Source organism: Rhinatrema bivittatum, chromosome 1 (assembly GCF_901001135.1).
Source record: "Rhinatrema bivittatum chromosome 1, aRhiBiv1.1, whole genome shotgun sequence".
In the NCBI taxonomy this organism is placed as follows: Eukaryota; Metazoa; Chordata; class Amphibia; order Gymnophiona; family Rhinatrematidae; genus Rhinatrema; species Rhinatrema bivittatum.
Window position 1 is genome coordinate 709,879,400 of NC_042615.1, and position 72,089 is coordinate 709,951,488.

Here is a 72,089-nt window from a genome sequence, read left to right on the forward strand (position 1 = left end):
GTTGCTCCAGCGACCTGGAAAGCCTACTGCAAGGGGTTTGCTAGTGTGCAGGCATTTTTACAGGGACAGGGATGGAAAGGGGGGCGTATAGTGGGCAGGCACATAGAAAGGTTCGTGGCATGGGCGAAGGAGGAGGGGATGTCCAGGGGGTCGACAGTGAACCAATTGGCAGGCTTTGCATTCTTTGCAAAAGCGCAGGGTTTAGGCGACCCCGAGGATAATTTCATGGTCAAGAAGTTGTTAGCTGGCTGGGCCAGGAACGCAGCGTGGAAAGGGGATGAGGCAGCCTATAACCCACGAGATATTGGTGAGCTTGTGGCATGCGGTAGCTCAGGTAGCTTCGGAGAGATTCGAGGTTATTCTTTTCAGGGCCGCTTTCTGCACGGCGTTCTTTGCAGCGTTAAGTGTCAGTGAATTGGTAGCGGCATCAAAAAAGGACGAGGGAAACGATGGCATACTTTGTGACAACGTTACAGTCCAGGAGCAGGGTATTACGATAAGGGTGCATAAATCCAAAACGGATCAGAGGGCAAAGGGTGTGGACATATGGTTAGCAAGAGTGACATCACAGGTGACTTGTCCGGTAAAGAACATGGAAAATTACTTACAAATCAGGCCAAAAGGGGGTGCCCACTTATTAATTCATAAGGACGGGGTCCCGTTAACCAAATTCCAGTTTGCGGCAGTGCTGCACAGGGTAGTACACGTCGTGGGGCTGAATCCGGAGGAATACAGCACGCATTCCTTCAGAATTGGGGCCGCCACGAGTGCGGCACAGGCAGGCTTGCCCATGGAGGTGATACGGAAGATAGGCAGGTGGAGATCGGCAGTGGCCAATCGGTACGTGAGGCCGGGAGGGATGGAGAGCAGTCAGTAACTAAGCATTTAATATCTCACCCGCAGGTTCATTCTCATGGAGGCAGGTTGTATGGTTGGTAGGACACTCCTTCGTGCATTGGGCGGCCCGAAGGGCTCAAGCGAGACCGTATGGAACGTACCTGGGCTTGGCACCGCGGGGAGTCTGTGTGGCATGGATGGGAATCCGAGGCATGAAATGGGGCCGATTGATCCCGGAGCTACGGAACAGTTTACGTACAAGGCAAAAGCCGGATGTCATAGTTATTCATTTGGGAGGCAATGACTTGGGAGAAAACACAGCTAAGCAGTTAATTGATGTTATAAAAAGGGATGTGGAAACAATAAGGGAGATGACCCAGGGAACAACCATAGTATGGTCAGAAATCATACCCAGGCTGAAATGGCAGGGTGACAAGCTATGGTGCAGAGGGCGTAAGAAGGTGAACAGGCAAATCGAGGTCTGGGCCCAGAAAGCGGGCATAGCAACAATTCGGCACGACTGGGCTGATGAGCCCTGCTTGGGTCTGTATAGGCCGGACCTGATACACCACTCGGACGTCGGGTATGACCTGTTTAATAATGCAATGCAGGAGGCGCTGGAGCATGTGTTGACCAAGGTTGGGCCGCAGTAGTGGTGTGGGGGGCCCGGGACAAGTGTAACACTATCCCAGTCTGGTGGCGGGGGGTACCCGAGTTAGTGGGCCAGGAGGGGCCTGGAGGACACGGTGGACAAACCGTGGCCATAGGTGAAGGAGAAGTGCATAGAGGTGGGCGTGGGCTGTCCGGGGGATGGCCCCATGGCTTGGACATGGCGGGGGGCCGGTCAGATCGTGTGGCGGACTGGCTAAAATGGCGGATGTCGGTACGAAGCCCGGTATGGTAATATTGGATGGACGCACTAATAATCGGGTACCGAAAGTTTGGTGTTTATATTAATAATTAATAAAAGCTGCGGCCTTTTTTCACCAATCCTGGAGTACGTGTATTTAATGAGTGGCTCTACCGTAAAAGGGAAGGGGGGGAGAGAACACAGCGGTGCAAGTTGCCCATGTTATAAAGGACCGACAAGCGCCTGCGGGGAGGGCCCCCTTAACAGGGCGCTTGCCGGCGGATCGCCCCCCCCCTTTTCCCCCTCTTCCTTCCCCCCCCCTCTCCGGTCCCCCGGCGTCGGCTTACCTCGGAGGCGGGGCGGATGAGGGGGGGGAGGGTGAGCAGCACAAAGGTGAGGACGGGGCGTGGAGCCAGGTGGCGGCCGCAGGTGCCAGCGCGGCGCGATGACGTCACATCTTGAGCAGCCAATTGAATGCACAGGGGCCGCTTTCCCCCGTGCTGGCAGCCATCTTCCCGGGGAGGTAGGGGAGCAACGATATCTTCTACAGATGGCCGGACGGCTGCAAAATTAAGTCGGGTCCGGGTCGGGTCGGGTCAGGTCAGGGTTACCTTTTGCTTTTTTCGCTTTTTTTCGCTTTTTTTTTTGGCTTCACCGCTGTCGGGTCCGATCGGATGCAAAAGTAAGTCGCTTCGCCGCTGTCATCTCTCCTCCCGGAGCAGGCTGCTTTTCATGCCCTGCTCCGGGAGGAGGGAAGAGTGAAGCGGCGAAGCGACTTACTTTTTGCTTTTAAGTTTTTTACGCTTCTTTTTTTTTTTTTGCGCTTCGGGAGGAGGGGAGAGGACTGGGGCTGCCCCGGCCGCGATCATGGGTGCCGGTCTCCGGCCATTCGGCAACACGATTCGACTGCAGGAGGTCGTTCCGGACCCCCGCTGGACTTTTGGCAAGTCTTGTGGGGGTCAGGAGGCCCCCCCAAGCTGGCCAAAAGTCCCTGGGGGTCCAGCGGGGGTCCGGGAGCGATCTCCTACGCTCCTGACGTCGGGGGACAAAAAAACAAAATGTCGCCGGCCTGTCATATGACAGGTCAAAGGTAGCGCCGGCGCCATTTTGTTTCTACAACGCACGGAGGTCCGAGGTCCGAGAGTAAAAGATCACACCGGGACCCATCCTCTGGACCCCAGGTAATTTAAGGCATTTTGGGGGGGTTCGGGAGGGTGGGGGATTTATTTTAAAGGGTCGGAGTGGGTTTTAGGGTTGTTTTAGTGTGCCGGTTTTCCCGCCCTCCCCCTTCCCCTCCCCCTTCCCCCGATTTACGATTTTTTGACGATAAATCGGGGGAATTGTTATTGTATCGCGGCTCTAACGGTTTTTGACGATTTAAAATATATCGGACGATATTTTAAATCGTCAAAAAACGATTCACATCCCTAGTAAGTAATACTATAACAAAAATCTAGGCAAGTCAGTGGGGTTTTAAAGGTTTGACTTTTTAACTAGGGGGATTGGGAAATCCTATCTCTTTCCTGGGGAAACTGAGAACGATCTGGGGAAACTGGTAATTGCTTCAGCGTGCACGTCTCCTAAAATCCCCCCCACTTACGTGGTAGATGCAGCATTTACACGCACACGCGCATGTCCATATAAAATTGTGCGCACATGTGCATGCGTATAGCCTATTTTATACCATGCACACATGTAAGCGCATATGTTATAAAATGGCTGCATCCTTTGGCGTGAGCCAGCATACGTGCGTACATGTGGGCTTGCTTGCCAATATCAAATTTACCATCCCAGTGTGTAAAAACAGCATATACTCACATAAGTAGCTTATACTCATGTACATGCTATTTTATAAACATAAAAAGTATGCATGTATTTTTTGTTTCACGTGCACTTTTATCTGCACAAAAAAGGGATTGCCTAGGGTTACTGAGGGGCAGGGTTAAGAGGTACATGTATGTAACCCATCTTTAATTGGGTGTCCCTAATGTAGGGCTTAGAGCAAAGTCCCAGGGCCACAATTGCACTCCAATATCTCTCATATAGTTCAATAACACCAGACTTCAGCTCTGGGTACTGTGGCTCACTGGCAGGGAGGATTTCAAAGCCTCTGGGGCCTTAGGTGCTATGGGGATCTCTCTTACACAATCAGTTACAACCACTCTCCAATTAATAGAGATGTGAATCGTGTGATCGATCGTCTTAACGATCGATTTCGGCTGGGAGGGGGAGGGAATCGGATCGTCGCAATTTGGGTTTTTTCAATATCGTGTAAATCGTGTAAATCGTGTAAATCGAAAACCGGCACACTAAAACATCCCTAAAACCCACCCCGACCCTTTAAAATAAATCCCCCACCCTCCCGAACCCCCCCCCCAAATGCCTTAAATTAATTGGGGTCCGGGGGGTTGGGGAAGGGGGAGGGCGGGAAAACCGGCACACTAAAACAACCCTAAAACCCACCCCGACCCTTTAAATAAATCCCCCACCCTCCCGAACCCCCGCAAATGCCTTAAATTACCTGGGGTCCAGGGGGGGGAGGGGAAGGGGGAGGGCGGGAAAACCGGCACACTAAAACAACCTAAAACCCACCCCGACCCTTTAAAATAAATCCCCCACCTTCCCGAACCCCCCCAAAATGCCTTAAATTACCTGGGGTCCAGAGGAAGGGTCCCGGTGTGACCTTTTACTCTCGGACCTCCGTGAGTTGTAGAAATGGCGCCGGCGCTACCTTTGACCTGTCATATGACAGGGCAAAGGTAGCGCCGGCGCCATTTTGTTTTTTGTCCCCCGATGGCAGGAGCGTAGGAGATTGCTCCCAGACCCCCAGGGACTTTTGGCCAGCTTGGGGGGGCCTCCTGACCCCCACAAGACTTGCCAAAAGTCCAGCGGGGGTCCGGAACGATCTCCTACCGCGAATCGTTTTTCCGTACGGAAAAATGATTCGACTGCAGGAGGTCGTTCCGGAACCCCGCTGGACCCCCAGGGACTTTTGGCCAGCTTGGGGGGGCCACCTGACCCCCACAAGACTTGCCAAAAGTCCAGTGGGGGTCCGGAATGACCTCCTGCAGTTGAATCATGTTGCCGTACAGCCGGCGCCAATGTGCGCAAAATGGCGCCGGCCGTACGGCAACACGATTCGACTGCAGGAGGTCGTTCCGGACCCCCACTGGACTTTTGGCAAGTCTTATGGGGGTCAGGAGGCCCCCCCAAGCTGGCCAAAAGTCCCTGGGGGTCCAGTGGGGGTCCGGGAGCGATCTCCTACGCTCCTGACGTTGGGGGACAAAAAAACAAAATGGCGCCGGCGCTACCTTTGACCTGTCATATGACAGGTCAAAGGTGGCGCCGGCGCTACCTTTGACCTGTCATATGACAGATCAAAGGTAGCGCCGGCGCCATTTCTACAACGCACGGAGGTCCGAGAGTGAAAGATCACACCAGGACCCTTCCTCTGGACCCCAGGTAATTTAAGGCATTTTGGGGGGGTTCGGGAGGGTGGGGGATTTATTTTAAAGGGTCGGGGTGGGTTTTAGAGTTGTTTTAGTGTGCCGGTTTTCCCGCCCTCCCCCTTCCCCTCTCCCTTCCCCCGATTTACGATTTTTTGACGATAAATCGGGGGAATTGTTATTGTATCACGGCTCTAACGATTTTTGACGATTTAAAATATATCGGACGATGGGGGGCGGAGTCAAGATGGCCGCCGGACTGCTTAGCTCGGCGTGAGACCTTTGGCTAAGAATCTAAAATTTAATTTTCCTGTGAAACCTTACCTAAAATGGGGAGGAAGTGAAAACCGAGGGGACCCCCGGGATGCCCGTAACCGGTCCAATGGACTCTCACGTTCGTCGCAGCGAAATTGGAGCGGGGCAGCAGCCGTTGGAGAGTGGGGGAGGAGAAGCTGAGCTCCCTGCTCTCCCGGGCTCAACATCTTCGTTCAGCTCCGCAGAGAGGACCCCCCCCGGTAAACCCTGCGGTTGCAAGAAGAGCCTCATCGGAGGTGTTTGCACCTCAAGACCGGAGTATTTTGGGGGCGAGCCAGTCAGGACCGGGTGAGACCCTAGCTGCAACCCAGAGCCCGCTGGAGTCAACAGGGCTAACCGGAGTGGAAAGGGGAAGAGCACAGGAACCCGTGGGAGTGAGTGAAGTAAACGGAATTGTAACAACAGCAGTAATTCCCCCTCTGGTAAGACCTATGACTTTCTCATTAGAAACGCTGTGGGAGGCTATAAATGATATGAGAAACTCCATTCTTCAGCAATTAATTCCGGTAACAGAGCAAGTAAAACAGCATGACCTTAAAATTGAAGTGGTTTCAAATGAATACGTACAAATGGGAAATCAGGTATCAGCAATTAGAACTGAGCTGGATAGAGTGCAACAAAATCAAGTGGCGATTCTTAAAGAAAAGCATAGTACAGCTTTAAAGATGGAAAGTCTGGAAAATTTGGTTAAAGGCAGAAATCTGCGATTTATTAACTTTCCTCAGCTACCTATGAGATCTCCTAGAGAGGTCTTTATGAGTTACCTAAAAGAATTTCTTAAAATCTCAGACTCTGCGCTACCACCAATAACCAAGATATTCTATCTGCCTAAAGCAAGAACATTATCGGGAGAACAAGGAGGAGAAGTTGAAACTTTGAGACCTGCAACTAACCAACCTTTGGAAATGGATTTCTCAGCAATCCTTGAAACATCAGATTCAGAGATGGCCGTCCCGGCAACTCTTATAGTGACTTTGGCGCTAGAGACAGACAGGGAATGGCTTTTGAAATTAGTATTGAGGAATCGGAATGTAAACTATCTGGGTTGTAGAATACGTGCCTTCCCAGATGTATCTAGAGAAACTCAGAAGAAGAGAAAGGCTTTTCTGCTGTTAAGACCACAAGTATTATTAATAGGAGGGACTTTTCTTTTGAAATTCCCGTGCAAATGTGTAGTCAAATATTCAGGGAATACGTATGTATTTTTTGACCCCCCGCAGTTGACCCAATTTTTAATTGGGAAAAATCCGTTGCCTCCAGTAGCCCCCACGGAATCTAGTATGGATACCCCTAGTCTCTCATGAATGGATAAATGTTCACTGTAACAGTCTGGTAATTACTTTAAAAATTATTGTTATAATTTTCCTTAGGTTGTGGATACTCACCCCTCCACTAATTAGGGGACTTAAATGTTAGAGTGTGGAAATTCAAAATGTTTTTCTTATATGATGTATAAGCAATGTGGTATTCTTTTTGTGTATACCCTCTCTACTTTTCTTTTTCAAGTTTGATCTTGATAAATATTTGTAAAATTGCATAAATAATAAATTAAAAAAAAAATATCGGACGATATTTTAAATCGTCAAAAAACGATTCACATCCCTACCAATTAATACTTTCTTTTAGCAGTTTTCAGCAGCTAGGAACCATAGGGAAAAACTCACCCAGCAGGCTTGGATAGTGTTCAACAAAAATCAGGTTGACTTTTAACTTAAAGAAAAGAATCCATGCTAAAATGGAAAACACATCATGATTATCATCATCATTATCAACAACAACATAATTACAATCCCCATTCCTGTGGTTTCTTTATACATTGTCTTTCTTCTTTCTACTCTCCTCTTTGACTCTGAAACAGGGTCCAATAATCCTTCCCTATAAAGGGGAAGGATTAATGCCTCAATTGGCATAGTCTGAGAGACAAAAAACATTATAAAATCTTTCTCTTCTCATAAATCTAGGTATTTCAACTTTCTCACAGAAATCCCAGTTGTTTAATCCCTCTGTCAACTGATCATAGGCTAAACTGCTGCAATCCAACCCCCGAGAACAGGGACTTTGTTGCGCCACTGATGGGAGCTGCTCAACAGTCTCCAAAAATTCATTCAACTCTTTTAAACAAGAAAATGTACTCCTTGAGACTGTCCTTGATATGTCCCTTTATGTGGGCTGTGGAGCCTAATTGGTCAGCTCCAAAAACTTTCTCTCTTGAAACTGTGAACACCCGACAAAACCCAGGTGAACCAGAGACCAACAACTATTGACTCTGTACATGTTCAACCCAATATTTATACTGTACTAGAAATCCAAAAATCACAAGTAACTCTGAAGCTTAAAGGCACTGGCTAAAGCTACAGATTGACAGTTTAAAGTATCAGTCACTGAGTTTCCATTTTACAGCCTCCTCCCATAGCTGACAACCATGTGCATGTGAAGTTATGCACCTGTGTCTGGGATACTTTGTGTCACATGGGCCTGCAAAGACACTGCTGATAGCACTGCCTCCGATGTTTCAAAGTCAGTGCTGACTTCAGAGTGCTCACCTAGTAGGCCTTCAGTTACAAGCTTTATTAAAGTGCCTATCAAAGACTGTGGCATTCCATCAATGCTCACTGGTCATTCAAAGCTAGCATACCTCTCTGGGGTTGCATGCACCCATACATAGATGCACCCTGCTACACCTACCTAAGCAAAATGTCAACTGTCAAGTACAGATGGTGAGGGCCCTTGCTATGGGGCTGTCATGTTGGTTATGTTAGCTTCTTGGGGAGGCTAGTCAAGGATGCTGGTCAGACTGTGTGAAAGCAAGGTTGGGAATCAGACGGTGTAATGCCTTTACTTGTATTTGAAAGTCAGCTCTGAAATGTCAAGGGCATAATGTACTTTATAATGATTCTAATAACACCCAGATGTCTCCTAAAAAAAGGTTCACTTCATTTAACCCAATGCAAAAGTGTGTTAGGAGCTATTTGCCTTGCCTGACATGTCACAGGTAGCCTTTATCAAATATGGAGATGTCACGGTGCTGCAAGACCCTTGGATGGTGCAGCTCATGTGCTGCTGCTATATGTATAAACCTTGAAAATATGCAGAGTAGTTTGTTTGTTGCAATAGCTACTATGAGTTTCACTCCTGATGCTATCTGTGGCCACCCTTAAAGTACATAGGCTGAGGAATCCTGGGGTGAACAGCTCGCAGAATGGTCTGTTTTCCAGATGAGTCACTATCTTTCCAGTGTTTTATGGTTGGACACATTTGAGGGTCCACATGGATGCTGTGACTTGTGCAAGATGGAAGACTTGTTGTCCTATAAGCTGTGTCTCATGTACTGTTTGTCAGTTTTAAAGTTTATGGTCAGCAAGACAGGTGGGCTAAGAGAATCTCAGTCATCAGCTCTGTGTATAGCATAAAGGCTACAGAAGATGTTGTCAGCTGATGATCTGAGGAGCCTACATACTGTCTCATTCTGAAACTGCCATTGTGCTGATTGTTTAGGCCAAATGCTCCCAAAGGTCTCATGGCTTGGCACTTTCTGTGTTGGTCTCTTACAAGACAAGCATTTAGTGCCACCTGAGGGCTTAAGGTGCCCGTGTCAGTACTTCTGACAAAGTGCTTATCATATATGCTTCATACAGATGAAGGCAGCAGATGTAGATCATACTGGCAGGTGTAAATAATCTTCTGTACATAGTTAGCACTCTGACTCCCTCATTGGCAGTTATGGATGAGGCTACCACAGACACCAATGATGGTTGATTAGAAACAGGGCATGAATTTACAGATTAGTCTTGTGTAGGCAAAGTGCAAGAGGTAGTCTGTACCCAACTATGGGCCAACAGATATGTGTCAGTGTATGTGTCTGGGTGAGTAATGTGCTGTGTTAGCCTCTGTCTGGGGGTGATGTCCTCGTTGTTCTCTCCATTGCCAAATCTATGCAGATCCCAGAGTACGCAATGTGTGTGCATCCATTTTGCACATACTATCTTTGGACACTAGCGATTTTGTGCTTCTACTCTTTGCAAGGGGTGCCTAAGAGATATTATTGCACCAGATGGGGAGAAAATGGCCTGACACATAGTCAAGTAATCTTCTACCTAAGGTTGTGAAACTTGCCAGCATCAGACCTCAGATATGGTCTGTCACATTTCTGGATGAATAGATATCTACCTGTAGTGTACATCTTCCACCACCAACCAGACCCTGATTCCACCTAGTAACTGGTATGGGTTTAATTGTCCTGTTATTTGGGGTTGTGCATGGTTCTAAGAGCTATATCTGCCAGGGAGGATAAGCTGTTTTGTTTTTTTTGGTTTGGTTTTTTTTTTTTTTTTTTGGGGGGGGGGGGACCTGAGGCCTGCCAGCACTCCTATTAGAGCTTTTGTAATAGCACTCCTATTAGAGTTTTCATTTTTTTTGAGGCAGTGGCCTTCTTACCTTTCTCTCAGTAGAACATATCCTGCTCACTCATTATAGAGACTGCAAAACCAGGCCACATCATTTGTGACTTACTCTGTCATATGTCTATGGTGCTAGATTAGGCCTCTAAAGATTCTGCTATATGTAGCTCGATATGTTGTATGTACATACATAGAAGTGGTGGCATGTTTCTGCTGCTGCTTTTAGGGGATGGGTTTAGCAGCAAACTTTCACTGCATCACTTGTCCACTACACAACCTTTTTATTAGGCACCTCTGTCTACTTGTAGTCTGCTCTAACACTGTGTCAGCAGCTGTGTGACAACTGAGGAGGACTGATGGAATTGTGTAGGTTAGAGAATCCCCACATCCCAAGAGCAGACAGCTAGGAGGCCTGCAGTTGCTTGGGACCTGTTCACTGAGGGGATTCTCTAACCTACACAAGCCCCTCACTCCTCCTCAGTTATCACACAGCTGCTGACACAGTTTTAGAGCATTATACAAATAAAAGATATTTTATTTATTGTGAAACCTAAAAAGGGTTTTGTCCAGATTGCCTTTTAGGTAGAGTGAGGACCCAAGTAAGGTGCCCAATATTAAGTCTTTGGGGTGATTAGTGAAAATTGCCCTTAACATTACACAAGCTTTACATGTGCAATATCTACTATCTGGCCCGGGACCCTGTAGCTGCACATTTATACTCCCTAGAGAGAAATCACACCTAGGCCTACTTTTTAGGTAGCCCTCTGACCAAAAACACATCATGAAAGCATTCAGTGCCAGAACCAGAGAGACAGCCCATTGTTTGGTCAGAGATCATATATCTTCACAATGAAATAGGCCAATGTTTTGTAATAGCTGCACTATGACCTTCACATGGCTAGACAACATATTAGTCCTCAACAGATTGAAGACATAGCAACTGCACCTTTAGCCAAACATTTCTACACCTATTCCACTGAAATGCACATGAAGATAAACACTTATTATCTATTGCCCATCTCACATACATGTCCATGTACCCAAGGGTTAGCTAAAAGTATGATCTCTGGAGAAGGCAATTAGAGACAATAGTGAAGCTCCACAGTAAGGAGCTTCCAAGTTTAGCTCTTGCTCTCTTCCTAAGGGAGAATACAATGAGCTTTTGATTGTATGCCATAGCCATATGGTTTTGACTGCCAGAAAAGTACCTACTTTGAATGGCCAATGGCATTCTGGCATGCAAGGTCATGTGGATCCCAAACTTTTGACCTAGTAAACACTTAAGAGAAAAAACACACAATGAAAACAGAAAAGAAGAAAGTATTCTTTCAAACCTGTGACCACTTTATTACACAAAAAATGTCAACAGATTGAAAGCAAGTCAACAACTTTGGTAATCACATTCTGCAAGAACAAGATATCTAATTGGTAATTGCACATGGCATTGTAACAGAAATGGACAGCACATTGAGTGAAGACCTGTACATACATTGTTCCAAATGGTAGCATTACATATATAGTATTAGCATCTTATCCTTTTGCACAATTGTGATTACAAAAAAGAACATAGAAAGCAGGTGGCACCCCAATAGCTACAGTACAACTCTAGTGTTAGAACTCATAGCAGCACAATTATGCAATGCTAACCAAAAGGCCCCAGACAGTCCATGTTGAAAGAGTATACTCAAGGGGATAGCCTAAGGGCCAAGACAGCAGAATTCAAGAAGAAGAACCCAGACAGTTCATGTTGAAAGAGTGCACTCAAGACAGCAGAGGTCAACATGAAGGCAGCAGAACCAGGACCAAATAGCACAGTATAGAGGACATGGACCAGGAGCAGACACCTCATCATGGAGGCAGGAGCCCCAGGAGAAAACACCACAGAATGGAGTCAGGAGCCCCAGGAGAAGGCATAGCTGCATGGAGACAGCAGCAGGATGAGATGAGATGAGATGAAATGAGAGGAGATACCAAAATGGAGGCAGCATCAACATGGGATGAAATGAGATGAGATGAAACAGACATCAGCATCAAAAGCAGGAGATGACATGATGAGAAGAGCCAGCAACTGGACTGTGAATGGATACTGCATCAAGGAGGCTGGAATATGGGCATAGCATGGAGGAGGGCTTTGAAACTAGATAGCAGGACATTAGTGGCAGACAGTAGATCATCCTCTTCAGCAAACTGTCACAGGAACTCTGTGGTAAGGACAAGCCCAGCAGTCTTCTTCCATTTAGCCAGCACAGGCAAACTGTAGTAAGAACCAGCCCAGTAGTATTTTTCCATCTATCCAGCACAGGACCTCTGTAGTGAAAATGGGCCCAGATGTCTTCTTTCATCTAGCTGGCACAGGAATTCTGTACAGAGGACTGGCCAGGTTTCTTTGGACAAGTCTTGTTAGTTAGAATTCAGTGTCAGCAGGTCTGCTCCTTCATGGCCCTTTGGCATGGCGTAGCTTGCCACTACAGAGCAGCATATATTTGGGGGCTTGTCTCTGAGTTATCTCTTTGGACAGCAACTGCTGTGGGGTGTGGAGTCCTGGGATGCTGGGGAAGGCACAGGTGGAGGTTTGGGCATACATTGTAATATCTGAGTCAACAATGTTCATGTTGATAATGATGTCGCCATCATTGTCAGAGCTTGTGTGTGTGCTGCCGTCTAATCACACAGGGCCTGGCTGTGCCCATATGTGGTGGAGGCATACCTCATGCCTTCTTTCCAGCCAATCCAGCTGCTCATGCATTAAGGTGACTGTTAATACTGTTATCGGTGGCAGTGCTGGTGCCTGTGCTGATGTCAGTAGTGGTACTGTGCTGGTCATGGCACAAGCTGATGTTTCAGCCTCCAAAAGTAGCATGAGAGGGCTGGTGGCTGGTGGGCTTCTCCTCCTGAGTGCCTTCTGCCTCGTGCTGGTGACATGATTTGCTGGACAGAGATTGCGGTGGCTCAACTTGCTCCCACTGCAGGCTGGGTTCCTCCATGAAGGCTGATATATTTAGGCTCACATTGAATTGGCTTGCTGAGTCGAGAGGTTCCTGCATTTGGCTGTGCTCAGGAGGCTGGTGCTGCTGCTCCTCCTCCTCCTCACTGACCTGTGTTTGTGTATCCATCAGCAAGGGGGCATGGAAAATTACTGCTGTGCTGCTGGTCCCTAGGAATTGATGGCTGGGACCAGCAGACTTGGTTGAGAGCTATGGAAACAAAGAAGACATAAGTACCAAAGCCAAGAAGTACACATGTACCATTTGGCATGAGATGTACACTTTGCATCTCAATCAATGTGAGCATCCTGCCATTTATCGGTACGGTGAACTTACTGGATCCGGCTTGCATGGTGTCCAGCCGCTCAACCATTCCCTTGAACACATCCAATCCCAGCCGTTGGATGAGGCGCTCCTCCATTAGTGTCAGCTTATCCAGTCTGCCGCATTTACTTGTTCCTGTTGGACACTTTGGTTTTTACTTGTACCTTTATGTCATGGTATCTATGGACCATTGCTCCCCAGTCCATTTCAGCCGCTGGGCCTGAAGATATCCTGGGCAATGGTGTACTAGATATGGCCCTTGGATGCCCTCCAGGTCCTGGCCACATGGTTCCCAAACAGCAAGGTGTAATGTTTAAGGATCCCTGTGATGATCATTTCATCACAGGGATCCACACTAAACTTCAAAGCCCTCATATGAGTGCATCCTGATGTCTGGCTGCCAGAACAGGGTACCACTTCTGCTTCCACAGAGGTGTCCTCCCTTTCCTCAATCTCACCACCGCTCCTCTTTCCCCTCCCTTCCTCCCCCACCTGCCCCTGCTCTATAAACTCCTTTACCCTCTGCCCACTCTGTCTATCCCTAGCCCGCATCCTCTTCCCTCCCGCCTTCTCCTATCCTTTCCCTCCTGCCTATCTCTGCTCCTGTAGCTGTTCCTACTCCTACTCTTCCACCTAGCACTCCTGCCCTCATCCTCCTTCCTTCTGTCCTCTCTCCTCCCTTCCTCTCCTGATGTCTGTCCTCTTGATTAGTCATTGGAACACTATCCTTAACAAATGTTCCTAGGATTTAATGTTATTGATCATAGAGACGTCTAATGCTTCCATCTCAGATTGTCAAGGAGAAGTTAACACTATGCTTGAAGAGCTTAAAGTAAACTCTCCAGCTGGTATACACTCTACCCAGATATCTGCATATCAATAATCCATGGACACATTTTGAAAGCATTTGAAATCATCTAAAATAAGAACGCTTCATAGGAATGAGAAGGATTATCTACATGGATATGTCTATCCCTGGATGGATAAGACCAGACCAATGAAAAAAATGCACACATTTGATTCCTCTTCAAGTGATTCCTCAGACAATGATATCCCACAGCAAAAAGTAAAACATCCCATCAGAAATTAGTATCTTCAACATACCTATAGGGTTGAGTGAGAATAGAACACATTCCTCAGATTTTTTTATCCAACAGATTTACACACAGACCAATATTTAGGACCAAATTTAAACAATCCAATTTTAAGCAACCAATATTTGAGACAGAAAGGGGTTTCATAAGCAAAAGAGCAAGACCACCAGAAAGGGAGACACAGTATACACGGGAGAGATGAGTAACCCAATCCCAGTGGTGGATTCACTATTAGTTTATAATTTATCATCCTATTCTTTATCAGAGGGCAAGTACGGGTTATTAGAGAAGGGACTTTCTTTTGGGCCCACCACACATTATGATCCTTTTCAAACTTGAGTATAGATGTATAAATTCATCCATCAATTATAGATTACCCAAACTCCTCAATTGCCAGAACAAGGTTTAGTCTGAAAATCTAGGTGGGTGCCTTTGAGACTTTTGAAAAATTAGAATTACATGACATAGCTGAAATGGAAAAGGTAAACTTTGCATTACAATGTAATCTCACTTAAAAAGAATAACAAGCTTGTCTAGCCTTGGGGTCGAATTCTATCATCATTAGATTAGCTGATAAGGGAGGTGGTACAGATGTAATAGACAAAACAGAATATGATGCCTAAACTATGCATCAGCTAGCAGATCAAAGTTTTTATTCTCATTAGAACAGGATCCCACAAGTTCTTTGCAGACATGTGAAATACAGATATAGGGTTAGAGAGAACATGTATCACTACTAAACAATACGAGCTTTTATTTGAGCCATGGCCAAAAACTCCCACATTTTATTTGGTACCAGAAATTCATAAATCCCTTAGAGCGGTGGTCCCCAACCCTGTCCTGGGGGCCCACCAGCCAGTCGGGTTTTCAGGATATCCACAATGAATATGCATGAGAGAAAATTTGCATGTTATAGAGGAAGTACATGCAAATTTTCTCTCATGCATATTCATTATGGATATCCTGAAAACCCGACTGGCTGGTGGGCCACCAGGACAGGATTGGGGACCACTGCCTTAGAGGACCTCCTGGACATCCAATAGTGTCTGAGGTTGGTTCATTGCTGGAATCTTTATCCAAATATGTTGATTCTTTTCTATGACCGATCTTCCCAAGTGTCAGTTATATGTTAGGGACTCTTCCCAATTTATATAGATCTTACAGGCAAGCCCAGTGTGGGAGGAACCATGACTTTTAGTGACTGCTGACATCTCTTCCTTGTATATTAACATCCCACAGGAAGCAGCCCTGCAGATTATTAGAGATATGCTAGTGCTAAATAATTAAACAAAAGGCTTTAGTGAGTTTGTGAGACAACTAGCATCTGTTGCTTTAAAAGAAAAACATTTTTAAGTTCAATGAACAGTTTTTCAAACAAATTAGAGATACAACAATGGGAGCTACAATGGCCCCATTGTTTGCTAATTTATATGGTACAGAATTTGATAAAACACATATTTATATTTCCCAGTATTGGTCATCTATATGTGTGTGAGTAAGATTTACCGATGATATCTTTTTTGTGTGAACAGGGACTGAAGCTGCCTTAAATGAGTTTAACACATGATCAACACCAGGAATCAAACTTGCAATTTACCAAACAGCATCATTTTAGATAAATATCTTTTTTGGATGTGTTGGTATATAAACATGAGGAAAGGTTGAGCACTATGATTTTTACCAAACCTACTAAAAAATATACTTTGCTGCAATTTAACAGTTTCCATCGCAGCAAATTGCATTCCAAGATACCCATAGGACAATTTCTAAGACTGAGAATTCTGTGTACTACTCAGGATGAATATATATGAGGCAAGCATAATTGATGTGGGCACATTTTTTAGCTAGAGGTTATCCTTCAAGGGTCATTAAAAGAGCATTTAAGAGAGGTTTATATGCTAATAGAGAACTATTGCTGCAATCAAGTTCTCGGTCAGCGAGCAAGAGACTAGTTTGTGTAGTCCCCTATTCCAATAGGTCTGACAAGATACAACATATTATTTTGAAGCACTGCATATCCTTGAGTTACATGAGGTATTCAAACAGAAGCCTTTATTTGTGAGACTGCGGCGTTGAAACCTTCGAGATATACTATTTACCATCCCTCACCCTATTAATAATGTTCACCCAAATGAATTTGGCAAATTTAGATGCTCTCACTGTGTGGTTTGCATTAATGCTCTGTAGATCGACACATTCCAACATCCATCTTTGCCTATCACTTATAATTTGAAGGGTCATTTTGATTGCAATACCATCCAGGTTGTCTATGTGATTTTATGTCCATGCTGGAAATATATATATATAGGACAGACAAAGTTATCTATCAAGATTAGAGTTGAATCTGGACATGTAAACTGGACTTTCCACCTGTGAAGTACTGGTTAGAAATGAATCACACAGTGTAAGAAGTACAATTCTTTGTTATATAGCAAATGAGATGTCTGAGAGGGGATGATGTCACATTGCAAATTTGTCAGAGAGAATAGTTGTTTATTTACACTTGGAACATATTGGGGCCTTCCTATACCCACTTGGGGGGAAGAGAGAGAGAGAGAGAGAGAGAGAGACTAGCCATAATGCCCTCACACTAGATAGGTATTTATATTTCTATGGGAGGCCCACCTGGTAACTCGAGGTGAGGTTTAAGTATTAGTGCAGGGGTTAGGGGCCACTTTGACATTCAAAGTGAGACATACAACAGAACAGTGCTCTCTTGTGAAGATTTGATGACCTTCGGAGTGAGGAAACTTACCAAGCTAGGATGAGAGACATTGCACAAATCTCATCTTTGCGTGAGTTTCCTCACTCCGAAGGTCATCACATCTTCACAAGAATAGTAGTGGGGAGAGTGAGCTCAGTGTGGATGAGCCATTTTATACTTATGCTGTATAAATGATCTTTTGTTCTTTGAACACAATTAAAATACATTTATATAGAGAGGGAGTGTAAGGATTTTTTATGTTAGTATTTTAAAGTTATTTTAAGTGACACTATATAAGATATTATGGGGCAGATTTTCAAAGCCCTTCGCACGTAAATCCATAGGATTTACACGCATAGGGGGGGTTACGCACGTCGCCGGGCCTATTTTATAAAGGCCTGGCGACGTGCGTAAAGCCCCAGGACGCGTCTAAGTCCCGGGGCTTTGAAAAAGGGGCAGGAAGGGGTGGGGTGGGGTGAGGCCTCAGAGACTCCCAGTACAGCCACCATTTGCTGCTGTGCTGGGGGATCGCGTGCCAGCAGGCTGCCAGCAGGTGCAGAAGAAAAACAAAGGCCAGGGGGGTTTAGGATAGGGCTGGGGGGATAGGTTAGGGGAAGGGGTAGTAAGGTTAGATTAGGGGGTTAGGAAGTTCCCTCCCAGACCGCTCCGATATTGGAGCGGCCTGGGAGGGGTGAAGACTGCGGGGTCTACGCACACAGTGTGCACAATTGTACACCCCTTGCACGCGCCGACCCCCAATTTTATAACATGTGCGCACCGGCGTGCGCATGTTATAAAATCGGGCATCCATGTGAGTGCGCTGGGTAGCGCGCGCACATGGACGCCCACGCGTACCTTTTAAAATGTACCCCTATGTATTTTAGATTTTGATGAGTTTTGCACAGCTAGAGGAATACTAAAGTATGATGGCAAGCGATATCTGACCAGCCATTTTTCAAGGAGTCCTTTGGGCTTATACTAGAAACAATGCTGGTAGGTGGATTAACAGTACATGGTGTTATGCCTTTGAGTTTTTATGTGTGGGGAAGCCATTATTGTTTGTTGTCTTTTACAGTTTAGGTTTGGGGAACATTGATGACACTAGTACCTCCTGAGGAAGCCACTGGTGTGGTGAAACAGAGGTGCCTTTGTCGAGGGAGAACTGTGTAGGGGAAATGTGCGGGAGAGCTGAGGCTGTTGATTACTGCAATGAGAAGAAGAGGGAGAAATGTGGTTGATAATCACTGTCAGAGGAAATTTTAACATCTAAGCATTTCATCTTTGATCTTATTCATCTTTTGGAATGCTTGCTGGTGTTCTTAAGTTTGTGTAAGCCTTTTGGGATCTTTTGGCAGCTGGTCTCATCTGGAACATGGGCACAGACTTGTGCTCAATAAAGACATAATTCAGGATCATAACAACTTTTTTTATAAAGATGTAAAATTACTCATGTATGCTATTTAGTATGTTATTAGTTCATTGTATTTTGGTTATGTATAGTGTTAGTTAAATATAATAAGTAAAAAAAGAACAAGAGTAAAAATGTAAAAAATATAATTAGGAAAATAAAAAATAATATGAGATAAATGTAAAATTGAATAAAATACTGTGTTTCATTAAAAAATAAATTTAAAATTTAAAAATTCAGTTTTTCATTAACATTATATTATTATATGGTTTTGATATAATTCAGTACCATTTGTGTTTGTATTTTGTTTTGATTTCTACTGAATGAATAACTGAACACTTTAGCAGGAAGATTTGTATGCCTTATAGTTTGTGACTAAATATATACACATGTATAAGCATAAGTACGAAGCACTAATGAACTAAAGATAAAAACATTTTTATTTAAATATACATAGATAACTATTAAAGTAAAAAATATTTTTTAAAAGCTTTTAAAAAATTTAACAATCAGTGAACAATTATTCAAATAATCTTTCCATGGATTATTCTAATTGAAACTCTTCAGGCTTTTAATGAAATGAAGTTCAACTAGAGCTTATATTGTGCAAACAATTAAAGTCCTTTTACTCCAAAGTAATTTCTGTCTCCCCAACAGAGGCCTCTGTTTTGTCAAAAAAGAGCCTATGCTATATCAGTCACTTCACTTTTATAAATGCTAAGATAAGCGTCTTACTCAGAACTAAGTTCTCTTTAATATTTGCACCATTTTGCTGCTTGTGGCTGTGCTGGATTTCCTCAAGAAGCTTAGCATTTCTCCTTTATGATTAAACTGAAAGGAATAAAGATAAAAGAAAAAACATTATCATTGAGACAAATATCTATTAAATGGATCCTACATTTTATGTTTTAAATAATGTACCCTTACGTTCTTCAGCTATAAATGAATGTTTAGAATACAAAAAAAACTGTGTTCCTCCAAAGATTAAAGTCTAATGCCCCATTATTTTTACAATTATTCAAAATAAGCTTAATAGCAATCGATAATAAAACATCTAATAGGTGAATTTTAAAAGCCCTACAAGCACCACAGCCAGCAGATACACGATCAAGTCAGGCCAGAATGTGCTGCAAGGATTTTGTAAGCCGCCAATGTATGTGCGAATTTCATGCTACACACACAAGTCAAATGTTTTTTAAAAGGAATGGGGCATGGGTGTGGTCTGGGCAGGACATGGGCGTGCGGGGGAAGACCAAGAGATGGGCGCCCTCTATGATCCGCTGCTGCGTAACTACTACTACTATGGGTAGCATATAAGTAATAAAATAGAAAAAAATCTAGGCTAATCAGTGGGGTTTTAAGGGTCAGAGCTAACAGGGGAAAGGGAGACCTTTAAACTAGGGGAGTTGGCAAGTCCTACCCGTTAACTGGGTGAACTGGGAAGTGAAACTGGCCATGGCGTGAACACACGCCCCTTTTAAAATCCCCCACCTATGTGGTGGAAGCGGGATTTGCACACACATGCTCGCGTGCTCAGCCTATTTTATAACATGTGTGCATATATGCGTGCATTTTATTAAATGGCCGCATCTCAGGATGTGAGCTGGCAAATTTATTTATTTTTATTATTTAAATTCTTTTTTTTTTTTAATATACCGATACTCAAGACCAGGTCTTATCGTACCGGTTTACAGAGAACTAGGGGAAAACCAGTTAAAAGTGAAAGCAAGAAATTACATTATAACAGGGAATGTGAAACTGGGCTGTTAGAGAAAAAGAGGATAGGTTAAATAATTCTAACTGTAGAGCAGAGCAAGTAAGCAGAAAAAGCAAGTGCTTACATGGTGAGAATTATATACAAATTTACATCGTGTGTAAGATTAAGCAAGTCATATTAAAGTGCCGTTAGCCGAGAAACAGTTCCTTTGAGTTGCTGAAAGAGGACGCAACCATGTGGTATGTGACTGTGAGGGTGACCCTGAGGCTTCTTCAGGGGTATGCTTGGGTGCACACATTTAGCTAGAGCTAAATGTGTGCACATGTGGACCTGTGTGCCTGTTTCAAAATTATCGTCTAAATGTTTCATCTCATAAATGGAATGTGAAGCATTAATTTCTAATGATTTCAAAATAATTATTTGAAAAGTAAGTTTTACCTTAATATGAAGAATTTAACAAATTCTTTCCCATACCAAAGACCTAAAGGAATTAACATTAGGAAGAAAAATAAAAATGGAATAAGGTGCCAATATCTGATTCACAAGACCAACATTTTAAATTACCATTTTTGTAACTTTTTTCTAGTTTTATTGTAGTCCAAATAGCTTAATGAACAATAAAATAAACTGACTAATTGAAGCAGAAGAAGAAATACACCTTAAGTTGGACCAAAGTTTTTGCCAATCATCAAATGGGGCATACAATGTCAGTTCTGCAACCCAGCTCTGCAATCCTCTTTATATAATGAAAATTGATTAGAATTATATTAAATTGTTTATAAAATTTGGAGATTTGTTTGGATCCAGGCAATATCTCAACACATATATTTTGCAGTTTCAGATGATCATTAAGTTTCATAAGATCAAGTTTACTTTTCATGATATAGGGCTGGATTTTAAAAGGGCATGCATGCATGTTATAAAATCCGGGGTCGGCGCACGCAAGGGGGTGCACACTAGAGATGTGAATCGAAACCGGAATCTGATTGGTTCTGGTTCCAATCCAAATCTTAAAATTTTTATCGCCCAGCCCGATTTGAGTTCTGATTATCGGCTGCGCCCGATCCGATAATCAAAACACCCTCCCGAACCCCCAAAAAAGGTTTTAAAATTACCTGGTGGTCCAGCGGGAGCGTGGGGAGCGATCAACGGCTCTAAGGCCAACGGCTGCGTTAATAAAAATGGCGCCAATGGCCCTTTGCCCTTACCCTGTGACAGGGCAAAGGTAGCGCCGGCGCTATTTTGAATACTGGCAATACGGCCCGAGTGCAGGAAGTCGCTCCCGGACCCCCGCTGGACTTTTGGCAAGTCTTGTGGGGGTCAGGAGGCCCCCCCAAGCTGGCCAAAAGTCCCTGGGGGTCCAGCGGGGATCCGGGAGCGATCTCCTGCACTCAGGCCGTATTGCCAATATTCAAAATGGTGCCGGCGCTACCTTTGCCCTGACACAGGGTAAGGGCAAAGGGCCATCGGCGCCATTTTTATTAACGCAGCCGATGGCCCGAGAGTGGGAGATCGCGCCCCCACTGGACCACCAGGTAATTTTAAAAGGTTTGGGGGGGAGTCAAGGGGGTCATTTTAAAGGGTCAGGTGGGTTTTTTTTTTTATTGGGTCATCGGCGCCATTTATATTAGTGGCAGCCAAAATGGCGCCGATGGCCCAAGAGCGGGAGATCGCACCGGGACCCCCCCCCCCCACTGGACCACCAGGTAATTTAAAACATTTTGGGGGGGTTCAGGAGGGTGGGGGATTTGTTTTAAAGAGTCGGGGTGGGTTTAGGGGTTGTTTTGGTGTGCCGGTTTTCCCACCCTCCCCCCTCCCCCGATTTACGATTTTTCACGATAAATCAGGGGAATTTCTATAGTATCACGACTCTAACGATTTATGACGATTTAAAAAATATCTGACGATTTTTTTAAATCGTCAAAAAACGATTCACATCCCTAGTGCACACTAGTGCACTTTGCGCGTGCCGAGCCCTAGGGGAGCCCCGATGGCTTTTCCTGTTTCCTCCGAGGCCGCTCTGAAATCAGAGCGGCCTCGGAGGGAACTTTCCTTCTGCCTCCCACCTTCCCCTTTCTTCCCCTACCTAACTCGCCCCCCAGCCCTACCTAACCCCCCCCTAACCTTTATTTTACAAGTTGTGCCTGCCTCCGGCCAGGCATAGGTTGTGCGCCAGTCGAGTGCCAGCGTGCGATCCCCCGGCCTAGTGGCACTACGGAGGCCTCTTGCCCCACCCTCCGCCCCGGACCATCCATGCCCAGCCCCTTTTTTCAACTCCCGGGGCATACGCGCGTCCCGGGGCTTTGCGTGCATCACTGGGCCTATTCAAAATAGGCTTGGCGCACGTAGGGCTTTTAAAATCTGCCCCATATTATTTAAAATTTTTAGCAATATTTTTAAAGAAAAGAGGTGAATCATAATTGGATGCTTAAATATTACAGTTCTAATTGTTTAACCCCAATATTTACAACTATCAAAATATACTATCCTTCAGTATCAGCCTCTTGAAACAAATTCTGATACTCAAGGTCTCTTTTAGCTAGGATAAGAATGCCATTTTTTTTTTTTTTTTACCAAAAGCTGGAGAGAGAGCTAAAATTTGAAAACCCATATCATTTAATTTAAAGCTTCTTTGGAAGATAAATGTGTTTCTTGACAAAAAATTGTATCAGCATTTTTTTCTTTCAAATAAAACAATATCTTTTCCCTTTTAATGGGGTTATTTAGACCTTTGACATTCAATAAGAGTAGTTTTAACCTAACAACCATAAATCAAAGAAAAGACTAAATGATAAAAACATAATATAATGATCCATTTACTGAGAGTTTCCTTGAAACAGAATACGATAAAATACAAATTACCACTATTAATGGTGAGTCAGACCTAAGCAATACTCTAAAATAAGTAAACAACCACTTAACTACAAACCAGTACTTAGGAAATAGCATACATGTTGCTAATGAGACATGGATAGGCTGCACCAAATAAACAAAGAAATAGTTTCCCACTAAGAAATTAAAAGTAAATACCATGGGGCAGATTTTAAAAGGGTTACGTGCGTAATATACATGCATAACCCTTTTAAAACCTTGCTGCGTGCGCCAAGCCTATTTTGCATAGGCTCGGCGACACGCACAAGCCCCGGGATGCGCGTATGTCCCAGGGCTTGAAAAAATGCTTGGGGAGTGGGCGGGCTGGGGCGGGGCAGGGGCGGGACCGAGGCCTCCGGCAGAGCAGTTGTGCCGGCTCACGCAACTTACGCCTGCCCAGAGGCAGGCATAAAGAAAGAAATAAAGGCAGGGGGGGGGGGGGGGATTTAGGTAGAGCTGGGGGGTGGGTTAGATAGGGAAAGGAAAGGGAAGGGAAGGTGGGGGGGGCAGAAGGAAAGTCAAGTCAGGCCAGTCAAGTCAAGAGCCGCCTCAGAGGGAATGGGGAAAGCCATAAGGGCTCCCCTAGAGCTCGGTGCACACAAGGTGCACAAGTGTGCACCCCCTTGCATGCGCCAACCCCGGATTTTATAACATGCGCGCAGCGGCATGTTATAAAATCCGGCGAGGATTCGAAAATCTGGCCCCATGTTTTTAAATAATTTTGATGCCAACTTAAAAATAAATGAGAATTAAATGAATAGGTAAATAGGACCTATCCTGTAAGATATTTGAGTAATGTTTAACTAGAAAGCAAGATCTCCATCAGTATCCGTTAAAACAAAATAAGAAAAGTAAGCAAAGGGTGAAATAAAAGATATAATAGTATAACATTGTCAAACAAAAATGGCTTTACCTATGCCAATATAAGGTAAACATCATAAAAAAAATGCATTGTATATGTCTGAGGACAAATTACTTAGCTGAGAATTCAAAGATAACTTTATTAGCATCAATATTTATTGTGTCTCAATACAATAAAGAAATTGTGAGACAAATATAATCCTGCATTAAGAGATCATAACTTTGGCCTGGATTTTCCATTCTCACAGAGAATCCAGCGGTAATGGGGGTGGGGTGCGAAGGGGGGCGGGCCTGAGAAAGCCATCAGCGATCACACCACCGCGGTGTTATCGCTGCCGGCTTTCACACCCAATAGCGCCACTGTGAAAGGTGGTGCTATTTGGTGTGCTATTTGCGACGATAACAGTCATTACCGTATCGCCACGAGCAAAGTTAACACCGCGTACACCTCCTTGCCACCCCGACTCCTCCCCTCCCCGCCTTCACACCACTTCTGCCTCCAGAGGAGACACCTCCCACTAGTGTGTCCATTGCATTGAGACCAGTACATCAGTTCCTGGCACCACCTCACTGTATGAATGACCCCCAAGAATTATGTGGGGGTTTTTTTTAACCGTGTAGCATGCATTTCAAGCTATAGTTCAGTCTCTTCCCTATTGATCACTCAAAGGTCACCTATATACCTTGTCTATTGTTGAAGTCCCGAGGGCGGGTGTCTCAGTGACTTCCAAGCTCCTTACCTGCCTCACACCCAGGGCAGGGACCTTTTTTAGTTGTTACCTTTCTTACCTCACAAGAGTTCTCAATTTAGTGCCTGAGGCTTGTAGCACTCAGGGATTTCGCTGCGCGGGCTGGCTTGTTATAGAAAACACTCACAGCCTTTATATTACTCAATAATACTCTTTATTATGGAAAGCAAAGAAAAGCCAGAAGAAGAATACAAGAAAGATACAAGTTTCTTGGGAGTGGCTTGGAGCGTCTAATCGTGACAAACTACCAAAGCCTGCTCAGATTCTAAGCTACACATTACATCCTTATATACCAATATTGCTGACAACGTTTGTTCTTTTTTTTTTCCCATACTCGGAAGCCTCCCTTATTTGGAATGGAAAACTACTGAACCTTTACCTAAACTAATGATGTCAAAGTACTGTTATATGGTATACTCCCCCCATTCCGTGTTCAGTAGCTAGGCTTTGAGCTGGAGACAGTTCTCTACACAAACTGCTTCTGTTCCTCACCCAAGGTTGCCTTTCCTGCTCATAAAGACAAAATACATTCTTTCTCTTGTGCAAAACTGTTCCATTAATTTCATTATTTAATTATTTAATCCAGGTTATTATCATTCCCCTCTTGAAGAATTAACACTACTAATTCTTCATACCAAATAGCCTGTATCCGGTTGTCTTAGGTTGCCCGGAATTACCCATCCTAGTGGTGGGCTAACCAAATCTTATACAAAGAAATCAAGATAGTGGAAACCGAAAGAATGAGATTGTATTTCCTTATGGGAGTAACGTGGAATTGTTTTAAATTTGCATTACCCTCTTTTAGGCTGTTAAACATGGCTCTCATATTCTCTTACATTGCTGGTACATTTCCCTAACGCATCTCTCAGACATCACACATTCTCTGCTTACACAGTAACTTTTTGACATTCTCGGCGCCTTTCTCATCTTCACATTTACTCTGCATTCCCATTCTGCATTCCCATTCTGCATTCTGTTCAGGTCTTCTTGTTCCAGTTACTTGTTAACATGAGGTAGCTTTCTCCTAAAGCAGAAATTAACAAATAACCCACATCTTCATTATTTCCCTCTTAATGATTGGGGACAATCATCACACTAAGGGCCATGCAACTCTCTTAGGTTGTCAGATGGCGTACTCTGATCTTAACAAACAAAACAACCAATGTACTGGTCTCTTATTAATATAGCACACTAACGCCAAAAATTCTTATGTAAGACCCTCTAATCACGAGCAGATGTTACGGTCTGTCCTGGAGGCAAAATGGCGCCGGCCGTATGGCCAATTGGCCATATTTCCGTACTGCAAAATGGCGCCGGCCGTATGGCAACACGATTCGAGTGCAGGAGGTCATTCCCGGACCCCCGCTGGACTTTTGGCAAGTCTTGTGGGGGTCAGGAGGCCCCTCCAAGCTGGCCAAAAGTCCCTGGGGGTCCAGCGGGGGTCCGGGAGCGATCTCCTTTGTGACGTCGTGTTGTCTACAGCCGGCGCCATTTTGCACCGCCATTTTGCAAAATGGCGGCGCAAAATGGCGCTGGCTGAAGACAACATGTTTCGATTGCAGGAGGTCGTTCCGGACCCCCGCTGGACCCCCAGTTAATTTAAGGCATTTTGGGGGGGTTCGGGAGGGTGGGGGATTTATTTTAAAGGGTCGGGGTGGGTTTTAGGGTGTTTTAGTGTGCCGGTTCACGATTTTAACGATTTTAACGATATTTTAAAAACCCAAATGGCGACGATACGATTCCCTCCCCCTCCCAGCCGAAATCGATCGTTGACACGATTCACATCTCTACTGCACACATTGATTCCAGCTTGGGAAAAGGCAGGTCACCTTTTCTGCACACACTGACTCCAGCCTGGGGATAAGACAGGTCTCCTTTACTGCACACACTGACTCCAGCTGTGGAAAAGGCAAATCTCCTTTACTGCACACATTGACTCCAGCATGTGGAAAAGGCAGGTCTCCTTTACTCCACACACTGACTCCAGCTGGGGAAAAGGCAGGTCTCCTTTCCTGCACACATTGACTCCAGCTTGGGGAAAAGGCAGGTCTCCTTTACAGCACATTAACTCCAGCTTGGGGAAAAGGCAGGTCTCCTTTACAGCACATTGACTCCAGCTTGGGGACAAGGTAGATCTCCTTTACTGCACACACTGACTCCAGCTTGGGGACAAGGCAGGTCTCCTTTACTGCACACACTGACTCCAGCTGTGGAAAAGGCAAATCTCCTTTACTGCCCACATTGACTCCAGCATGTGGAAAAGGCAGGTCTCCTTTACTCCACACATTGACTCCAGCTTGTGGAAAAGGCAGGTCTCCTTTCCTGCACACATTGACTCCAGCTTGGGGAAAAGGCAGGTCTCCTTTACAGCACATTGACTCCAGCTTGGGGACAAGGTAGATCTCCTTTACTGCACACACTGACTCCAGCTTGGGGACAAGGCAGGTCTCCTTTACTGTACCCATTGACTCCAGCTTGGGTACAAGGCAGGTCTCCTTTCCTGCACACATTGACTCCAGCTTGGGGAAAAGGCAGGTCTCCTTTACAGCTCATTGACTCCAGCTTGGGGACAAGGTAGATCTCCTTTACTGCACACACTGACTCCAGCTTGGGGACAAGGCAGGTCTCCTTTACTGCACACACTGACTCCAGCTGTGGAAAAGACAAATCTCCTTTACTGCACACATTGACTCCAGCATGTGGAAAAGGCAGGTCTCCTTTACTGCACACATTGATTCCAGCTTGGGGAAAAGGCAGGTCACCTTTTCTGCACACACTGACTCCAGCCTGGGGATAAGACAGGTCTCCTTTACAGCACATTGACTCCAGCTTGGGGAAAAGGCAGGTCTCCTTTCCTGCACACATTGACTCCAGCTTGTGGACAAGGCAGATCTCCTTTACTGCACACACTGACTCCAGCTGGGGAAAAGGCAGGTCTCCTTTCCTGCACACATTGACTCCAGCTTGGTGAGGGGGAACAGCACTGAGCATGTGCGACTGGCTGGGACATGGGGGAGGGGAGGAGTGAGGGTCAGGCAGCTCCCCCCTGTCTGTGAAGCCAGCCTCTCACTAGTAATGCAGGGAAGGAGCTGTTTCAGCCTCACCATCCTCCCCCCCCCCCTCACCCACACACCATTCACTGGCTGGGACATGGGGGAGGGGAGGAGTGAGGGTCAGGAAGCTCCCCCCTGTCTGTGAAGCCAGCCTCTCACTAGTAATGCAGGCGGGATAGGGCACTGCATGCAGGAAGATCACAACACCCCTGGTGTCAGGGTTAGGGCACTGTGTGCAGGAAGATCACAACACCCCTGGTATTAAGAGGGATAGGGCACTGTGTGCAGGAAGATCACAACACTCCTGGTATTAATAGGGATAGGGCACTGTGTGCAGGAAGATCACAACACTCCTGGAATTAATAGGGATAGGGCACTGTGTACATGAAGATCACAACACCCCTGGTGCCAGGGTTAGGGCACTGTGTGCAGGAAGATCACAACACTCCTGGTATTAATAGGGATAGGGCACTGTGTACATGAAGATCACAACACCCCTGGTGCCAGGGTTAAGGCACTGTGTGCAGGAAGATCACAACACCCCTGGTGTCAGGGTTAGGGCACTGTGTGCAGGAAGATCACAACACTCCTGGTATTAATAGGGATAGGGCACTATGTGCAGGAAGATCACAACACTCCTGGTATTAATAGGGATAGGGCACTGTGTACATGAAGATCACAACCCCCCTGGTGCCAGGTTAGGGCACTGTGTGCAGGAAGATCACAACACTCCTGGTATTAATAGGGATAGGGCACTGTGTACATGAAGATCACAACACCCCTGGTGCCAGGGTTAGGGCACTGTGTGCAGGAAGATCACAACACCCCTGGTATCAGGGTTAGGGCACAAGTTCTAGTCACATTGACTGATCACATTACTTTTTTTTGTCAAGCTACCAACTGTTTCCATTTCCCATCCCCCATATACTGTCAGTGGGAACCTTGGTAACATGAATAAATAAGAGGGCAGCCAATAGGAATATATATTCATTCCTAAACTGACCTTAACTGACCTGAAAAGTGTCAAATTGTATCATTTTCAGTTAGTGCGCACTAACTGGGAGTTAGTGCGCACTAACGGAAAAAAACGATTTTTAACGATTTTTTAACTAAAAAATCATGCCAAACACGATTTTCTTCTCCTGACAAACGATTTTGATCGTTAAGACGATAGGGCACACGATTCACATCCCTACTATCTTATGTTTTCTCTCCATGTGCCCTTTCCTCTTATTCCTGTATTCACATCTAGCCTTTTCTCCTTCACGCTTTTCCCCACCTGCCTATTGTTCTATCCTCTGTGTCTCTTTCCTGCATGCTCGTACCCTCTGTACTCTCCCACCCCTGCATTCCTCTTGAGACCTCCCCGCCATCCTTCTGAGCATTGTTACCTCTTACCCTTTCTCCAGCACACTTCCATTTGTGCTGTGTTCTCCCCTGCATTCTTTCCCACTCCTTCCTCCTGCATTATCACCTCATATTTGTCTTCCTCCAGCTCTCGCTCATTCTTTTTCCATTTTATCCATTTTATCCATTCCTATATTCCTTTTCCCATTCTGTATGCAGATGGTTTCTATCCCTAACCCTTTCCACCTTTAACCTGTGGGTGTTCTTTCTACTTTTCTCATCCCCCTGCCAGCTTGAAACCTAGTGCCTTTATGCCTCCCACCCTCCAGTTAAATCCTTGGTCCTTTCTATCACCTTTCTCTACCCTTAGCTGGATCCCCGATTCTCTCTCTTACTCAGCCAGTTCAATTCAGCTTCTCTCTCCCTCAATCCCTTCTTCATTTTCTGGAAAAGAAGTGAACCTTATGACACTCTCACCAACCCCAGTCACTCTGTGTTTCTCATAGCTCCTTCTCCCCACTCACCTCCCTCCTTTCCTCCCCAATCTCTATAAATCTCATGATTCCCTCTATCCACCCAGTCCACCTGTTGACCTCATGACCTCATGGCTCCCTTACCCTCCACCCAGGTGGAGGATAAGTGAGCCATGTTTCTCTTTTTCCACCTCTGTGGTGGACCTCACAGTTCCTTCCCCCATGCATATCTTGGAGCATCTTCCCCTACCATTCTTTATCGGTCCTCCCCCAGGTCCTCATGGACCATAAAGCTCCTTGACCTCCTTTTGCAGAACTCATAGGTCCTGCTCTTTCCTGAGGCAGTTTTCCACCTGCTCTACTTTCTATAACCCCATCTCCATGTCTGGTTCCAGTGCTTGTAAATTCCACTTTCTTCCTGTGGCAGGACAGCTCCTTGTCATTTCTTCTTTTTGCACATGGAGTTCATGGCATCTTCTATGCTGCAGGGCCACAAGAGAAAGTGACAAGAGCCAACTCACCATAGGAAGACAGTAGATTTTTCAAGCTCTAGGCCCATATATGAAAGGGGAGAAAAGTGGGGCAGGAGTAGCAGCATACCTAAAGTTTCAGGAGAGGAGAGTGGGGAATCTGAGCACTGAGAAAGAGACTTGTGGCATGACTAATAATGCTTCTTTTGTGTTTTCCCAGTTTTGAATCATCTCCTCCTATCTCTCCTGCTTTCCGTCTGGCTTTCCTTTGCTCTTCCCTCCATCCATTTTTCTCCCTTTCCTCCCATGTCTTATTCCAGAAAAAGCCATCAAAATGAATGTTGATTGTATTTCTTTTGGAGATCCTTTAATCTTGAACCACTAAAAACTGTTTTCTTTTTGACAGTCATTTATCTTTGAGGATATGCAGCATTCCATACCTTTTTGTTGTTTGGTGGGAACATTACCATATTTATTGTTATCTACCTGCATGGCAATATCATACTTTGTAAGAGATATATGTAAATTATCTAAATTATTTGGCATGGTGACATTGAACATTTAAATTAGTTTTGTTCAGGAGTTTCTTTCAATGACTGCAGCTTGTGTTTCATTTTGCAATATGACAGTCACTTTTTTAGGATATTGCTCTTATTGTTAATGAAGATGGACATCTTAGCATGAATATTTTCTGTAAGGAAAAGGTTTGTAATTTATATTTGAGAGCTGATAGCTGGCATCCAAGTTATCTTATTAGCAATATTCCAAAGGAACGATTTAGAAACATGATGACAAAAAAACTAAAAGACCATATGGCCTATCTAGTCTATCCATCCACATCAATCTATCAGGTTTAGAAAAATTTATACAAACTATTTTGATTATGTTGATGCTTCTGGATGTCTGTCAAGTAAGTCCCAGTTTTGGGACTACAATGAGTTGATGCTAACAGAATGGAAAAGCAAGTGACACTAGGAAAGAAAATATGTTGTTAGCTCTGTTAATACTTGTAATAGGCTTATATAATAAAACAAGATTTTACAGAAACATTAGCCAATTCTTTTAACTGATTCTGTTCTACAGTCTGTTATTGGACATTCACTGAAGGTTATGTATAAAGTAGTAGGAGCACATTAGATTGTGTATTGTATAGTCTGTTTACTCTATCTCAGAGATACTTTTTATGGAGACAAAAAGCATATATTAGGCATGTGCAGAGTCAAAATATTTGTGTTTAATCATTTGGGCTAGATGGACCCTTGGGTCAGACCAAGGGTCCATCTAGCCCAGCATCCTGTTTCCAACAGTGGCCAATCCAGCCTACAAGTACCTGGCAAGTACCCAAACACTAAGTAGATCCCATGCTACTGATGCAGTAGCTGTTCCCTATGTCAACGTGATTAATAGCAGTTAATGGACTTCTCCTCCAAGAACTTCTCCAAACCTTTTTTAAACCCAGCTATTTATTTTATAGATTATAGTCATTTGTTTGGTTTAGTTCAAATAAAAAAATAATTTGCTTTGTTCATTTACATTTAGTTCTTCATTCATTTACCATTACAGACAAAGAGGGAAGCAATGCAACTTATTCTGGGTTCCCAAATTGGACTTGTCTAACCATTTTTAATGGAACAGATGGGCATACATTATCAAAAGGAGGAAGGCATGTTAAAGTATTAAAACTATGTCATCGTGGCACCAAAGAGCCCAAAGATCTTCAATGGGGCAAAATGGTACCAGCAGTGGCAGGAGTTCTCCAAGACACTAAAAACAGCAAGAATATACAGATCACCCCAAGGCTACAAAAGAGGGGCAAAAGGTACTAACAACAGAGGAATGAACCCCCCCCCCCCCCCCAAGGTTGTACGAGAGGGGCAAAGTGGCACAAAGTGTGGAATAAAGAGCTCAAGGTACCATGAAGGGTGAACAAAGCAGCATAAGAGGCATACAACTCCCTAAGACATTAATAGAAGGTCAAATCAACTGAAAGAGTAGCATAAAGATTCTAAAGCATCATAAGAGGCAAAGAGCAGCCACCCAGAGTAGCAAAAACACCCCAAGACTCCAAGAGAAGGGCAAAGGGCACAAAAAAAAATTGGTAATAAGCTTAGGCAGGGAGAAACCAGATAAAATCCCTGGAAGAAGCCTGATATCATTTCCATATGCATCATTAGGTGAAGGAGCTAGCTATTTGGCTTGAAGCTAGTTTTCAATGGAGGCTATGATATTACTGACCAGTGGCACCAAATGCCCTTGAACCATTAACTGTTAAACATTATGTGATTCAGGATATCCTGGATATGAGTCACCTTCTGAATCAGTTATTTGAAATACTGCCTCTGTTACCTCAGAAGCAGTCATCATGGAGGGTGTGGTTCTGGTGCTGGGTGCAGCACTTCTGGGTGCAGCATCAAAGGCTAAATATGAGATGAGGCCAATAATTAAAAGAATCATAAAGGAATGAATTTTGAAGAAAATGACCAAGAGGGCATGAAACCATTAATGATAGATAACTGGGTAGGTAAGGCCTGTGTAAAGCATAGATTGGCTAGTGCAAGATCAAGAGTCAGATAGTATAATAGGGGAAGGGGATTTGGAAAGCAGCAAGAAGCCAGATGGAGCAGTGGAGCAAGCACCCTAAGGTATGAGGGCTGACTTAGAGCAGTGGTGGAAGCAGCAGTATTGGTGTTTAGTACATTAGAACATAAGAACATGCCATGCTGGGTCAGACCAAGGGTCCATCAAGCCCAGAATCCTGTTTCCAACAGTGGCCAATCCAGGCCATATGAACCTGGCAAGTACACAAAAACTAAGTCTATTCCATGTTACCCTTGCTAGTAATAGCGGTGGTTATTATCTAAGTCAACTTAATTAATAGCAGGTAATGGACTTCTCCTCCAAGACCTTATCCAATCCTTTTTTAAACAGCTATACTAACTGCACTAACCACATCTTCTGGGAACAAATTCCAGAGTTTAATTGTACGTTGAGTGAAAAAGAACTTTCTCCGATTAGTTTTAAATGTGCCACATGCTAACTTCATTGAGTTCCCCCTAGTCTTTCTATTATCAGAAAGAGTAAAACAATGATTCACATCTACCCGTTCTAGACCTCTCATGATTTTAAACACCTCTATCATATCCCCCTCAGCCGTCTCTTCTCCAAGCTGAAAAGTCCTAACCTCTTTAGTCTTTTCTCATAGGGGAGCCCTTCTCTGTACCTTCTCCATCGCAATTATATCTTTTCTGAGATGCGGCGACCAGAATTGTACACAGTATTCAAGGTGTAGTCTTACCATGGCGAGATACAGAGGCATTTTGACATTTTCCATTTTATTCACCATTCCCTTTCTAATAATTCCCTTTCTAATAATAGGAACAAAGCACTGAAACAAGAAGAGTAGCCAAGAAACTCACATGGTATACTTTGAGGGCTAAGGCAGGAAGAGAAATAATGGCAATAAAAGACAAATGCAGCCGGGAGGGACAAAGTAGTACCTAGAGTGGTATGATGGGCCTGAGGATCAGTGCATAAAGAAAACAAAGCTACAGATGGACAGGACAAGATTAAGAGTAGGCCATTATCATAGGGAAAGGGATTTGGAAAGAACCAAAAATCCAACCAGAGCAGTCGAAGAAAGACCCTTAGGTATGAAGACTTGTTGGAGTGGCCACAGCAGCAATGAGACTGGTGATTATTAAAAGTTGAAAGAATAGGAGAAGAGCAAATCATAAATAAATGTAGTCAAAAACCCCCAAGGTGTACCTTGAGGGCTGAGGTGAGAAGAGGAAGAATGGCATTGTTTCGCCGGAAGTGGATCCTTGGGCTGAGGTCGGGTTGATGCTACCCATAGGAGGGATCCTATGGCTCCCCACCGTTGGCAGGCAGAGATGGCTGATGGATGGAGGCTGGCTGGTGCTTCACCAATACCAGCCCTCGTTCCCCGCGGGTTCAGCCTTTGGGTGCCAGGACTGGCTGGACCAAGGTGGCCTCCATCTGTGGTCATTGATGGATGGATCGATGTCAGCCCAGAGGCAGCAACAGGTGGGTATCAGTCCATACTGGACGAGGAGGAGTCCCAGAGACTCGGGTGCCAATAGGAACACAGTCAGACCGGAGGCGCCCGAGCAAGAGCAGGCCGAAGCCTGAATAAGCCACATCCAGGACAAGGACTGAAGAGGCGTCATTGAGAAAGCTGGATTCAGGGCTGGCATCAATCTGGAAGTGGTGGCAAGCAAGGCTGAGGTCTGGATGATGAGAGAAGCAAGTGGATGGTCAGACGAAGCAGAAATCCAGGGCTGGAGAGAGGCAACGGAGTAGTCATGCAATGCAGAGGTCCGGGCCTGGAGAGAGGCAATGGAGTAGTCAGGAAATGCAGAGGTCTGGGGCTGGAGAGAGGCAACGGAATAGTCGGGCAATGCAGAGGTCAAAGCAGGTCAGCAGTCCAAAGGGAAGACGAAGGAACAGGAACACAGGAACGAGGAAACAGGAACGAGGATACTCAGGATCAGGAACCAGGAACAGTACAAGCAACAAGCACTTGACAAACGAGGGGACCTGTTGCAAAGGCAATCTGAGGTAGCGGGGCCCGGCTTTATATACCAGAGCTCCGCTGACGTCATCAACCTGGGCCTGCGGCTAGGTTCCTGCCGCGGGTCCTACTTAAGGTCTGGTTGTGCGCACAGCATTGATCGGAATGGCGTCTCTCTGCGGGACACACAGAGAGGCCTGACGCGGAGGGCTGGGAGCAGTAGCAGAGCTGGAGGCACCAGGGGCAGCCCGAGGATGAAGCTGGCAGCCCACTGCCGCAAGAGTCAAGGGACCAGGCACTGTATTACTTTGAAAGAGGTAAGGGAGCCGAGCCTCGGGTCTACTGCGGCCGGCGAGCATAACAGCCCTCCCTTGGAGCTCTGGGTTTGCCCGGATGGGCATGATGAAACTGGAGGAGGAATTTCTTATGCAGGATGTTACAGGCTGGCTCCCATGAATTTTCTTCAGGGCCATAACCCTCCCAGGAGAGGAGGTTGACGTCAAGGACTTTGTGGACCTGATAAGTGGTGTCAGTCTCTGCGACCAGCGGAGAATTTGCTGGAGCCTTTTGTGAAGCCAAGGATAGGACCACAGGTTTTAAGAGTGATACGTGGAATGTATTGTGGATTCCCAATGAAGGCAGCAGCCGGAGTTGGTAAATCACTGGTCCGACACAACGAATAATTGGAAAAGGTCCAATATACCTTGGTGCAAACCTCTGAGAAGGTAACTTGAGTCAAATATAATGGGTGCTTAACCAGACTTTCATGCCAGGAAGGAACTCAGGAGCCGAGCGTCGATGGCTGTCAGCAGATCTCTTGGCCTGGGAAGCAGCCTGGCGTAAGCAAAGATTCGTCTGATTCCAAAGTGCCTTGAGGGAATCGACATTGGCTTGCGCAGCAGGAGAAGGCACTGACAATGGTATGGATAGTGGTGGTCAAGGGTGTTTCCCATAGACGATGAACAAGGGTGGCAATGTGGGAGAACTCTGCCCAAGGAAGAAGCTCCGACCAATTGTCCTGATGGTCATTTACATATGTGCAGAGGAAGGCCTTCAAGGAGCGATTTGTATGCTCGGCTTGCCCGTTGGCTTGAGGATGATAAGCTGTTGTTAAACTGATGTTAATGCCAAACCTTTTACAAAGAGAGCACCAGTTTCTGGCGATGAATTGTGGGCCTCTGTCAGAAACAGTGTCCTTGGGTAATCCGTGTAGTCGGAAGATGTGTCGAAAGAACAGGCATTCCATTTTGGTTGCAGATGGTAGGCCCGATAGTGGGACGAAATTGGCCATTTTGGAAAATCTGTCAATTGTATCCCATATGACTGTGTGGCCTTTAGATGGTGGCAAATCCACGATGAAACCCGTGGAAAGATGTGTCCCACAGTTCTTCGGGAGCTGGAAGAGGCTGGATTAAAACGCCAAGGTTACACAACCGAGGGTTTCTGGTGAGCGCAGGTACTGCAGGAATCGACATACACTTTAGCGTCAGAGACCATGGTGGGCCACCAGAAGAACCACTGGAGCAGCGCTAAGGTGCGCATTCGCCCTGGGTGACCAGCAAACTTAAGAGTCATGTGCCCACCGGAGGACTCTTTCATGGAGACGACAGGGCACCACAGTTTTCCACGTAGGAACAGGATGAGTAGCTGAAAGACAAATGCAGGCTGGGTCAATGATATGACCGGGTTCTTCAGGTTTGTCTTCGGGTTCAAATGAACATGATTAAGCGTCCGCCCTGAGATTTTTTTCTGATAGGCGGTAGCGAAGCTCGAAGTTAAATCTGGAAAAGAACAGAGCCCATCGGGCTTGACAGGCATTGGGACATTGGGCTTGGCTCAAGTGTTCCAGATTTGTATGATCTGTGAAAACTGGAAATTTATGTTGAGAGCCCTCTAGTCAGGCACACCATTCTTCCAAAGCCAGCAATGCTATAATTTTGTTCGGCAGCAGAGAATTTGCACAAGTAGAAGGAACCCAGAACCACGGATCCAGAAGTGGTCTGTTGGCTCAGGGCCACCCCTTCTCCAATCGCGGAGGCATCCACCTCCACCATGAAGGGGTGATTGGTGTCTGGATATGGAGACAGGATCCTGCTAGGAAAGCCTCTTTGAGGCGATGAAAGGAGGAGACAGCCTCCGGGGTCCAGTTTCGGGTATCTTGACCCTTACAGGTTAAAGCTGTGAGAGGAGCCGCCAACGTAGAGCAGTGTGGTATAAAGTGACGGTAGTAATTCGTAAATCCTAGAAAACATTGAAGTGCCTTCAGGCCCATGGTTTGGGGCTAGTTTTGGAATCCTTTGTTTCTCAGGATCCATCGAAAGCCCTTGTTGGGAAATTAAATACCCAAGAAAAGGCAAGCTGGATTTTTCAAACAGGCACCTATCCAATTTTGCGAACAGATGGTTCTCCTGAACACATTGAAATACAGTACGAACATCGGTACAGTGCGTAGCCAGGGCTTTGGAGAAGACAAGAATGTCATCCAGGTATGCCACAGCTTTGATGTATAAGAGGTCTCTGAAGATTTCATTAATCATTGGCTGGAAAACTGCGGGTTCATTACAAAGGCCAAAAGGCATCACTAAATATTCATAATGCCCATCCCTGGTGTTGAAAGCAGTCTTCCAGATGTCATCAGGGCAAATACGCATGAAGTTATAGGCTCCACGTAAGTCTAACTTGGTGAAGATAGAAGCTCCATGTAGTCAATCAAACAATTCGGATATCAAGGGCAGAGGGTACTTGTCCTTGAGGGTGATCGCATTCAGACCCTGGCAATCGATACACTGTCTTAAGGATCAGACCTTTTTTGTGACGAAAAAGAACCCTGAGCCAGCAGGGGAGGTAGAGGGGCAAATGAACCCCTTTGCAAAATTATCCCAGATGTATTCCATCATGGCAAGAAACCCGTGAGGGAGTTGGTGAGGGAGTCAGTTGGACGATTAGATGACCGAGGGGTTAAAGGGGATCTTAGGAAAGATAAGGCCATTGCAGAAAGACTAAATGAATTCTTTGCTTCCGTGTTTACTAATGAGGATGTTGGGGAGATACCAGTTCCAGAGATGGTTTTCAAGGGCGATGAGTCAGACAAACTAAACCAAATCTCTGTGAACAGGGAAGATGTAGTAGGCTAGATTAAAGAGTAGCAAATCACCTGGACAGGATGGTATGCATCCTAGGGTACTAAAGGAACTAAAAAATGAAATTTCTGATCTATTAGTTAAAATTTGTAACCTATCATTAAAATCATCCATTGAACCTGAAGACTGGAGGGTGGCCAATGTAACCCCAATACTTAAAAAGGGCTCCAGGGGTGATCTGGGAAACTATAGACCAGTGAGCCTGACTTCAGTGCCAGGAAAAATAGTGGAAACTATTCTAAAGATCAAAATCATAGAGCACATAGAAAGACATGGTTTAATGGAACACAGTCAACATTGATTTACCCAAGGGAAGTCTTGCCTAATAAAATGCTTCATTTTTTTGAAGGGGTTAATAAACATGTGGATAAAGGTGAACAGGTAGATGTAGTGTATTTGGATTTTCAGAAGGCGTTTGACAAAGTCCCTCATGAGAGGCTTCTAAGAAAACTAAAAAGTCATGGGATAGGAGGCAATGTCCTTTCGTGGATTACAAACTGGTTAAAAGACAGGAAACAGAGAGTAGGATTAAATGGTCAATTTTTTCAGTGGAAGGGTGTGGGCAGTGGAGTACCTCAGGGATCTGTATTGGGACCCTCACTTTTCAATATATTTATAAATGATCTGGAAAGGAATTCGACGAGTGAGGTTATCAAATTTGCGGATGATACAAAATTATTCAGAGTAGTTAAATCACAAGTGGATTGTGATACATTAAGGAGGACCTTGCAAGACTGGAAGATTGGCATCCAAATGGCAGATGAAATTTAATATGAACAAATGCAAGGTGTTGCACATAGGGAAAAATAACCCTTGCTATAGTTACACGATGTTAGGTTCCATATTAGGTGCTACTACCTAAGAAAGAGATCTAGGCGTCATAGTGGATAACATCTTGAAATCGTCGGTTCAGTGTGCTGTGGCAGTCAAAAAAGCAAACAGAATGTTGAGAATTATTAGAAAGGGAATGTTGAATAAAACGGAAAATGTCATAATGCCTCTCTATCGCTCCATGGTGAGACTGCACCTTGAATACTGTGTACAATTCTGCTCGCCGCATCTCAGAAAAGATAGAATTGCGATGGAGAAGGTGCAGAGAAGGGCGACCAAAATGATAAAGGGAATGGAACAGCTCCCCTATGAGGAAAGAATAAAGAGGTTAGGGCTTTTCAGCTTGGAGAAAAGAAAGCTGAGGGGGGATATGATAGAGGTGTTTAAAATCATGAGAGGTCTAGAACAGGTAGATGTGAATCGGTTTTTTACTCTTTCGGATAATAGAAAGACTAAGGGGCATGCCATGAAGTTAGAATGTGGCACATTTAAAACTAATAGGAGAAAGTTCTTTTTCACTTAACGCACAATTAAACTCTGGAATTTGTTGAAAGAAGATGTGGTTAGTGCAGTTAGTATAGCTGTGTTTAAAAAAGGACTGGATAAGTTCTTGGAGGAGAAGTCCATTACCTGCTATTAATTAAGCTGACTTAGATAATAACCACCGCTATTACTAGCAATGGTAACATGGAATAGACTTAGTTTTTGGGTACTTGCCAGGTTCTTATGGCCTGGATTGGCCACTGTTGGAAACAGGATGCTGGGCTTGATGGACCCTTGGTCTGACCCAGTATGGCATGTTCTTATGTTCTTATAATCACCAATATTCTTGCTGCAACTATAAGCAATTAAAGGTTTTTCATAAAAGATTGAATATGATTGCAATATAGGCCAATAGTGGTCAATAAAAGAGGCTACTGCTGCAGATTTTGTAGAATATTTCAGCACACAAACTATAGGACTTGCTTCATCATTAGTCACACTATCCAATAGTAACCATTGTCTTTTTGCATGTTTAGCCCATTTGAAGGCTCATTTAATGAGCTTGCATGGATAACCCTGTGTCAATAATCTTCTAAACAAATATTCGGCCTGAAGCATAAATTCATTTTTAGTGGAGCACAACCACTGTAAATGCAAAAATTGACCCACTAGCTGATTAATTTTCAAACAATATGGATGAAAACTATTAAAGTGAAGTAATGTGTTTGAGTAAGGCATGCTGCAGCTGGAAGTATCAGGCCACAGTGGTCATTGTTACAGCAAGACAAGTTTATGCAGTATACATCGGGCCTTAATTGATATGGTGGAGCATGTTGTTCTGCATTTGCCAAACATTTGCCAAATGCCACCACTGAGACATTATTCTACTGACTTCCCCTGCCTGCTTCACCTCTACAACTGTTCAGGGCAAAGCAAGCAGGTGAAGTCAGAGCAGTCTTGCCTCAGTGGTGGCATTTCCCAAATGTCACTAAGGATGCAAGTCACTCCAATTTGAAATCAACAAAAAGGTATGGGGTTTGTTGCTGAATGTTTGGGGGTCTGCATATTCATATAAACAAACGTTAATACCAGAGTATTCACTGGTTATATTCAAAGCTTTGATGCCATGGCAGTGACAATTATTTAGCTGTTTGCAGGGTATTATACAATTCTTTCCCAAATGTCACCACTGAGGCATGATTCCACCTACTTCCCCTGCCTACTTTGCCACAATTACCACCACTGGGCATGACTCCACTGAGATCCTCTGCCTCTATTGCTGCTTCAGCTCAACAACTGTTTGGGGTGAAGCAGGCAAGGGAAGATAGTGGAGTCATGCCTCAGTGATTTTTGGGATAAAGAAAGCCAAGGAGCTCTGTGAAGTCATGCCTCTGAGGTGGCATTTGGGGAAAAGAAAGCAGAGGAATTCTGTGGAGTCATGCTTCAGTGGTGGCATTTGGAGAAAATAAAGGCAGAGGAGCTCTGTGGAGTCATGTCTCAGCTGTGGGGTTTGGGGCTCAGCAGGCAGTGGAGTCTTGATCTGGCTGTGGTGCTTGAGGGTAAGTAGGCAGAGGGACTCAGTGGAGTGATGATCGAGCCTTGGTGCTTGGAGGCAAGCAGTTATAGAAAAGTAGAGTTGTGCTTCAGTGACAGTGCTTGGAATATGGCAAGCACTCTGTGGTTGTGTTGGAGTATGGAACTGGAAGGCTACTACTGGATGTGCTGCCAGAGCCCTGTAATTTCAGAACCTAGTGTTGATGTTGGGGATGTGTAAGGAGAAATCAGGAGGAGTAAAGCCGGAGTGTTGTTGTTGGGGATGTGTAAGGCGGAAGCAGGCTGAGTCAGGTCCCACTGTTTTTGTTGGGAACATGTAAGGAGGGAGCAAGAGTGAAGCCCAGTGTTGTTGTTGGGGGCGTGTAAGGAGGAAGCAGGTTGAGTCAGGTCTCTCTGTTGGGGATGTATAAGGAGGAAGCAGGAGGAAGCAGGAGGAGTGAAGCTCCAATGATATTGTTGGGGACGTATAAGGCGAAAGCAGGCTAAGTCAGCTTCTACTGTTGTTGATGGGGACATGTAAGGAGGAAGAAGGAGGAGTGAAGCCCCAGTGTTGTTGCTATGGTCATATAAGGAGGAAGTAGGCTGAGTTAAGTCCCACTGTTGTTGATGGGGGAAGTATAAAGAGGAAGCAGGCGGAGTAAAGCCCCAATGTTGCTGTTGGGGGTCATGTAAAGGGGAAGCAGGCTGAGCCAGTTCCCACTGTTGCTGTTAGGAAAATGTAAGGAGGGAGCAGGGGGAGTGAAGCCCCACTGATGTTGTTGGGGGTGTGTAAGGAAGAAGCAGGAGGAGTGAAACCCCAGTGTTGTTGTTGTTGTTGGGGCCATGTAAGGAGGAAGCATGCTGAGTCAGGTCCCACTGTTGTTGTTGGGAATGTGTAAGGAGGAAGCAGGGGGAGTGAAGCCCCAGTGTTGTTGTTGGGGACATGTAAGGAGGAAGCAGGAGTAGTGAAGCCCCAGTATTGTTCTTGGGGATTTGCAAGGAGGAAGCAGGTGGAATGAAGCCCCAGTGTTTTTGTTGGGGTCATGTAAAGGGGAAGCAGGCTGAGTCAGTTCCCACTGTTGTTGTTAGGGACATGTAAGGATAAATCAGGGAGAGTGAAGCCCCACTGATGTTTTGGTGACATGTAAGGAGGAAGCAGGAGGAGTGAAGCCCCAGTATTACTGTTGGAGACTTGTAAGGAGAAAGCAGGCTGAGTCAGGTTCTACTGTTGTTGATGGGGACATGTAAGGAGGAAGAAGGATGAGTGAAGCCCCAGTGTTGCTGCTATGGTCATTTAAGGAGGAAGTAGGCTGAGTTAAATCCCACTGTTGTTGTTGGGAATGTGTAAGGAGGAAGCCCATAGTGTTGTTCTCGGGGACATGTAAGGAGGAAGCAGGAAGAATGAAGTCCCAGTAATGTTGATGGGGAAATGCAAGGAGGAAGCATGAGTAGTGAAGCCCCAGTGTTTTGGGGGTTGTGTAAGAGGGAAGTAGGCTGAGTCAGTTCCCACTGTTATTGTTAGGGACATGAAAAGAGGAAGCAGGGGAAGTTCAGACCCACTGATATTGTTGGGGGTGTATAAGGAAGAAGCAGGAGGAGTGAAACCCTGGTGTTGTTGTTGTTGGGGCCATGTAAGGAGGAAGCATGCTGAGTCAGGTCCCACTGTTGTTGCTGGGAATGTGTAAGGAGGAAGCAAGAGGAGTGAAACCCCAGTATTGCTGGGGATGTGTAAGGAGGAAGCCGAAGTATTGTTGTTGGGGACATGCAAGGAGGAAACATGAGGAGTGAAGCCTCAGTATTGTTGATGGGGTCATATAAAGGGGAAGCCGGCTGAGTCAGTTCCCACTGTTGTTGTTAGGGACATGTAAGGAGAAAGCAGGGGGAGTGAAACCCCACTGATGTTGCTGGGGATGTGTAAGGAGGAAGCAAGCAGAGACAGATCCCATTGTTGCTGGGGGTGTATAAGGAAGAAGCAGGAGGAGTGAAACGCCAGTGCTGTTGTTGGGGTCATGTAAGGAGGAAGCAAGCTGATTCAGGTCCCACTGTTGTTGTTGGGGATGTCTAAAGAGGAATTAGGAGGAATTAAGACCCAGTGTTGTTGGGGGTGGGTAAGGAGTCAGCAGAGTATGACAAGCCCCAATTGTCTTAAAGGTGACAATCCAGGAGGTAGCTGGTTGAGACAGGCCCCAGTTATTTTGATGGGGACATATCAGGAGGAAGTAAGCTGTGTCAGACCCCTGTATGGTTGAAGAGGACAAGTCAGGAGGCAGTTGAATCCTATTGTGGACAGAATTAGTATCATGGAAAATAACTATATGCTAATGGAAAGTTCTAATGCTTCTTTTCAAAAAGAATTTACAGAACTTAAACAAAACACTCAAGCTTTAAAATTTACTCAGGACTCTTTAATAAAGAAAAAACAACTGCTTCAGTATAAAGCTGAAAATTTGGAAAACGCTATTCGTGAGCGGAATCTCCGCTTTATAAATTTTCCTAAACTTCCCCATGTCTCGGCAAAAGACATGTTTAAAGATATCTAATGGAATATCTTAAGGTGCTTGAAGCAGCACTTCCTCCTCAATCCAAGTTGTGTTATTTACCTTCATTTACTGTTTATTTACCTTCATTTACTTCATTTTCTGTTCACAATACTCTACTGTTCCCAACTACCATGTTAACTCCATTTAATTGTATGCTAATTGCATATTTTATATGCTAATTGCATATTTTGTAAACCGCTATGATGGCTCTACCGAATAACGGTATATAAAACTCTACAAATAAATAAATAAATTTAAAAGGAAGGAGAATCAAGTGGGTCGTACAAGCTGTGGATTGTTTAACTCCTAATATAGATTTGACATCGCTATTAGAGATTTCAGACTCTGCCTTTGCACAAGCAGCCACTATGTGGCTACATTTGCCTTTGAATTTGACAAAAATTAGGTTTTGAGACTTTATTTTAAAAATCATCTTGAGCCTTTTCTTCAGGGTGAGGTGAGGGTGTTTCCTGACGTCTCGCGGAATACACAGAAGAAGCGACACCAGTTCCTCTTGATGAGACCAAGGGTTCTGAAGATCAGCACTACATTTCTTTTGAAATTTCCATGCAAATGTCTGATTAGATACAAGGGGTTGTCTTATGTTTTCTTTGTCCCTTCACAATTATCTTTTTTCCTTGCTGATAAACCTGCGTTAGAGCCTAGGAGTTCAGATTTAGCTCAGCCCGGTACTCCTTTGGAAGGATGAGTACCCTGTTCAATGGATATATTCCCTGCTGAATTACAACTGCTCTCTAGCATTTTTCCTTGATATTTCCCTTTCAGGGTTTTTGTTTCCTTTTATATTTTTGTTATTGGATCCCCTATAGTGGATTTATGGGTGTAGGAATGTATTTTGTATTTTTCTTTTTGATTATTTACTGTGAGATATATATTTTTTCCTTCCCTCCACCCTTTTCTACTTCAAGATTGTATTTCTTGATTTCAAACAAAATTGCATAAATAAAATAGTTTTTAAAAAATTATGAAAGCCTGCCATAATTAATACTAAATTACCATCCTCTGGCTCTGAGGTCCTCCTGTCCGGAGGTTTCCACATATATGCCCTGTTAAAGATGCGAACTCCTGTTGATCCCACTAGCACAGCCCTGATGTGAAACACAGGCATGTTGTGGCTTCCTGGATAATGAGTGCATATTGTATTACAAGTGATTTCCCTGTTTGCCTTAAATAAATAAACATATTGACATGAACTGAACAGTTATATATTATTTTTGCCACACATTCCCTTTGTCTGAATGAATATTCTGCAACATTTAGAGGACCTGTTCCAAGAATTAAGTACTTTGACCACTGACTCAAAGAAAAATGGAATTCATAAAATATGGTCCAGTAATCCAACAACAGTCCATGGACCTCTCTGGCTGTTGTCATTAAAAAGAAGGTGGGCAGCATTTCTGTCTGTTGTGACTATCATAAGGTAAACCAAGTCACAGTTAAAGATGTCTATCCTTTGCCATGCACTGATGAGTTGTTGGATACATTGAGCAAGGCTGCTCACTTTTCTTCATTGGATTTAACTTTAGGATATTTCCAGGTAGCCATAGATCCAGCAGACCAGCCAAAACCACTGTCACCATGCCATTTGGCCTAACAAATGCCCCAGTGATGTTTCAGCACTTGACGGAGTTGGTGCTGAGTGACTACATCATTGAGATTCTCCTACTATACCTGGATGACATCTTGGTGTTTTCTAAAGACTTCATCTCACATGTCAAAAGGTTAGACCTGGTGTTCCAGAAACTGACAGACAGTGGGTTGAAGCTAAAACCATCAAAGTGCAAACTAATACCTCCTAAATTGAGCTACTTAGGACTCATTGTATCCAAGGATGGGATATCTGTGGACTCTGAAAAAACAGATGCATTAAAAATATGGCTAGTTCCAAATACAAGAGGTGTGCCAGTTTGTACCTCCATTTGCTCAGCTGGCTACTCCCTTATATAAACTGATGGAGAAAACCAGAAAAGTCTTTAAAGATGTACCTTTTGTTGGACTTCTGAATGCCAGAATGCTTTTGAGACCTTGATTCAGAAATTGACAGATGCACCTATACTAGCTTACCCCATCTTTGAACTGCCTTTCATCCTGATAATGGATGTGAGTTTTAAAGGATTGGGCTTAGTCCTCAGCCAGATACAGGATGGCCAGGAGAGGGTAAGCACCTATACCAGCAGAGGTCTCAGAAATTCCAAAAGGAATGACCAGAACTACAGTGCATTTAAGTTACAACTGTTAACGCTCAAGTTTATCATGCATATAGATCACAACCCCTCTATGGTACCTAGAAACTGCCAATGTCCAGGTGATTGAACAAAGATGGCTAGCCCAGCTCTAGCCTCTCAGAATTAACCTTTGAGGTTTGTTACAAGCCATGGAAGACTAATGTAGTGGTAGATGCACTGCTCTGGATTTCAGTAGAGGAAACGAGAAGACTTGGAAAAAAAGCTTTCTGATGACTGAACCTACACAGAATAGAGAAATCCTTTAGATAAAGAAAGAATCTGAGAAACCTCACCTGCAGCTAGTGAAACATCAGTTAACTCCTGATTATTTCAGTTCAACTCTGAAAGCATTGCAAGCTGAAAATCCCAACTTCACATTGATGCTAGAGGCTATGAACTGTAAATAGCTTCCTGATAAAAGTAATTGGTCAGAAAGTCAGAAAATGTTAAGGCAACAGAGAGATCATTTGATCTCCTGTGGTATCATCAGACACAACATCCAAGAGATAGTTTCATCATTTACCGGTTTGTAGTACCAGAAAAACTGCAGCAAGAGATGTTTGAAGCCAAACACAACCATGCTGGATATTTTAAAGAGGAAAACACTCTAAAGAATTTAAGGCAAGATTATTACTGACCTAACATGAGTAGGGACATACACTATTGGATACGTCAGTACAGATGTGTATCCTTGCTAAAGACCTCTACCCAGTAAAGAGGACTGAATTGAAATACTTCAAAGCAAGATACCCCTTGGAGGTGGTGGCTATGGGCTTTACAGTATTAGAGCCTAGTATAAATGTATTGAAAATGACCTGGTATTAAAAAACATGTTCACCAGATATACTATAGACATACTGACCAGAAACCAAACAGCTACAACCACAGCAAAAACAATTATATAGAAATGGATTGTGCATTATGAATGTCTAATTAGGCTCCATCTTGACCAAGGTCACAACTCTGAGTCTCAACTTATCAGAGAACTGTGTCATTTATATGAGATGAGTAAAAGCAGGACAACCATATATCATCCTCAAGGCAATCATCAATGTAGCATTTTAACCATATCATGCATGAGATATTAAAGACTGACCACTGAGAAAAAGAAAAGATGGGTGGAATATTTGCCAGAACTGATGCTAGCCTATAGTTCCACCGGATACTCATCTTTCTATTTGATGTTCAGAAAAGACCTCAAGTTACCATATGATTTACATATGGTAACTTGAGCAGAAGAGTCAGAAAGGTATGAAACTCTAGATGAGTGAGTACGATTACACCATAAGTGGTTACGGTTTGTCAAATGGCAACTCAGCAGTCCCAGAAGTGATTTGACATCCCGAAGTCACAATATGACCAGAGATCAAGGAGTATGCTAGTCTATGTGGGAGATATGATGCTCCTGAGGGTCCGGGATCATAGAGGGAGGCATAAAATTCAAATACTTGGGAGACTGAGCCCTATACAGCAATAGAGGTGTTACTTCCTGAGGGTACTCATACCGAATTTGGACTAAAAATGGTTCAGTCGAAACCATTCATAGTCCAAATTTCATAGAATTGAAATCCGAATCTGTCCATTCCATACTGAGGAAATAGTAGAGCTTGAGACACACCAGGAGTCTATCCAAGTAATAAGTGATTCCAAACCCAAAATGGAAATCCCGGAAGTAGAGGGGGACACTTAAACTGTTTGGTTTCTTCTGCAGGAACCTGATAGAGTTCCAGAACACATAGAATTTGAAGTGCCTTTAACCTTAGGGGAAGAAGAAGTGGATGAACTTGTTGAAGTTGATGAAATAAATGTGTCATTACTATCTATATTGAACAAAATTAAACTGATCTATTGTAAAGATTTTCCAAACATATAAGTGGTTTGAAGAGGCTGCTACCTTGTTCTCTTTTTCAATAACAAAATGCTTTGAGAAGTTTCTTGAAAGAGATGTTTTGATAAGCAGGGCTAGCCAGAGCTGCATGCTGTTCTTTTGTTTGGGTTTCCTCTCTCCCCCAGTTTATTGAGGTAGGAGAGAAGGGCTACTCCTACATGTGGTCATGGGAAGTCAAAAGGAGCAGCCTGTTAAGTTTCATGTTAGAAGCCCAGCAACGATGACATTATAATCTGTCCTCTTAAAGGGGCCAGGTTATATCAGTACTGTAGAGGCAGGAACAAAAGTAAAATAAAAGAAATCAAAGTAAAACAAAACTAAGATATATTTAAATAAAGGCAAGGGGAAAAAAGTCAAGCAGTAAAGGGAACTTACCAAGCTTCTGCAGCAGTGACAAGCTTCCACAACCCTTCAGTGACAGTATGCACAGCCTCCTCCCTGGGACTGCAGCAAAGGATGCTGGGATAGCCTCTTCTGTTTGGCTGTATGAGAGAGGGTCCTGGAGAGAAAAATGAATCCTGGTAAGCAAGTCCATGTAGCCCCTGGGAAAAATAATTTAAAAATAAATGTTTGGACCAGATTGAGTGTTGGGCTGGCCAGTATTTGCCCCCATCATTTGTGCAAGGCTGGTTTGATATGTTTATGTGGCTATGGAAAGCCTCTGTGCTGGGACTCCAGTCCAAGCAGGAATCCAGTCTAGGTTTTCCTGCAGGCACCCTGTATGTGTATTGTACAGATCAAAAGCACTGGAGCTAGCCTTGTGGCTTTTGTCAGTAATTTGCCTAGTATAAGAGCACTAAAAAGTAAGGTGACTAGCCCCTGGAACCATGTTTTGGGACAATGCAGCTATTTTAAAATATACCAAAAACTACATAGAAGTAGTCAGCAGGAAGGTTGAGAGTGGTAGTTCCAGAGAAAGTAAAGATTTTTAAAAGCGGAACTATTTTATATTGACATCAGTGGAGCAAGGCCTTGCTCTGGAAAAAAGAGATTTTCCATGTGGAGAATTGAGCAGAAGACAGGAGACTTTTGAAGGATACAGAAGTGCTGATCATCAGTTCTGTCATGCCCCAAAAACATTTGTAGTAGTGCCAGCCTACACCCAAGGGAACAGACCCAGAAACCAGTAATACTGCTGTTACTGAATTACTGTGTTCCTGGGAGTTTTAAAAGAGAGAAAGAAAAGGAAAAATATTTTGATTGCAGACTTTTATGTTTGTACGTCTTACACCTGTTCAAAAAATATTAATGAACATCTGAGTCTGACATTATTGTCTAATTCTCCATATATCGGTATATAATATATACTCTTGAGGGTCAACCCTTACGTGGACACTTTCAGTGTGGGAGATGTTCATTTTGTTCTACTATGTTACAAACAATCAATTCATCAATCCATTGGACCAACGTAAATATGATTTACATCATTTTTCCACTTGTTCTTTGGAATTTGTAGCTTATGTTATTTTTTGTCCTTGGCCCATGCCTATAAGTGGGAAAATCGATGAGAGCACTTAAAATAAGATTATCCGAACTTAAACGTTGTTTGAAGAATAAAAGGATGGAAGCACCCATAATATCACATTGCATAGAATTTCAACACAAATTTTCTGATTTGAGATGTTGCGTCATCTATCGGGTTGAACGTGTTATAAGGAATGGTGACCAAGACAGAATATTGCTCCAGCAAGAACAACGTTGGATTTTCAGTTTACATAGTATTGAACCTCAGGGCATGAACATGGGTACTGAATGGACTTTTTGTAATTTTCCAGACTAGTATGCTTTCTGAAGAGATTGACGTTTTAAGGAAATCAGGAATAAGAAGAAAATAAGTATTAGTCTTCCATATGTGGAAGAAACTGGAATAATTCTATTTTGATTGACTGTGCTGGTTATGTATGTTCGATTATTCAAATTTAAATCTTTATAAAATGCTTTTGGAGTAATATGTATCAATACTAACAAAATGAAAAATTTTAAGAATAGAAACATTTACAATGAAAGTAAAAATCTATAATAATCAATAATTCACTTTTTTTGTATAAAATTTTAAATTGCATTGAGCTAATTGAGGCATTTTTTCAAACCTGCATGGTTTGCTATGAAAATATAGGGCTAGATTTAAAAAAAATATGTGCACGCATCCATGTGCGCGCTACGTGGTGCGTGCAAGGGGGGGGGGGGTGTCAAATATAGCAAAATTGTGCGGCGACGAGATCGGAGCCTTCCCCAGGTCCTTCCCAGTCTGCTCCAATTAAGGAGTGGACTGGGAGGGAAGTTTCCTACCCCCTACCCTAACCTCCCTTCCCCTTTGTCTCTCATCCCCACCCTCTAAAACCCTTTTTTTCTAACCTTTTATTTTGCAAGTTACTTCAGGGACCAACCTGAAGTGACTTGCGCATGCTGGCAGCTGGCCGGCACGCGAGGCTCTGGGACAGCAAGGACTGGCGCTGTCCTGGGCGACCTCGCTCCACCCCTGGACTGCCCCCTTTTGGTGCCCCGGCCCTTACTCGCGTCCCGGGGTTTACGCGCGTGGCCGGGCCCATTTGAAAATAGGCCCAGCGCGCATAAGGCCCAGCCACGCGCATAAACCTAGGGACTTACGCACACCAGGGTTTTAAAATTTGGCCGTTAGAGTGCATCTGCTGGCGTTTTCTGTACAAGTTGGCAATAGCAGTTTCGCCGCTGTATTGAATCGTTGAGTACTAGAATGTTTGTACGTATGCATCGACGGAGGAAGCATCTTACTTTCATGTTTAATAGTTTTTCCATGATAAATGAAACTAATTATGTGCTCTTATCGTCCAGATTTTGCCTTGAGACAGCCGCTAGGTGAAATGCTGGCCAACGTCGGCATTTTGGCATTCATGTCTTGCAGATTAAGGGGCACAGCTAACAGGAGATATGTCTCAGTTTTTATTTTTATCGATATGACATAGAAGTTCAACATAAAAATAATAAAGATTTTAAAAAGTAAAAATATTGTGATGGAATAAATAATGGATGGTTTGGAAATTTTTTAGACCTATGATTGAATTACCCGACTTTATGCTTATAAGTTCTGGTTGAACAATGTATATTGGGTTCTGAGGTCTTTTCCTCCTTTAAGTAGTATTCTCCTAATGGATCATAATCATTTATACAAGTATTTGTGAAAGATATTTATATTGTGTTGATTGTGAAGTTGTCTGCTTTCAAATATCTGGAGTGGCTGGAATTATTTTGCCTATCAGAGTCATATTAAGACTTTGGAAAATGCAAACAGCACCTTCAGAAACTGACAGGTAGAAATGGCCATAATTGTCTCTTATGAGCAGGACAGGTTATCTACAGAATTAATGATGATATTCACAGCTTTGAAGAGATTAGGTCCCCCTTTGAAAAATAGGATATAAGTAGTCATAAACAATTCGCAGTCTCACCGCTCCCCCCACCCCCCCTCTTCTTTTCTATTTTTGGTTTCTCACTCCAAAGCTTTCTATTCAGGTAAACAATATTGAGATCAGTTATTGTGATTGGTGAGATAATGGAAGATTTGGACAAGTCACTTTTACCCTCCCTTGCTTCAGGTACAAAATTAGATTGGAAACTCTGTGGGGATAGGGAAATACCTATAGTACCTGAATGTAATCTGCTTTGATGTACACTTTGAAGCGCCGAAAAGCAAAATACAAAAATGTAAACAAAAACATAAATAAATAAATAAATACTAAATTTCTATTCTGTTATACTCTCAGAAATTTAATACAATTAAATAGAAGCAATGTAAAAAAAATCTACTTTAGTTACAAATATTATCACCAATTAAGACAATATATATGGAGCTGGCAATCCAATTTCCATTTACTAAATGACATTTCAGAAATGTATTATAGATGTTCAGTACTGTGGCAAGGTTTTGTCCTCACCCTGATGATCCTCAAACACAGGTTTGACTTTCTCTGCCAGACGCACTCTGCAGGACTCTGTTTCCTTCTTGCTGTGGAATTGGCCTTATTTCAGACCTGTATCCAGGCTCTCAATTGGGACATAACTCGGGGTAATTAAGTCTCTGGCTTAAATACATTCAAAGCTTAGGCTCCAAAACTGAATCCTATCTCATCCCTCCTGAAAACTCCTTGAAGACACAAGGTTTTCATAGTAAGGCTCACATCCTTGGACTCCTCTTGAAGCTCAAATCCTCCTTGGCTCCTATTTACACTGGTTCCCGATAAAATCCAGGATAGAATACAAAATACTATCCATTTTACACAAAACAATATATGAAAATCAAACAAATTGGCTAAGTGCATACATAAAACTATACTCACCAAAGAGAAACCTACACTCAGCCAACAAAGAACTTTTAAAATCCCCACCTGCTCGATCCAAACAACTGTCAGCAACTCAAAAGAGAGCCATAACCCTAGGTAGTCCCAAACTCTGGAAAGAACTCCCAATCGAACTTAGAACACAGCTAAACTCAAAAACATTCAAAAAAGAACTTAAAACTTTGCTTTTCACCAAAGCATACCTTAATAACCTTTAATCTGCAGACAAATATATACCTGACTGCAATTAAGATGTATAGTTGGACTTCCGTTTCATGTTTAGAAAATCATCATCAGACTGTTACGTAAAGAAGCGATCTAGATAAACAACAACAGGAACCTTTTTGGAAATTTTGTTAAATATCATTCGATATCTAAACTACCTACAATGTGTTAAAAAACCAAATGTTATTACTTAAATTTATCTACATTATGCTTTTTAAGAATAACATCCTAAAGATCCATTAGCAAACTTGTTACATCAAATCTTTGTAAACCGTTGTGATGGCAAAGCCGAACAATGCTATATAAAACTCGACAAACAAACAAATAAATAAATAAATACATATTTAAAACAAGCATGCTCATTTAGACCAAGGATCTTCATTCCTTTCTTGATTTCTGAATATATTCAGCAGGGATTCTTAGAAGAAACACATTTAGGGGTAGATCTTAAAAAAATACGCGATCGCGTACTTTTGTTCGCACACCAGGCGCGTAGCCGCACGTATCTTATAAAATCCGGGGTCGGCGCGCACAAGGGGGTGCACATTTGTGCAACCTGCGTGCGCCGAGCCCAGTGTGCACTGCCTGTTCCCTCCGAGGCCGCTCCGATTTCGGAGCGGCCTCGGAGGGAACTTTCCTTTGCCCTCCCCCCACCTTCCCCTCCCTTCCCCTACCTAACCCACCCCCCCGGCCCTATCTAAACCCTCCCCCACCTTTGTCGGCAAAGTTACGCCTGCTTTCAGCAGGCGTAACTTTGCGCGCGCCGGCCGGCAGCCCCGCTCCGTGTTCCAGTCCCGGGGGCTGGTACGGAGGCCTCGACCACGCCCCCCGGGCCCGCCCCCGAAACACCATGGCACGCCCCCTCCCCGCCCCTTTTCCAAAGCCCCGGGACTTACGCGCGTCCCGGGGCTTTACACGCGCCGGCGCATAAGGGCCCTGCGCGCGTAAATCCGGAAGGATTTACGCGCGCAGGCCTTTTGAAATCCGCCCCTTAGTCTTTACCAAGTCTCTGATTTCTGTATAAAGTCCAGGAAGCTTTCAGAGTTCAGCTTAACCCTCTGACAGTCTGAAAGCCCTGCTCTGTAATTAGCTATCAAAATTCAGCCTCAAGTATTTGGTCCTGGCTGCCATTTCAGTGTTCAAAGTCCCAAGCAATGTCACTTACAGTTTGTGGAGCTCTTGTTCCCTTGCTGTTCACCTCTAAGTTCCTTTAGCTCAGCTACTAACCCAGACGTTTGTACTCCTTCATGTAAAGCTTTAGCACAATTTACAATCTCCATTCTGATTTGGGAGTTTGCAGCTTCTCTCCTTGGCTGCTGTCAGTTCCCTGCTTCTCCTCCTCTGAGTCAGCACACCCATTCTTCAATTACACTAGTCCTTGCATTCCCTCACTTAGGACTCCTCCCTCCGAGTCCTCTGTCAGTCATTATTAGTGAGCTCTGCCCATATGTCCCCTGAGATCTCTTTACTTCCTTCCTGGAGGAATATATACTCCATTACACACTTATAGGGCATGAAGTTTTAGGGTTTTAGAAATTGTTTCTGAAAGAAATCCATATCTTTGAATATTAGGCAAGTTCAGGAAAATCACCTTAGTGTCATCCCTAAACCAAAATGCTGGAACTACACAATTTCTATTAAAAAAAAATAATTGGTGAAATTCCCAGCATTCATCCTGCAATCTCTGTACTTTTTTATTCTTAGAATGATATGGTCACCTGTTAAAATGCATAAATCAGGCCTAAAGGACTGTTAACAGATGCTATTTTTATTATACAGAGTAGGAGATCATATGCTTTTGTAATTGCCCATTAATTAATTCCTTCTGGAGTGAACCTTGGCACATAATTAAAAACCTTAGACACAGATGTGAAACTTTTATTTAGCTTATCTTTAAATTAAACATTATGCCTAACAGCACATAAGCATGCATCACAAGTTTAATTGATCTACTTCCAATGGCTTGATTCTTAAAAGTAAAAGATCATAAATTTAAGAATGTACATTTATTATGTCAATATAGATTTAGAGGGCAATCTCAAAAGCCATTTTTGTAGCTAAAACAGTGTTTTACCGATGGATATAAATGACCTCTTTGAAAATTGCTCACACTGCGGCCGATGCAACAATTCTACACAGAACACATGCGCACAGGAGAGGTGGCTGTCAAGCGAGTTGGGAAAATGAACGCTCAATCTACAAGCGTCCATTTTCTCCAGCTACCGGCATATGCACGCACAAGATACATGGCCTGTACCATGTATCTTGTGTGTGTATTGGACATCCAGACCTTTTATTTTCAAAAATTTGTTTTTAACTAAATACCACTTTATTTGGTTCCTCCTACTTAGTATCACAATAATACTATTAGGAGGAATCACAGAAAGTAGGATTTTTGTTTTTTTACAGTGCGCCCTAGAGAGTGGCATACCTTTATTCAAACCCCGGGCTGGCATAAAATTTGTACATTGCAAGGGCACATTGGCTGCATGAAAAATATATTGGATCGTGGGGATTAGCTAATTGTCTCATATACATTAATTTACATGTGATAAGCGCTATTAGCTACGTAGTGATTTGGATGTGCATTTTGGACCTGCTAATCCCTGTATTGGATCGGGGGTTATGGACATGCATTAAGCCATGCACGGTATTGCATTCCCCTACTGTATACAGGTGGAAGTGTGTATGCTGTTGTGCAGTAGGGATATGCATTCATTTAAAACAAAAATAAAAAATGCAATGAATAATCTATTTGTTTCATTCGGTGGGGCCCTGAACTGAATTGGTGACCCCCAAAAGAAAGGAACCTTATTTGCTTGTTTCATTTTAAACTAATGCATTGGGCCTAGATATAGGCCCAAAGCCGGGGCCTCACCTAGGGCATAGGCCCAGGCCCAAAGTAGGAGTAGCGGCCTATGCCTGAGTGCAATGCTGGTGCCTTGGCCTAGGTCCAAATCCTTGGCCTCGCCTAAGGCTTATGCCGAAGTCTAAAGCAGGGGCAATGGTCTAGGCCCAAGCAGAGGCTCAGGCTGATGCCAGGGCCTCGGCCAAGACCCATGAAATAAAAAAAAAAAAATCTTATCTGATCCATCAGGTATACGATGAAGGTCGGGTTCCAAATCCAGGGCCAAGACCCAGGCCCAATGCCACAACCTGACCTGGAGGCTGGGTCCCAATGCCTGGGCCTCACCCTAGGCAGGAGCCTGAACCCAGGCCCGATGCTGTGACTCAACCCGGAGGTCAGTTCTTGGTGCCGGGGCCTCAGCCTGGACCCAGGCTTAAAGCCATAATCTGAAACATACATAAAAATAGCACCATCTACTGGGATGAATGCATTGGAGTTAATTAACTCCAGCATGACCTCAGTGGATACCATCATTTGGTGTTGAAGAGCCAAAGAAAGAAAAGGATCTGAAGAGGAGTTCCCAGGTTTGGGCTTTGATGCCTGGGCCTGACCCTGGGCCAAGGCCTAGGCATCGGGACTCAGCCTCCTGGCCAAGGCTCCAACATCGGAACCTGGCCTCCAAGTTGGGTCACAGCATTGGGCCTAGAATCCATCTCTGGGATAGGCAGAGGTCCTGACATTGGGACCTGGCCTCTAGGTCTGGTAGTGGCTTTGGGCCTAGGTCAAGGTCCCTGCATCGGGACCCAGCATCTGGGCTGGGCCATGGCATCGGGTCTGAGTCAAGGCTCTGGCCAGGTTGAAGCCTTGGCCTTGAGTAGGCCTAGGCTGCTGAGATCTACTGTGACCTCAGCCTATGCAAGAGGTTTCAGACTAGTCCTTGCCAGTGGATCCCCACTAGACCGGGTAAGTGGGGACTGGGGAGGACCCTGGCTCCGGCCTTTTTCTGGGAGGGTGGAGGGGAGACTTCAATTTAATTCTTGGGATGTTTTTGGGGGGGTTATTGCTTGATTCATTATTTTCACACAAATGAAATGAATCAAGCAATCCATGAACCAAAATTAATGGGAAAAAAACCCTCTTGAAAACAAAACGAATAACAAAAACACATTTTTTTTTCCCCTGCACATCCCTATTGTTCAGCACTCACATTTTTGCCCATATTGAAGTAGAGGTGTTCCCAGAATGGTGTTGTTGGGAGAGAAGAATGTGCACTTAGTTTAAAATTTTCAAAACTATGCACCTGTTTGACCCCCCCCCCCCTATGGAATTCCACAAGAATAGATACCAAGGAAGGGGGCAATACCCTAGGAGAAAACAACTATACAGATCCTCAGTGACAATAATGGGAAAGAGACTGTATAAGTGCAGATTCACTTATCTGGTGGGGAGGGAGACAAGATCTCCAATACAAACCTAATGCCATGCTTGGGGGGTGCTCCTCAGATTTCTTTCAGCTGCTCCGAACACTCCCCTCCACCAACCTATTTATTTATTATTTATTTATTTAAAAACATTCTTGTATACCGCCTATACAATTATAGTGGATTTAAGTGGTTTACAGAGAGTACATACATAAAAATATAAACATAAATAACAATACAGCATAAAATGGACAAAATAAAATTCAAAATTGGAATAAATTAAGATAAAAAGGTTGAGGTTAGGGGAAGGAAGAATTATAGTTAAGAACCTTCAAGTTTGCCATATGCCATAGAGCAGAAGTGCATCTTAAGTGCCTTTGTAAAATCTTTGTAATTTAGGATAAGGCGAATATGGTCTGGGAGAGAGTTCCATAATATCGGACCAGCAATTTGCTATGCAGAGTAAATAAAATCACTCATCACAAGATTCAAAATAATGTTTTACTTACAATGGAAAAACACTTGCAAAAAAGCAGGATTAACACAGTAAATTATATACAAAAAATAAAACTTACAATTTACTACATTGACAATACAGTACAAACAATGACATGGTATTGTATAGAGAGTACTGTGTACTGATGTTTAGGATGTCTCTCCAAACCATACAAAAAACAATTTGGTGCAGAAGCAGTGAGAGAGTGAGAGACAGACAACATGACTGAGCTTCCTTAAGAGTTCTTCCTTCCAAATCCAATAGTCTTTGGCTTAGCAAAATTTATCTGGGTCCTATTGTGCACACTGTGCTGTTAATTAGATGAAGGCCTCTAACAGCTCACTAATTTGCAGGGGAAAAAAGGATTATCATGGAAAAAAAAATGGATTCACTACTGCAGTTTCCAGCACATGGGTCAGTGCTTCCAGGCAAATTGAAATTTAGACTTTGAGTAGTACAAAAGAAAACTCTGTAAGTTCTCTTTGAGAAGACCCCTTTATTGCTGTTAGAGGTGTAGATGTTCTTCCTCTCTCTGATTGTTACTGACCCTCCCAGTTTCCTTTTCCAAACTGCACAATCTAAATAGAACTTCCACTTTCCCAGGAGCTGCACCACAGACAAAGAGGATTTACTTAAGTTTATGCAAAATAATGTTCATTTGTAGAAGGTGCAGAAGGAGACAATTCTTGCATTAACTGTATGCTTTGACTCACCACACCAACACTCACCTTGGCTCAGGAAAGCTCCTTCATCATAATGACACCTGGCTGAGAGAAGAATGCATTTTAGGAGTAACAAGCAGCACTGCTGTCTCAGATGATGTGCCAGGCCTCGGTAGCTTAGTTGGTTTCAGCATTTGTAGAAAAGAAAGCCTTTACTTAAACACAAGGTAGCTGGCCCCTCTTCTGTCCAATTATCTTTCTCTCACTCTCTATCTTTGATCCTCCATCAGCCTCCTGTCTCCTCCATTTGTCTCTTTTTACCATATCCTTTTCCTCTCTGCTAACAGCTCAGCTCTCTCTTTTCTGACATCAGATTTGTAACTACTAGATAAAAGCTCCATGGAAAAAACAAGCAGTAAGTTCAGTTTTACTGGTGCTGAAACAATAGGCAAGTTCTTCCCATTGGCCAGAGTCAGCTGGATTATGATAAAATTGGTACCTGTTCAGTGGCCAATTATCTCACAGACCTGAATAGATTTAACTCTGTGTGTGCTGCATTTCTTCAGTCCTGGATACAAAACACATTACAGGCAAAAGGCATAGTTCTTAAAATCTATCTGCAGCTGTTTATGGTTGGGCAGAGTACCCAGGAATGCATTTTAATGATTACCTGCTAAATCATTCACAACAAATGCCCCTCTTCACTAGAGATGTGAATCGGAACCGGAATTGTTTCTGATTCTGGTTCCGATTCACATAGTGGTTTTTTTTTTCGATGGCCCGATCGCGGTTTAGTTTATCGGCTGTGCCCGAGCCGATAAACAAAAAAAAACACCCTGACCCTTTAAAACTAATCCCTTAGTTTCCCCCACCCTCCCGACCCCCCCAAAAACATTTTACAGGTACCTGGTGGTCCAGTGGGGGTCCCGGGAGCGATCTCCCGCTCCCGGGCCATCGGCTGCCACTAATAAAAATGGCGCCGATGGCCTTTGCCCTTTCCATGTGACAGGGTATCCTTGCCATTGGCCGGCCCCTGTCACATGGTAGGAGCACTGGATGGCCCACGCCATTTTTAAAGATGGCGCCGGCCATCCAGTGCTCCCTCCATGTGACAGGGGCCGGCCAATGGCACAGATACCATGTCACATGGTAAGGGCAAAGGGTTTTCCTATCGTTTTGGGGAAGCCCCCGATTTCTGACGATTTTGAAAATATCGTACGATATTTTCAATCGTCCGAAGCCCAATTCACATCCCTACTCTTCACCCAGACTATGAATTGAACACAGCAAAAGGTTTTATATAGTGCAAATTATGTTATAATGCTGTATACAAAGTTTTCCTATATATTAAATGCCAGGTTTTTATTTACAGACACAGGTTTCCATCACTAACAACACAGAGCCCGATCAGGCACTCTATTACTCACAGTGGATGTTTTGGCCAGGTTTGGTTATACCAGGTTGGTTCACTAGTATTCCTTGTCCAGAGTCCAGAGCTGGAACCTTCAAATCCACTGTATAGCCCTCAGCCATGGTGAGACCACACTTTGAATACTGTGTGCAATTCTGGTTGCCACATTTCGAAAAAGATATAGTTGCACTCGAGAAAGTTCAGAGAAGAGCAGCCAAAATAATAAAGGGGATGGAATGGCTCCCCTATGAGGAAAGGCTAAAGAGGTTATGGTTATTCAGCTTGGAGAACAGATGGCTGAGGGGGGGATATGATAGAGGTCTATGAAATCATGAAAGGACTTTAACGGGTAAATATGAATTAGTTACTAACTCTTTTGGATAATAGAAGGATTAGGGGACACTCCATGAAGTCAGCAAGTAGCTCATTTAAAACAAATTGGAGAAAATTATTTTTCGCTCAATGAATAATTAAGCTCTGGAATTCATTGCCAGAGGATGTGGTTATGGCATTTAGTACACACTGGGTTTAAAAAAAGGTTTGGATAAGTTCCTAGAGCAGAAGTTCATAATCAATAAGGCTTAGTAGCTTGTGATCTATTCATTTAATGTTAAATACTTGCCAGGTAATTGTGACTTGGCTGGCCACTGTTGGACACAGGATACTGGGCTTGATGGACCCTTGGTATGACCCAGTATGGCATGTCTTATGTTCTTTTATTCTAAGTTGCCTAAACACTGAGCTTCTTCCAGCAACCCCTATTGAACTCCCTGAGGACCAATCAGGATCCTCAGGGAGGTGGGGCTATATCCCATGATAACACATAAGAACATGCCATACTGGGTCAGACCAAGGGTCCATCAAGCCCAGCATCCTGTTTCCAACAGTGGCCAATCCAGGCCATAAGAACCTGGCAAGTACCCAAAAACTAAGTCTATTCCATGTTACCATTGCTAGTAATAGCAGTGGCTATTTTCTAAGTCAACTCAATTAATAGCAGGTAATGGACTTCTCCTCCAAGAACTTATCCAATTCTTTTTTAAACACAGCTATACTAACTGCACTAACCACATCCTCTGGCAACAAATTCCAGAGTTTAATTGTGTGTTGAGTGAAAAAAATTGTGTGTTGAGTGAAAAAGCATGTTTGTGTCTGTGTGTGTGAGAGCATGATCTATGACTGAGCATGTGTATTTATATGAGAGAGATTGGGAGGAACAACCCCTCACCTCTCCCCTGCTAATCCACAACAATCTCAGGGTATCTGGAAATCAAAAGATTCCAGGTATGAACAACTAGGGATTTTTTATCCTTTTTAAGTTTTAAATATTGCATAGTGTTTGAAATATTTTATTGGTCTGGAAAATTTATGAGTTTTCAATTATTAGATGTTGTTCTATTTGTCAGCTGTTTTGAAAGATTCTTTTTATTAGTATGGTTTTACTTCTATTGATCATTTATATTTACTGATTTTGATGTTTTTTTTCAGGTATTGTAATATTTCTGTTTTTCCGTTGTTGCACTGCCTAATAGTCTGGCCTGTTGCGGTTAACAGTTCAATTTTTGTCTGAATGCTTGTAATTATGGTTACTTTATTCTGCATTTTTGTGAGGGTCTGTTTGCATTTTGCATCTGTGACTGAGTTGATGTATTCTGCTAGTGTGGAGGTTCTGTGTAGGGATCTGTAGCAGCTTGGCTTTTTCTGTTTTCCTAATAGTGGGTGTATTGACTTTTTAGGGTCTGGTGTAATGATCATAGTGTTGCCTTTTCATAAGTAGGGTTGTTAGTGTTTGAGTGCTGGCAGTTATTGCAGTTTTGATATGAAGATTTATTATATTGAAATTGTAATCGAGTTTACTTGTGGCTTTCTGAGGGCAAAGCCCATATCCAACACACATTACAATAGACCTAATACCAATTCCAAGGATCTTTTTTACTTTTTATAGGGTTTTCAGCACTCCATACAATACACATGTTGTAAGTAATATTTTTTGCCTCCCAAGACGTTTATTTTGGAGATATTTTAGCTCAATTCCATCAGGTTCCAGAATTAACATGGCGTGCTTTTGGGACCTGTTGACACATGTGCGGCAGGGAAAGTACATGGGCTGGTTTTGAAAAAATCCGCCAGGCCTTTATTTTCCTGCAATCCACCACTGGTGAATATGTATGTAAATTATATTGTATATGTAATTGGGTACCCATGGGCCAGTATGGAGAAAAATCCCCCAGGCCACTACTTTCCCACAATCCGCCCCTGGTCCAGGTGTTTTGTTACTCTTCAGTTTTTCAATCTGGTCTTCCAAGTTCACCGTTATTTGGGTCAGTTGATATGAATAAGAACATAAGAACATAAGAACATGCCACACTGGGTCAGACCAAGGGTCCATCAAGCCCAGCATTCTGTTTCCAACAGTGGCCAATCCAGGCCATAAGAACCTGGCAAGTACCCAAAAACTAAGTCTATTCCAAGTTACCGTTGCTAGTAATACCAGTGGCTATTTTCTAAGTCAACTTAATTAATAGCAGGTAAACTGTCTCCAGAATGGGTATCTTCCCAACATCCTCCTAAGTTAACACCAAAGAAAATAATTCATCTAGTCTTTCCAAGATGGCCTTATCTTCCTTAAGTGCCCCTTTTAACCCATTGATCATCTAATGGAACCATCGACTCCCTCACAGGCTTCCTGTTTTGGATATATTTAAGAAAGATTTATTATGAATTTTTGCCTCTACAGCCGTCTTCTTTTCAAAATTTATTTTAGCTTGTCTTTTCAATACTTATGCTTTTTCCTATTTTCTTCAGATGGCTCCTTCTTCTTTTGAAGGATTTTTTTTTGGCTAATATAGCCTTTCACCTTACCTTTTAACCATACCGGCAATCGCTTGGCCTTCCTTCCACCTTTCTTAATGTGTGGAATACATCTGGACTACGCTTCTAAGATGGTATTTTTTTAATGATATCCATGCTTGTTGTACGCTTGAAACCTTTGCAGCTGCACCTTTCAGGTTTTTTCCTAATTATTTTCCTCATTTTATCAAAGTTTTCCTTTTGAAAGTTTAGTGCTAGAGTCGCGGATTTACTTGTTGTCCCTCTTCCAGTCACTAATTCAAATTTTATCATTTTATGATCACTATTGCTATGCATCCCCACCACCTTTACCTCTCTCACCAAATCCTGCACTCCACTAAGAATTAGATCTAAAATTATTCCCTCTCTGGTCAGTTCCTGTATTAATTGCTCCATAAAGCTGTCTTTTATTCCATCCAGGAACTTTATCTCTCTAGCATGTCCTATTTTTACATTTGCCCATTCAATATTAGAGTAATTGAAATCTCCCATTATTTATTTATTTTTAATTTTTCTATACCGAAGTTCCTGTACGAATACAGATCACACCGGTTTACATAATAACAACAAAATTCGCTTAGGAGCGTTACATAGAACAAAGAAGGCATAAAATATGAAATGAATTTTAATTTAACATATTGTAAACTGTACATAGCCTATCATATCAATTAACTTCTCGTAAATATATGTCTCGGTGGAAAGCTTTGGAGAGGTGGGAGCCAATTGAGGTAGAAAGAGAGGGGGAATAAACAGACAGAGGTTGCAAGAATTAGGACTATGAAGGCTGGAATCTGGAGTATGGGAAGAATAGCATTAGGAGTCAGGGAAGGCTAGGCTGAATAGCCATGTTTTAAGTCTTTTTTTGAATGTATTATTATTGCACTACCAATTTGGTTAGCTTCCCTTATTTCTCTTAGCATTTCATTATCTGTCTCATCATTTTGGCTAGGTGGACTGTAGTATACTCCTATCACTATACTCTTCCCTGACACACATGGGATTTCTACCCATAAAGATTCTTTTGTATATTTAGTCTCTTGCAGGATCCTTATCCTGTTGGACTCTGTGCCATGGACATAAAACATCCCTCCCCTCCCACAAACTTGCAACACCCTATCATTATGATATAATTTGTATCCTGCTATGGCACTATTTCTATTGGTTATCCTTCTTCCACCAGGTCTCTGAGATGCCAATTAAGTCTATCTCATCAGATATGGTATTATAAACGTAAGGGGGACTCTCAATTTGCCCCTTACTAATACTGTTGCCCCTTACTAATAAGCAACCTTCTGACTCGCTTGATCTGCAAGAAACCCTTCTTAGACTGACAGCCACCTCCCAATATAGTTCCCAGCCCTGGCAGTCTCAAACTTAAAAAAAATACTTAATACTGTCCCCATCCTTCAGCAGCCTATTGCCCTAGTATTGACCCCTGCCCATCTGCTTTATCTCCAAAAAAGATCCCCCTGACAGCCTCATCCTGAACCGCCCTTTGACTCAACAGAACCCACACTAAGAGGTAGATCTTTAAAAAGTACGCGCAACCGGCGTGAACAAAAGTACGCCGGATTTTATAAGATACGCGCGAAGCCGCACGTATCTTATAAAATCCAGGGTCGGCGCGCGCAAGGCTGTGCAAAATTGGCAGCCTGTGTGCGCCGAGCCACGCAACCTGCCTCCGTTCCCTCGGAGGCCTCTCCGAAATCGGATTGGCCTCGGACGGAACTTTCCTTCCGCATCTCCCCACCTTCCCCTCCCTATGCAAGTTACGCTTGAAGCAGGCGTAACTTGCGCGCGCCGCCTCGCATCCCCCAGCACAGGCTGCAGTGCCGGGGACTCGGGACTGCCCTCCCAGCCCGCCCTCGAACCATCACCATGCCCCCCGGACCTGCCCCGGACCGCCCCCTGACCCCCGGACATTCCCCCGGACACGCCCCCTCCTGCCCCTTTTTACGAAGCCCTGGGACTTACGCACGTCCCGGGGCTTTGCGCGTGCCGGCGGCCTATGCAAAATAGGCACACAGGGCTTTTAAAATCTAGCCCTGAATGTTTCTAGAGTTGAGCAGGCAGAAGGACACAGGCTTACCTCCCATCAGCAATGCATCATGTGTTGCTCTGGCAGGGTCTAGCATCAGAGTAATCATTGAGCATCATTGGACACCTAGCTGATAGGAGGCAAGCTTATGTCCCTCTTCTAGCTTGGCTTTGGGAATATTTAATAGGGATACTGGCGAGTCAGAGAGGGATTGGAAAGGCCTGTGAGTAGGAGGGGAGCTTTCTTGGAGATTGAGCAGGTGGGAGGAAGGTTAGAGCTGAGACGGTGGGAGATCCTTTTAAGGATCAGGGATACCAAGAATGGAAGGAGGCACTGGCCTGGCTGTCATGGAACACTTTTTTTTTTTTATTAAAGGGGTAGAAGAGGGTGCATTGCCAGCTTCAGGAGCAGGAATAGTGCAGCTAGATTAAATCTAGCTGTCCCTACTCCTAGGTTTGGCCAGAAAAATTAGACAGCAAACTGTGCACACTATAATTTTCAAATTGTGCATAAAGTTTGCAAACTATGGTCACTATTTGCAAATTGTGTGCAATGGGGTAGATTTTCAAAGGGTTACGCATGTAGGTTACACGCGTAACCCCGAAAACCTACCCCAAACCCCCCCTGCGCACACCAAGCCTATCTTGCATAGGCTCGGTGGCGCACGCAAGCCCCGGGACGCGTGTAAGTCCCGGGGCTTTCCTGGGAGGGCGTGCTGGGGGCATACTGTGGTGGCACATCATCCGGGGGCATTCCGGGGGGCAGGGCCGTGGGCATGGTTCCGGCCTGGGGCGTTCCGGGGGCATGGCTGCAACCTCCGGACCAGCCCCCGGACTGGAACATGGTGCGCCGGCAGCCGGCCTGCGCATGCGAGTTACGCCTGCCTCAAGCAGGCGTAACTTCTGGAATAAAGATAGGGGGGTTTAGATAGGGCTGGGGGGGGGGGGGTGAGTTAGGTAGGGGAAGGGAGGGTAAGGTGGGTGGAGGTGGAGGGAACGCGTATCTATTAAAATCCCGCGTACTCTTGTTTGAGCCTGGTGGGCGAACAAAAGTACGCGTGTGTGTAATTTTATAAAATCTACCCCAATATTTGCTAAAAATGAATTGGAATATTTTTTTGTTGGGGGGGATTGTGCGCCTAATTAATTTTGTTTGATACAAAATAAAAACAGGCTCTTCAGTCCCTTTTTCCTTTTTTTTTTTCAAATGAATGCACATCCCTAATCTGAGCTAGCCACCTAACTTTCTCCCCCAAAATTAATCTGCCCCTGTGGCTGCCCACTTTAATTTGTGCTCAGCCTGGCTTAATTTTCCAAAAGGGCTGATTTTTTTTCATCTAATTCTCAACATAAGGAGACAAAACCCTTTGAAAATGATCCTTTAATTACTAGGTATGAATATTCAAACTTAATCTATATTTCAGTACATTTTTGTGAGCAAGATTAATGTTTGTTTTTGTTTTACATGAAAATATTAGGGATGTGCAGAGCAAAATTTTATGTTCATATTTTTTATGTCCGAAAGGGGGTCCCACTTGCGGCCAATATGGACATAAAAAAAATCCAATGAGTTGGGTATATGTACATATGTGCAAAAAAAAAATTTAAACCCCCTCACCCTCCTTAATCCCCCCCCCCAGACTTACCACAACTCCCTGGTGATCGAGCGAGGAGTGAGGACGTCATTTCTGCAATCCTTGGCGAGAAGCATGTGACGTCGGTGGCACGTCGAGTGACGCGGCGTCACGTGATTCCTGGCGAGTTTGCGCCGGACGGCTCGTTCGGCCCAAAAAGAACTTTTGGCCAGCTTGGGGGGGGCCTCCTGACCCCCTCAAGCTGGCCAAAAGTTCTTTTTGGGCCAAACGAGCCGTCCGGCGCGAACGAGCCGGGAATCACGTGACGCCGGCGGCACTCGACGTGCCGCCGACGTCACATGCTTCTCGCCAAGGATTGCAGAAATGGCGTCCTCACTCCTCGCTCCATCACCAGGGAGTTGTGGTAAGTCGGGGGGGGGGATTAAGGAGGGTGAGGGGGTTTATATTTTTATTTTGGCTCAACAATTGCGATTTCCCACATATCGAACATATCTATGTTCGATATGTGGGAAATCCAATCGTTTATGTCGAATCAATTTTTTAAGTAAAAAAAAAATATGAGTTGCGTTTTACTAATGCGGTCAATCCGAATGCACACCCCTAGAAAATATCACAGGTTGGCTAGAATATAGAAGAAAAGGTACAAGGTGTATGAAAACAACTGGGCAATCATTAAATGAACTCATGGTTTTCACAATTCCTCTACCACTGTGGAGTAACTATTTTGTGTACCAAAAGTGGCCAGTCACACTTCTGAAGCAACTTCACCAACATTTTTCTCAGTAGCTTTTTGTTAAACTCTTACATTCAGTCATCACTGTTACAAGTAAAGCATTGCTTTACTCAGGGATTTATTTTTTTTTTACAAGCTGTTGTGCAGTTAAAAAGGCACCTGCTGTTATTCTCTGTAGTAAATATCATTTTGCCATCTTTTATTTTTAATTAGTAAATGAAGCCATGAAGAGTTTCCATTATCGAATGTGCTGGTTTAGACTGGCCTGGTTTGACTTACTTATGGGAGTTTTCTTCAGTGCACAGGGACAGGTATGACATTTCAAATAATTATGTTCAGCTGGCAGCCACCACTATTGGTGCTTTGTTTAAATATGAACTGGTGATGAACAGATAATTACAATGCTTCTCTGCCCCTAAATGATACTTCTTATGTTTAAAAAGTAAATAAGGGAAATGTTAGTCCCAAACACATAGGAAAACTCATAATGGAGAGAGAGTTAACTGTTATGGAATGCATTTGTGGGGAATGTTACTACTTAATAGGAATGTGCATGTGAAAATATGTTGTTTACTGTTTGTATCATTTTGTTTTTTCTGTCTTTTGGTTTTTTTTCTTGTGTCAGGACATTTTTTTGGTTACTTTTACTAATTTTGTTGGAAGTGTACACTAATGTTAATAGTGTGCACTATTTGATGTTAGTGTGCTCTATTGGCATGTACTGTGGAGCAGTGATGTCAGTGCCATTTTTTCTTTAGCATGAAGCCAGTTTTGAACTGGCCTCCAAACTTCCTGTAATGCATTGCTTTTTTTTCAATATTTAATATTTTTAAATTTGAACTGGCCTGCCAGGATGTAGATTGGCATATTGGTCCTTTTGGCATGCCCTGGTGGTCCAGTAGGGCAACCATTTGATTGCAAAGGTCTACAGAGCTGCTGCAACCAACACCAGGCCTGCAGCATTTATTTTTAACAGCAGGAGCTTTTGGGTCTGTTTCCTGGTTCACATTTCCATCCCCATCAATGTGGAAGTACTTGGGAAGCATCTCCATGGCCTCCTGTTATACCAGGCCTGCCTCTACCAGCGGGAGGCAGCCACAGCGTTCCCCTCTGCTGCCTCACCTCAGGCTAAATATCTCACAGTTCATTCTTTAATCCTATGCCGCCGACCCCCCTCATCCTCCCACTGTGGTAAAAAAAAAATGAATGAAAGGGGATAATGAAAGGGGAGAGGGCAGGGACATGGGGTGAAAGGTTGTAAGGTTTCCCTGGCACCTCTTGCACCATCCATAGCTAAAATTGCTCCATGTGAGAAAGCAGGATTCCATCTGGAGCTATGCCGCTTTGGCTCACTGACTGTTCCCCGGCTTGGCCGAGGTGTTATCTCTTTTTTTTTGCCCCAGAGGAATAGCAAGGATCATTTATTGTACCCCTTCCTGTGAAATAGGAAGGCAGAGGAGAGGCTGAGGAACTATAAAAGCAGCAGATACTGTTGAATGTACAGCACACATGGGATTGTGCTGGAATGACTGTGGCAGTAGAAAAATGAAGGCAAGTTACAGTCACAGAAGGGGAGGGACTGAGCATGAGGAAGTGCCTGTGCAGTGCTGGTAAGGCTTCTGTCTGAGGTGGCTGGGCTCAGCTCTGAGAGAGGCAGCTGGCTGTGGAGCCATTGAGTCTTCTGGAGAGTGGGCCAGGCTTCAGGTCACATGATGTACCTCAAGGTTGTGTTGGTGTGGTTTTGGAGACTGTTGAAGAATGTGCTGCAAGGGAAAGTGCCTGAGGGCATCAGACAGTACCCCATGGGCCAGAATTGGAAAAATCTCCAGTACTGATTTTCTACTTTAATACACCAATGTGCCTGCCCAGTTCATAACCAAACCAGCATCATATTAGTTTTCAATTATTGATTATTGACGCACTGCACATCTTCCTTTTTGACTTCCAGAGCTTCCCCCTTTTAACCCTTCTAGCCTATGGTATTTTCCTTTCCACCTAGAGACTGAGAACAGCCACAGTGGTGTTCTTTTTTTGTGGTTTTCTAAAACCCTTTTCTTTATCCTTGCTTCTTTTTTGTTTATTTCAGATTGCTGGAAAAAAAAAAGTGTCCTCCCCACAGCATTCCAGTACAGGCCATGGTCCAGCAGTCTATGATAAAGGAAACATCAAATAAGTTTATGTAAAATGCTATGCTGCTTATGACCCTCAGATCTTATTTCACTTTCTAATACTACCTCACTCTAAGACAAACCTCCATGTAAGCCATAGAAGCATACACCTCCAAGTATTACTCACCTCTGCCAGTGATGGGGGTGTCATTTATAGGGGTTGTAGATTACTGCCCTGCCCCACTTGCTGTGGCGCCAGCTGCCTGGCTTTGGCCAGGAAGCCCCACTTCCATGGTGTTACTATATGTAAAAAGATTAAATGTAAGATGAATAAATCAGCATTCAGGATGCAACAAGTAGTTCTCTTAATATCACCTTACTAATAGTCCAAAAATGTACTTCTTAATAGTCTAAAAAATATAGCTAAACACAAAGAGATCCATATTCAGAAGCATTAAGCTGGCTAACTCAGAAGTTATGATACACAAAGAAGACTAGAATACCCCAAAATGTTTCCAAATAGATACACAGTGAGTTACGATTTTTTTGTCATTAAATAGACCTCATACATAGGCGTAGATGTAAATACTATTTAGCATGATGTATTACACCAATAGTATAATCATAAGTCAAGTAATTTTTTGTATGCTGAGTGAGTACCAAATATAGAAAGTAAGATATTTATAACATAATATTCTTCATCGTATTCATTAATAATCTGAACCTGATATAGCCACTTAGCTTTTTTTTGAATGAGAAGAAACGCCCGAAAGTCAGAGATGTTAACGAGGCTCAGGGTCTGTTAGCCCGACACGGACCGTGTTTCAGCTGCTGCCTTTTTCAAGGGGCTGAAAGTATCGAAAACATTTGCAAAAATTGATAAGCCACCAGTAAACAATATTAACATTTCAAGCGACACAATTACAATGTAGTACTGACGTTTAGAGATGTGAATCGTGTCCTCGATCGTCTTAACGATCGATTTCGGCTGGGAGGGGGAGGGAATCGTATTGTTGCCGTTTGGGGGGGTAAAATATCGTGAAAAATCGTAAAATCGTGAGCCGGCACATTAAAACCCCCTAAAACCCACCCCCGACCCTTTAAATTAAATCCCCCACCCTCCCGAACTCCCCCCCAATGACTTAAATAACCTGGGTGTCCAGCGGCGGTCCGGAACGGCAGCGGTCCGGAACGGGCTCCTGCTATTGAATCTTGTTGTCTTCAGCCGGCGCCATTTTCCAAAATGGCGCCGAAAAAATGGCGGCGGCCATAGACCAACACGATTCCACGGCAGGAGGTCCTTCCGGACCCCCGCTGGACATTTGGCAAGTCTTGTGGGGGTCAGGAGGCCCCCCCAAGCTGGCCAAAAGTTCCTGGAGGTCCAGCGGGGGTCAGGGAGCGATTTCCCGCCGCGAATCGTTTTCCGTACGGAAAATGGCGCCGGCAGGAGATCAACTGCAGGAGGCGCCGGAACCCTCGCTGAACGACCTCCTGCAGTCGATCTCCTGCCGGCGCCATTTTCCGTACGGAAAACGATTCGCGGCGGGAAATCGCTCCCTGACCCCCGCTGGACCTCCAGGAACTTTGGCCAGCTTGGGGGGGGCCTCCTGACCCCCACAAGACTTGCCAAAAGTCCAGCGGGGGTCCGGAAGGACCTCCTGCCGTGGAATCGTGTTGGTCAATGGCCGCCGCCATTTTTCGGCGCCATTTTGGAAAATGGCGCCGGCTGAAGACAACAAGATTCAATAGCAGGAGCCCGTTCCAGACCGCTGCCGTTCCGGACCGCCGCTGGACACCCAGGTTATTTAAGTCATTTGGGGGGGGTTCGGGAGGGTGGGAGATTTAATTTAAAGGGTCGGGGGTGGGTTTTAGGGGGTTTTAGTGTGCCGGCTCACGATTCTAACGATTTATAACGATAAATCGTTAGAATCTCTATTGTATTGTGTTCCATAACGGTTTAAGACGATATTAAAATTATCGGACGATAATTTTAATCATCGAAAAACGATTCACATCCCTACTGACGTTAGATGATATCAGTGGCATTTTCACCGGCGTGAAGGTAATGCGTTTCCTCTGCCAGAGGGGCCACACATGCGCCATTTTTAAAGGCACATTTAATGAATCAAGAAATTACATGTAGGGAACCACAGCAGATGTCATTAGTTGCTACTAAATTATGGAGTTAAATGATGGTATACCATTTGATAGCAGCGTTTAAACCATGAGGGTGCATACTATTCAGATAGAAAATCCATTGTTGTTCACGGTAATTTAGTAGATATTGAGGATCATGTGATGAAGTTAAAAATCCTTACAGTCTATTGAGTCCTTAGATGAATATGATAAAAGACTGCATGAGTTTAATCAAACTATTGATAAATTCCATGCTGATGTACGTCAAAACAAGATTGCAAAGATTATTCTGCCGGTACAATTTATCCTTGGCAACGCTGTCCCAACACAAAACCTAGAAAAGTGGCATTTGCACGATCTGATGAATCTTCTTCTGGATCTGATGAAGAATTCCCTACTACTTCCAACATTACTGTTGCTGATCCTAGACTCAACACTTACAGATCATCTAATAGACAATATGGGCGACGTTTTTTTCGCAGCTGAGAGACTGCGTGGCCGGACAAGGGAGGCCGCCCACAAACCTGGTCACAGAGTGCAATGCATCCATCATAGTTAATTTGTCATCTCTGCCACTTACATCTACACAAGTTAGCATTTTGGAAAAGGGATTTCCTTTGTCCCTTTTTATTTTTATGATGCGTTTTAAACCAGACGAGACCTCTACAGATTTTTTTAAAAATTACAGATCAAATTGTATTTTTCGATTCATACTCCTTCAAAAGATCCTACTGTGGTTTTTCCCAAATCATCTTGGTTACCACCAGGCCCCATTGACCCCCACATCAAAACTTTCATGGATCTTGCTCTCCTTGAGCTCAACAGTATGAAATCCGTACAAGACCAACCACGCTATAATTTGACAAACAGTCAACACTCTGCTTTAAAGGAATTACAATACACTTCTGTAATTATTAAACAAGCTGACAAAGGCAGGGCAGTGGTCCTAATGGATAAATCGTTTTACATCGATACTGTTAATACACATATATCAGACGCCACCAACTATTTGCTCTTATCTCAGGATCCTGGACCTTCCCTACTGGACAAGTAAGAAGAACTTGTTGAAGAAGGCTTTACCACTGGATTTTTGCCTAACAAAGAGCGGAAGTTTCTGATCAATCGTACCTACAAAGCACCTACACTAAATATGATTCCAAAAATACACAAAAACATCAGTAATCCACCATGTAGGCCAATTGTCAGCACTATTGCATCCCTTTTAGAGCCACTCTCTGTCTTTGTGGATACATTTCTACAACCTCTAATCCAAATCCTCGACATGACCTCTTATGTCAGAGACACCAAAGCTATGCTTATAAAATTATCTTATATGAATCCTTCTTCTGCATCAATCATGGTTACCTTGGGCATCCATTCCCTGTATATCAGAATCTAGGGATGTGAATCGTTTTTTGGCGATTTAAAAAAATCGTCAGATATTTTTTAAATCGTCAAAAATCGTTAAAGTGCGCGAAACAATAGAAATTCCCCCGATTTATCATTAAAATTCATTAATGGGGTTAGTGTCCACTAACTGGAGTTATTTGGGGGGAGTGTGGGAAAACCGGCACACCAAAACTCCTCCTAAACCCACCCCGACCCTTTAAAACTAATCCCTTACCTTCCCCCACCCTCCCGAACCCCCCAAAACCTTTTAGAAATACCTGGTGATCTACTGGGAGCGTCAGTCTACTGGGACCGTCGGTCCCTGTGACATAGTGAGGGCAAAGGCGATCGGCGCCATTTTGAGTACTGGCATCCAACAGCCGGCATGCAGGAGGTCACTCCCGGACCCCCACTGGACTTTTGGCAAGTCTTGTGGGGGTCAGGAGGGTCCCCCAAGACTTGGCAAAAGTCCCTGGGGGTCCGGGAGCGATCTCCTTCACTCGGGCCATCGGCTGCCAGTAAGCAAAATGGCGCCAATAGCCTTTGCCCTTACTATGTCACAGGGGCTACCGGTGCCATTGGTCAGTCCCTGTCATATGGTAGGAGCACAAGATGGCACCGATGGCCATGTGACAGGGGCTAACCAATGGCACCAGTATCCCCTGTGACATAGTAGGTCAGAGGCTATCGGCGCCATTTGATACCGGCACGGAGGGTATGAGTGCAGGGGATGGCTCCCAGACCCCCCCCCCCGCTAGACCACCAGGTACATG

At 43.9% G+C, this 72,089-nt stretch overlaps 1 long non-coding RNA gene across 1 annotated transcript; it reads right to left on the reverse strand.

The window, feature by feature from the left end:
- Nucleotides 1-18,882: 18,882 nt before the first annotated feature.
- Nucleotides 18,883-47,593, reverse strand: LOC115082072. Its single transcript, XR_003854067.1, has 3 exons — nt 47,468-47,593; nt 20,515-20,557; nt 18,883-19,190 (listed from the first exon to the last, which is right to left on the reverse strand). It is a non-coding gene; the product is annotated as an uncharacterized LOC115082072 (long non-coding RNA).
- Between the last annotated feature and the right edge of the window lie 24,496 nt (nt 47,594-72,089).